The sequence below is a fragment of the Macrotis lagotis genome, chromosome 5, assembly GCF_037893015.1.
Source record: "Macrotis lagotis isolate mMagLag1 chromosome 5, bilby.v1.9.chrom.fasta, whole genome shotgun sequence".
Lineage (NCBI taxonomy): Eukaryota > Metazoa > Chordata > Mammalia > Peramelemorphia > Peramelidae > Macrotis > Macrotis lagotis.
In genome coordinates, this window is record NC_133662.1 from 32,308,295 (window position 1) to 32,380,383 (window position 72,089).

At 34.4% G+C, this 72,089-nt stretch overlaps 1 long non-coding RNA gene across 1 annotated transcript; it reads left to right on the forward strand.

The window, feature by feature from the left end:
- The first annotated feature begins 38,050 nt into the window (after positions 1-38,050).
- On the forward strand, positions 38,051-56,556 carry LOC141489660 (uncharacterized). Its single transcript, XR_012468964.1, has 4 exons — positions 38,051-38,148; positions 46,890-46,940; positions 56,157-56,274; positions 56,402-56,556. It is a non-coding gene; the product is annotated as an uncharacterized LOC141489660 (long non-coding RNA).
- Positions 56,557-72,089: the final 15,533 nt, after the last annotated feature.

The window sequence follows — 72,089 nt, forward strand, 5'->3', positions numbered from 1 at the left end:
TATAATATAAAATAAAACTCAAGAAATAGGCCAGGAAAAATGAGTAAACAGCCAAAAAAAGAATCTGACATAGAAAATTAGTCTTTTGACAGGGAAGGTCAAAAACAAACTCAGAAGAAGACAATAACAAAGCAAATATATTCAAAGTCAAAAAGAAAAATGGATTTTTTTGACTCCTTCCCCTCCCAAAAATAGAATCCCTGTGAGAAAATCAATGAAAATAATGCAAAAATATCATGAGAAAAAAGTCAACAATTTGACAAATAGACCCACATACACACAAAAACATATGAACACAGGTACAATAATAACACCTTAAAAATAGGAATAGGCCAAATGGCAAAAGAGGCATGAGTCCATGAAAGCAAGGAGTTCCTGAAAAAGTAGATTTGGACAAATGGCAGTTAATCACTCCATGAGACAACAATAAGCAAAAAATGATATCAAAAGAAGAAAATTTGAAGTATTTCTTTGGAAAAACAACTGACCTAGAAAAAAAAGATTCAGAAGAGATAATTGAAAAATTATTGGATTACCTTAAAAAGAACATAGATATCATGGTTAAAGAAATTAACAAGGAAAACTTCACTGATATCCTAGAATCAGAGGGTAAATCAGAAATGAAAAGATCTACCAATCACCTCCTGAAAGAGATCTCAAAATTAGATGTTTCTGGAATGTTACATTCAAATTCAGATAATCTAGATCAAAGAGAAAATATTGCAGGCAGTCAAAAAGAAATAATTCAAATATTGTGAAGTAAGAATAACAAAAGATTTAGCAACTTCTACTTTAAAACATATGACATGGAATACGATATTCTAGAAGGCAAAGAACTATAATTAGAAACAATCACATTCCCAGAAAAGCTTAAGTATAATCTTTTAGGGGAAAAAATAGATATTTAATGAAATACAAGACTTTTCAAGCATTTTTGATGAAAAGGCCAGAGTTGAATAGAAAATTTGACTTTCAAATACTCAAGTATAAAAATGTAAACAAGAAAAAAACTCTCTTAACAGATGCAATAAAGTTGAATTATTATATTCCTCCATGGGAAAATGATACTTAAAAGTCTTAAAATCCTTATCATTATAAAACATTATGATATTATAAAAACATTACATATTTTTTCCTGATAATGGGCTCATTTCTCAAATATCTAGAGAATTGAATCAAATTAAAAAGAATCTATGTCATTCCATTTATGGTCAAGGGATAGGAACAATCAATTTTCAGATGAAGAAATCAAAACTATCTAAAATCATATAAAATTGATCAATTGTTTAGGTCCATACAAACTAATACATATATATATATATATATATATATATATATATATATATATATATATATACACACATATATATATATGAAATTAACATTGAAGAATTACCTCACATCCATTACTTTATCCAATATGACAGCAAAGGAAAGTGACACATATTGAAAGTTTACGTGGGAAAACTCATATACTAAAGCCCTTTTGGAGGAATTATAAATTGTATCCAGGACAATTTTGAACTATATTCAAAAGGCTATAAAATCATGTATATCTTTTTACATCAGTTTTATAGACTTTTTCCAAGATTTACTGAAAACACCATGCATGTCATTTCTTATAGTATTATAAAATTCCATTATAATCATGCACTACACTTTGTTCAGTTATTCCCCAACTGAAGAACATACTTTTAAGTTTATTTTTTGTTTGCCACCACACAAATGAACTTCTAGAAATAATTTTGCATTAATAGGTCATTTTCTTTTTTTACTCTCTTTGTGATACATGATTATGATGTTTCCTATTACATCTTGCAGAAAAAGTAGTTAGGGATTGTAACATCATTGCTCATAAACTCCCATACAGAGGATTCCCAATATCATTTAACCAATTAACATCTCCAAAATCAATGAATCAGTTACATTTTACAAAATGTTAGTGAGGACTAAAGTACAATAGCATATCCCCCAAACTAGGAGACACATTCTGCATACCTATTTGGTTCCTGAGGAGAGAGGAACAACATTTACAAAGTTATTACTAAATATCCACCATCATCTGTGGGTTTGGAAGACAGGGAGTGTGACTTATTACAGATTTCCAAGCAATGAAAGTTCTTTTTCCTCTTTGCAAAGTCCCAGCAATCACTCTTCTGGATGTGACATAGATAGAAGATCCTTACCAGTGTGGGTCACACAGGTTGCTTCTGAGGACCAGCTCTCCACAAGACAAAACACTATGGTTATAGGGAGATTTAGCTACTGACTGTAGTTGCTGGGTTTTTGAAGATTTTTTTTGATCTTTTGAAGCTTACATTCATAATCCGTTCTATTTTATCTCCAAATATGCATTTGCCCATGATTAGCAAAGAATAAGAGATAAAAGAATTTAGAGGTATCAAGCATCCATCAACACATGATGATTAGTTATGAGAAATATTCAAATGTCCCTTTTTCACTTAGAGGCTGAAAGGAGTCCTTCTTCCTCATTCAAACGATGCTAATGAATGGGGCAAGTAGAGATCATCTGCTAGAATCTTTTATAAATGTAAATATAATTGTAAGTTCTATTAGTTCTGCCTCAGACAATTAAAAAGGTTTCTGTAATCACATAGTAAGCCAAAACCAAATTAATCAGAGAATGAATAACTGTGCATACCTTGAAGCAGAGGAAAGAGTATGTCCATTATGCTTTTCTGAAAGCAAACACACCTAATCTACACATGAGTTGGAACCAGGATGGTCTTATTGCTCATGGTTTAAGGATAAGGTTCTCCTTCTATCCATTACATAAAAATGAAATAATCCCTCACTTCAAGGATATTAGTCACTATAGGAGAAATATACTAATACAAATCTAAATTTTCAGAAATATTTGGAGATCCCCAAAGGCTAATAATTTATTGTTACTCCCTGGTATATTCTGGGTTTTCTTTATGTGTGTGCCCTGAGGGACAGAGAAAGAGAAAGTTAAATTCCTTATTATCACACTGTCTGGTCTATTAGTTTCTCCCATTCCATTGATTTTATTTCACAGATGCTCTTATTTCTGTCTAGTGCTTCCCTCCATCCCCCCCCCCAAAATGGTAGAGAGAAAGGTTTTAATATTTTAACTTTAAAATAAGATTTAGTAATATAAATGGGAGGATTTGGTAAAAGTTAATCAACCTAACTTGAAAAAAATATATCCACTTCTAGTACTTTTAAGTTCAATCAGCATTATATCATTGCTTATAGCTAGATAAATAGTGGCATCCTTAGATAAAAATGGATTCCTGTAGGCCACATGCTGACTTAGAAAACCACAAATTAACACTATCTATGTTCTATCATGTTTTAATTTATTTTTAAAAATATTTTCCAATTAGATTTCAATCTGGTTCCTTTGAGTGTCTACAGGCTAGGATTTTTATTCTTCTTGCTGAGACAATTGATAAAATAATAAATCAACTCCTGATTTATGGAATTTACTAAGAAAGGTAAAATTTTAACAAATCCTTCCCTTATAGTTTTGTTATAAGTGTTGCCAATGTTCTGGGAAATAAATTTTAATCCTTACCAGAAAATAAAACCATTTTCTTCTTCTTTTTTTAACATTTTCCTATTGATATTTTATTTTATTTTTCCAATTAAATGCTATGAAAGTTTTTCAGGATTCATCCACATACTATGTATATTTTTATCAAACTTAACTTAGAACATAAAGCATTTTACAGGACTACTTATTATGGATTTTACATCTCACCTTAGCTCAACACCATCTGGACAACTCCTTATACTTAACTGCTTTTATGATGGCCAAACTTAGAAAATCTTGTTGGAAGACATCTTTAGAGAGATAGAAGTTTATCTGCCACCTTTACATGCTCTCCTAGATGAGTCTCTCTTCATAAACTTTAATCTTCTAAACCAAAATTATTCTTTCTTCAGTTTCTCCTTTCCACATACCTCTACCTCTTTTATATTATCATGGGAACCCACTAATTCCTGAGGTAGCCCATTCCAATTTTAGATAGCTAGAACTATCAAGAAGTTTTTCCTTATTGCAATGACTATGAAAATTTTCTTTCACAATGAGATTAATTTCTAAAACTTCTAAGATAAATATATTTATATAAATATGTAAATATATACAATATTTCATATAAATGGAATAAATGCAAATATATATATATATACATATATATATATATATACAAAGTGAATATACACAAATACATTGATATCATGAAAGTTCAAGGATATTTGGAAGGAAGGGGCTGGCAATTGAGAAGAGCAGGAAAGGCTTCCCTTAGAAGATGGTATTTGTTCTGTGTCATAAAGGAAGGGAGGGATTCTTAGAGGTATAAGTAAAGAGGGAATACATTCTGAACAGGTGAGTGAAAAGGGTTTAAGGTAAGAAATGTAATACTATATTGTGAGGACATGAAGGACTTGCCAGTTTGGTTGGATAACAAGTATGTCCAAAGAGTCATGAAAAAAATATTTGAAATTAATTTGTATATGATTTCAAAACTAAACAGAAGAATTTATATTTTCTCATAAAGTAGTAGGAAGCCACAAGAATCATAAGATCAGTAAACTCCATTACTCTTGCAGCAGACATTAGGGTACACCAGAGCAGTTACTGACAAAGCAGGGAGAGAAGCCGCTGCAATAATGTAGGCAGGAGTCTAGTCACTGAGTCTAAATTAAAGTGTAAACTGTTTAAGTAGGGATAAGGGGGTGCAAAAATTTTCCTGTAGGTATAAATGGCAAGATTTGAAAACTGAATGGATTTGTGGGTTAAAGAAGAATGAGGAGTCCAAGATGATGCCAAGATGTAGAATCTGGGAAAGATGGGAAGATGAAGGTGTCTTCAACAGAAATAGGAAAGTTTTGGAAGATGAAAGAACTTGAGGGTAAATATAGTGAAATCAGTTTAGGATATGATTAAGCCATAATTCATAGTTTTCATTAGTGTTTCTTCAACTGAAAAAACTTTTTGAGGAAACATTTGCTACCCCAAATAACTGCAAAATAAATATAAAGAATAAACACATTTATATTCATGTTAATCATGCTTACCAAATTTTGGAAACTTTAAGTAATATTTGTTAGTGCAATAATTATAATTGATGGTGAAAATTTCAGTCTTAGAGCCTCAGTCATAAGATGTTCATAAGACAAGTCACAAGATATGATTTGGTCAAAGGTTGGGACAAACAATCCTTAAACCTTAAATCCTTTTATGGTTAAAAGAAAAAAGAAAAAAAAAATCAGGTAATTTCTCCCACTCCAATTTGCCCACATGGAAATTGAATAGCAACAACAGAATAATCAGGGTAGAACTGATCAGTGTTTTCTCCTGTTTTGTATCCTTTTCCCAGTTTTAATTTTGAGAAACATGGAAAGTGGATAGAAAGCAGGTGTTTGATTACAAGCCCCCCTCTATCATATATTTATTGTATGACACTGACCAATTCACCTATCCTCTTAAAGCCCTAGATAATTAAATATAGATCTAATAGTCAATCAACAAAAATTTATTCAATGCTCACAACTTTCTAGGCATTAAGCTAAGTGTTAGTAATACAAAGAAAAAATAATAATGGCCTCTCCCTTCAAGTAACTTCAAGTAACTTAATGGTGTAGAAGTATATAAATAACTGCATATACAATATTCACAGAATTATAGAAGATAATTTTAGAGGGAAATTCACAAGCAATTTAAAGAACCAGTAATTCTTGTTGAAGGTCATTCAATCCATACACATTGCCAGGTACTGTACAAAAGGCTGGGGAATAGAAATAAGAAAAAGAATCTCTATCTTCAATGAGTTTTCAGTCTAATAGAGAAGATGGCACACAAAGAAATCTAGAAAAAGAGGGTAGGAGGGAAGGGATGTAGCATGGAGACCTCGTGGAGCCCAACCCAGGGAATTTAACTGATGGGAAATGAAGTATTGGTTGATCTATGAGCCCTATTTAAATGGAGGCTTTGGGAGGAATTCTTTGCTCATTCATCCAATCCTCAAATTAGCAGTGAACACTGAGTGTATTGAAAAGATTAGAGTACTGGGGCAGCTAGGTGGCACAGTGGATAGAGCACCGGCCCTGTAATCAGGAGTACCTGAGTTCAAATCTGACCTCAGACACTTAATAATTGCCTAGCTATGTGGCCTTGGGCAAGCCATTTAACCCCATTTGCCTTGCAAAAACCTATAACAAAAGATTAGAGTACCAAAGTTTATGCAATTTTTCAGTATAATGAGATTCCCTAAATGATCATGGTGAAATAGTGTAGCTGATAAGAAAAATGGTGGATTTTGAAATGAGTCTTTAAGGAGACTAAAGACTCTTAACAAGTAAGGATTTAGAGCATTCCAGGCTGAATCTGAAATGTTTACTGTGTGATCTCAGATATCAGTATTATCATTTTTTTTGAAATAAAATTGATGGGCCTTATACTTTTCATTGCTAGAGGGAAACTACTCTAATTATCTGGGTGACCTCTTTGGCCATTGGTATTTATACCTTTGGGCAAATTGCATGATTCCTTTAGGCCTCACTTTTCTCATCTGTAGTATAAGAATATTCCCTCCAGATTTATATCTATTATTCTAAGAAATTACTTATCAGGGAAAATGGTTCAGGAAAACTGAAAGTTAAGCAGGAGGGAAGAAAGATCAACAATAACTGGAGAAAGTCAGTCTGACATTGGTCTCTCAGCAAGCCATCATCTCCGAAAGTATTTAAAGCATATTGTCATATACCTAGGAGAAGTGAATCGAAGAAAATTTATGTGGTTTGAATTTTTAAAAGGAAAGAAGAAGCGAAAGAATGCAGGCACTGGAGAAAATTCACTTGGTCTGTAGTTTTGGGAGGTTGTGGCTCCAGTTGGATCTAAATCAGAAATTGAAATGAACAAAAGGGCACCTAGCAGCTTCTAGGAGCAGCACTTGACATAATAAGAAGGCAACAGGTAGCTCTAATTTCTCTGGTAATAACATATCTTTCTGACTCCATTCTTTTTTTTCATTTGTGAGCCTGGTCCTTGCCATCCATCTATTGTCTCTGACCTTAGTTTAGCAAAATATTTCTTTTTTTTACTCAAAAGGTTGAACTCATATATATATATATATATATATATATATATATATATGTATATATGTATATATTTGTGTATTCATATGGATGTATGTATGTAGGTAGGTTGGTTGTTGTCCATCATTCTTGAAGAGGATTAAATTACATATAAACATACATATATACTCACAAATATATGGGGACCAAATAAAGGCACTAAGAATAGCAACTGCAGGGGATCAGGGCTTTACCCCTAGTTGTATCACAAATTAGCTGATGTCCTTATGAAATAATCAAATCCCTCTTAAACCCTATTTTGTCATCTATTAATTGAGAAAGAAGAATGAACTAATGCTTTAATAAATTTATATATAAGTATTCCTTCTCCTTAAAATATTTTAGTCTATGCTTAGATTTGAAAATCTAAGTCAATAAAATGTTCCCTACATTTCATTTCATAATTCAGTATCCCAATTCCTAACTATAGTAGATGACAAAGTTTACTGTATTTTGGTATTATACATTCTGAAATCAAAATAAAGTAGCAAAGATAGGAACAAACTTATTTTGACAAGATACAGATGAATGCTTCCCCATCTTAAATACTGTGCCTGAGGAATTAAATGACCACCATATAAAGAGTGACACCTTCATTCTCAGTCCCATAAGATACATATTATTGATTGACAAGATATATCTTTTCATCTGAGATATTTCTACCATTGAGTCTATGTGATCTTAGAAAAATCTTTGTGGAGGTGAGACAGTTTTATATTAGAATACTTTCTGAAGAAAGTTAAACTAATTCAAATATTCTCAGGAGCTGAATGCTGGTCCAACTATTTTGGAATGCAATAGAAATCATGCTAAAAAAATTACCAAAATTCCCATACTATTTGAACCATAGATCACACTTGCTAGACATGTATCCTTAGAAGATATAAAAGGTCTAATATACACCAAAATAGTTTTATCAATAGTTTTTGTGGTAGCATTGGCTGGGGGGAGGGAGTTTTCTAACAAGTGAGAATGTCTAACAAATTATGTTATATTAATATAATATAATATTATTGAAATGTAAAAAAAATATAATTATAAATAATTCAGAAGAGTAGGGAAAAGTCCTACAAACTAATACAACATGAAGTAAACAGAACCAGGAAGAAAATGAATATACAGAGTGATTACAACAATATCAACAGATATTAAAAAATACAAAAGGAACATGATTATTTTACTGACCAAGCATGGCCGAACAAAAGAACTGAGAAAATGGACCTCCCACTCATCTTTGCAGTTGTAGAGATTCTGCAAGCATGATAAGTTGTATAGATAACTATAGCTGTGGAAAATTGCATCTATACTCTCAGTAATAATCACTATGTTGCTTGATATTACCGAAGTTTTTTGGGAGGAGGTGGTTTTTTCCCCTCCTTTCTTTTTTTAAACTTTTGTTACAAGGATTGAATCTATGGTTCAGGATAAGCATATAGATATATTTGGAAATGAATTTGATGTAAAAAAGTATCAATAAAAATAACATTTTAAACACATGCAATTTGTGTAGTGATTTAGTGATATTATGGCATCCAGATCTAATTGCCACAAACCTAAAATCAGAAAATACCTATAGGGTTACTGAAAAAAAAAAAGGGGATAACATTTTTCTCCTGTATACTAGTGATAGAGTGCAAATTACGCATACCATGATAAAGGAGTATAATCTTAGTATATAATACTAGTCAAGGAATGGAAAAGCCTTCTCTATGTATGAAATCTTCTCCATCAGCTCAGTAGAATACTTTCAGTAGAATATTAACTATAAACTTCTAAAAAGGCAGAACCTATCTCACTTGCTATTTTTAAATATGGCACCTATACCAAGCACACTGTGTTATATAAAATGTTCTTAGTAACTAAATTGTCACTAATCTCTACTCACTTAGATACCTTATTTTGGGGGCAGTTTAAAGTGGATAATAAAATGTCAAGAATTGAAATCAGAAAGATAAGGTCAAATTTTATCTGAGACCCTTACCTATGACTTCAGATAGGCTATTTAAATCTTAGCTTCAGTTTCCTCATCTTTTAAATTAGTATAAAATAATACCTATCTTTCATTGGTGTGATGAGCATTAAACAAGGCTTCAAAAACTTTGAAATTCTAAATAAGCATTCATCATTATTATTAACAATATTAATTATCATCTTTATCACAAAGAAAAGATTGGGAAGAGAGATAAGATATAATGAGAAATGAATGTGAATTTAACTTATATTATGCTTACTGGTGATATGTTCCATTCCCATGTAGTAGAATGTAAACTCCTTGAGGGCTTGACTTATTATTTTGTCTTTGTAAACTCAGTGTCTGGTATGAAAATTTCCATATGGGTGGCAGTATGGTGTCTTTGGATTGCAATTGGAGATGCCTTGGTTTTAATTATGGTCTTAGTTGATGACTATGTGACCCTGGAGAAGTCATTTAAACTCTTTGAGACTTAACTTCCTCATTCATAAAAATGAGTATAAGAACTAATAATATCCATCTTCCAGGGTGATCCTGAAGATCAAATGTGATAATGTAAGTAAAGCACTTTATAAACCTTAAAGATAATGTACATAAAACACTTTTCAAACTTTAAATGTATGCTTCTGCTTTCTTTCCTCCCACTTTCTTCTTCACCCTGACCTAATCATTTCAGTAAAACTGTTCTTTTCAAAATTATTAATGATTCTTTTGTGCCAAATCCAATGGAATTTTTTTTGTCTGCATTCTGCCTGACTTTTATGCAGCCTTTGACACAGTTGATCTTGCTTACCTCCTTGATATTCTCTTCTCTCCAGGTTTTGGGGACATCAATTTCTCCTGATTTTCTTCCTATCTATTTTACTGATACTTATCTAGTTCCTTTGCTGGTCCTCTTCCAAATCATGCTCTTCAACTGTAGGTGTCCCTCAGGGTTCCATCATAGATTCACTTTTCTTCTCTCATTATTTATACTGCTCACTTGGTGATTTCTTTAGCCCCCATGGATTCAATTACCATCTCTATATTGAATCTTTTCATTTTTTACATTTTATATTGATTTAATATATTTCATAAATTCCAATTTATATTCACTTCATTTATATTTTAATATATGGTAAATATGAATTATTATTTTCATTTTAGAGATAAAGATAGCAGAAAAGTGAAGTGATTATTTTCAGGTTACTCAGTCTCTGATGCCAGTCATTCAGTTGACCAGGGTGAAGAAATTATTTGGTCTAGGGATCTAGAAGGTACTGACAATTAGCATTTTGGATTATTTCCTGCCCCTTTCAAGTGTAAAATAGTTATAGCTTCCTTCAGAAACTTCCGTGGTGTGTTTATGTCACAAACTCAACCTATATCTCTGACCTTTTGTTCTCCTATCTTACAAGATCATCATTTATAATAAAATAATTGATTATTGATATTGATAACACTAATAACTAAAGAAGAAATTGTTAGTTGTAGATTTTCATTATTGTTCAGTCATTTCTGTTGTGACCAATGCTTTATATCCTATTTGAGGTTTTCTGGGCAAAGATTCTGGAGTCCTTTGCCATTTCCTTCTCCAGCTCATTTTGTGGATGAGGAAACAGGCAAAAAGAAGTTAGTGACTTGCCCAGGGTCACATAGCTAACAAGTATCTGAATCCAGATTTGAACTCATGAAAATGAGTCTTCCTGATTTGAGCCTCACACTCTATGCCCTGTACCAACTAGCTACATCTCTTAGTTCTTATTCCATTAGTGCTTATTCAATTGGAACAGAAGAATAAAGATAAATTAGCAAAAATAAGTGTGACAATGGATTTTAGGGGAATTCTCTTCAAAATTAAATTGTTTCTAAAGCCAGGATTGAAAATTAATGATGCTATTGTAGACATAGTCATTTCTTAGCTACAGTGTCTCTGTCCATTAGATATGTCCTATTTCTTCTAGGCAGCAACTATATTTATCATTTATCTTGGTTATATGATTACCTCAGACAAAAGTTAAGAATCTACTGTCAATGCCTCCAACTCCAAAAACCACCTGTGGTGTCGGACTGACGTGACTTGGCTTTAACCAAGCTATTTTATAAAGATTACAGGACAGAGACAGGCAGCCAGAGTTCAGACTCTCTTACAGTGCCTGCCACATGCCTCATGGCAGTTTCATTTTAATCTGACACAAAACTACCTTGATTTCTTCTTCCCAAAAGTTTTCTAATTCACAGGCTACTAGCATCCTGGGAGAAGGGGCAAAAAGGATAGGAGACAAAAGGAAGAAAAGGAAGAGAAAAAGGAGAGAAGAAAACCACCTCAGGTTTCTATAGGAACATCTAAAGGTTGCTCCCCCAAAAAATGCACATACTTCAAACACAAAAGAAAGAAAGCCCAGTCATTGGACCCTGAAGGGCAGAGTTTTGAAGTGTATTCAACTGTGGTACCTTATCACTAATTCAAAGAGGACATTGAGGAGAAAAAAATCTAACCAAGTTATCTGTTTGCCACATCAGAGTCAAGACCAGGGTTAAGACTACATAAGGGAACAGGAGAGGGAAATGAACCATAGGGTAAGAACTTACAGTCAGGTTAAAGGATATAGGAAAGAAATAACACAGAACAAAGAATGTAGTGCTAGACCTAAAAAAGTATCTTGTCCACCTTCTTCCATTAACATGACCAAATTGAACTCAGTTTTATTTTTAATAACAGATTTATAAAATTCTGGACGCTTTCCTAGCAATAAGGACCAGGACGTCCCATGAGAAACTGAGTCACTAATCCAGCTCATTTGCCTGGTGACCATTCTTCAACAAATCACTCAATCAGCAAGCATAGTATAGCATAAATAGTGATTTATGAACTTAATTTTTAAAATGTCAACTTGCTGTATGCCTAAATAGCTTTGATGACTATTGCTTTCTATCATAGTTTAAAATTTCTAGTTTCTCTTTCTTTCATTTTCTTATCATTTTTCCTGAGAAACCTAACTTCTATTCCTCCAGATGAATTTTATACCTTTCCCTAGTACTCTAAAACAGACTTTTGGGTAGCTGGAAAGGCAAGATAGTAAAAGACCAAATGAACTTATGTATTTTATTACATTTATTACATTGGCATATCCAACCATAAACAAATGAATATTTTTCTCTTATTTAGTCCTATTATTTTAAACTAAGATATGTTTTAGCTTTTGATTTTTAATAATTCCTTTATGTACCTTGATAGGTGAACCTCTAAATATTTTAGTCATTCCTAAGATATTTTGACTGAAATTTTTTCTTTTTCCTTCTGAATACATTTAAACATAAGCATTTCCTATGTTCATATCTTTTAGCTAAATCGATATATACTATTGTCTTGTTTACGACCATGGTTGCTATTCCTTAGTTTTTAAGTTCACTTAAAGAATAATTTAAATGCAACATTTAAAATGTTGTCTTATTTTAAATAAAGTATCAGATTCTACTTTCTAACTATCTTTATATGGGTGAGTTCATCCCATTCACATTCACAATCATGTTATGAATTCCCTATACCTTATCCTTTCATACTTTTCCCTTTATAAATAGAAAAACATTGAGCAGTGATTATTCTATTCTATTTACACCCATTCTGCTATACCTCTTCTCTTCCTTTCACCCAGTCCCCCTCACCCAAAGGCTAAATTCTTATCCTTTGTTTCTTTCATCTTTCAGGGATAATAATATTAACTGATCTGAAGCAAAATACCACCAGAGGAAGAAAAGCAATCCTTCCTTAAACTTAACAGAAACAAAAACTCCTTAGTCTCAGTCACCATTTCTTTCCTGCTTTTCTTTCATCTTGAAAATTAATAAAGGAAAAAACCTCTAAACTTTATTATTCTATTACTCTCAGTGATACTGAATCTAACAAGATTTGGTCCTTCCTTACACTGTCTGTCTGTAATTTCTCTGTCTCTCTGTCTCTCTGTCTCTCTGTCTCTCTGTCTCTGTCTCTGTATGTTTGTCTGTCTGTCTGTCTCTCTCCCTCACTTTCTTTCCACCATGTTTCTGAGTTTTCCATATAACAAAATATGTTTCTGATTTAATTCTTTTTTTTGCTTTCTCCCAAGCAGTATATCATCAAGTAGAAGCCTCCCTGATCCCATCTTACAAAGAAACTGATTTCTTCTAGTAAATTCATTTTCCTAAGGGTCTCATGGTCAGTTAACTAATTAAATGCCAGTTTGTGTTTCTATAGCACCTCATAGTTTACAAAGTACTTTCTTCTCATCACTCTGTAAAATAGGTCTTCAAAGTATCATTTTCCCACTTCTGCTTTTAAGGAAACTGAAGTGACTCATTGATAATCACATAGATAAAAAGGGTCGAAGCTTGGATTTCAATCCAGGTTTTCAGACTTCATGTTCAATGTCCATCATTATACACCAAAATACCAGTAAAACTTAAAAAATATAAGGGTACAGAAAGGGACTAGCTCTGTGATTCCATTGACTTAGGTAACTCGCAGGTGAGGAAATGCCAGTACCTATCTACATATTTTGTCCCATGACAAAAGAGAAAATATAATAATAATAATAATAATAATAATATCTGTATAGTGTTTTAAGATACACAATACACTGGAGGAGAAGGGAATAAGCAATTATATAATATCTACAAAAAGGAAGGGAATAAGCAATTATATAGTATTTACTCTGTGCATTTCTATGGTATCTACTATGTGCCAGGGAGTTTGGCACTGTGCCATGTGTTTTTATAAATGGTATATCATTTGATCTTCACAAAAACCTCTGTAAAATAGCTGCCATTGTTATCTCCATTTTACAGTTGAGAAAATTAAAGAAAACAATGGCTAAATGACTTGTTTAGGGTCACACAGCTGTCCATGTCTAAGGTTAGATTTGAACTCAGGTTGTATGGAATTCAAGCCAAGTACTCTAACACCTACATTGCCAATTGTCTTAGTAAGAGCTGCCTCACATTATCTCATTTGGTTATCTTAATATCTGTATGGGAGGTATCCCTAATTTATAAATAAAGAACTTAAGACTCAGAAAACTCATAAGATCTTATATCATAGGACCATGGGAACTAAAAAATAACTTAAAGGATATTTTATCTAAACTCCTCTTTTTCTAGATGAAGAAGGAGAGTCTCAGAAAGAAAAATTCAGGTAAATTAGACAGCAAATATTAGTGTTCATATATGAACCCTGGTCCTCTAAATAAATCCATTCCTCTTTTCACTATACAAGTGAAGTGACCTCCCTAAGTGATGCATATAGTGAATGTAAATATATATATATGTACATATATATGCATTTTGTATTACATATAAATGTGTACACACACACATACACACACACACACACACACACACACACACACACTCATTTCTTACTCCTCATTGGTCAGTTGTTGGCTAGTCAAAAAAAGACCAAGAAGTAAGAATTATAACTTTTTGTATCTTGTCTAAAATAGGATGGCAACAAATAGATTTTTTAACCAATCAAATCACTTGAAAGTGAATTACAATAATCATTTTAGAGGAAAATTGAATACATGGAAAGCAAAATACAAAATTCAGACATGAGTCCTGCTTGTACAGATTGATGCAGATGATGCCTCTTTCACTTGTGAGACATAACATATTGTTTGATATTTTTATTCCTCTTCAATTCTTATTCAGAATTTTCCTTTCCTTCTCACAATTATGAGAAAATGACATTATACTCCCCATATTATCTTCATCCTGATGGGCTACTTTGGTTGACAGCAGCAGCCAAAAGAAACTTCTGAAGATTTGGTCCAAGCAGTTAAGGAAATATGAATTATAAGTCAATAAATAAAAAAAACATCGTTATTAATGATTTCTATCACAATTTAACCTTTTTTCATGGAACTTCTCATAGGGAAGAAAGAGGAAATTACACATTTGAATTATGAACGGAGTCTCTGGCTTTAGCAAGACAATGTCATGAGCACTTAACCTACAGAATTTCAATTTCCCCTTCCCTTCCCTTCCCTTCCCTTCCCTTCCCTTCCCTTCCCTTCCCTTCCCTTCCCTTCCCTTCCCTTCCCTTCCCTTCCCTTCCCTTCCCTTCCCTTCCCTTCCCTTCCCTTCCCTTCCCTTCCCTTCCCTCCCCTCCCCTTCCCTCCCCCTCCCCTCCCCCTCCCCTCCCCTCCCCCTCCCCTCCCCTCCCCTCCCCCTCCCCTTCCCTTCCCTTTCCCTTCCCTTCCCTTCCCTTCCCTTCCCTTCCCTTCCCTTCCGGCTCTCTGATTTTGCTGGTAAAATGTTTATTAAAAGTTCACCAATATCACTCAAAAAATCATATATTACATATTTTATGTTACATAGCTGTGACCATATGCATATGTGTACTTGTAAACATATAAATATATTGCTCACATTATTCTCCATATACATGTGTGTATTTGTGTGTGCATATCTGTCTATACTCATATACAAATATATATATATATATATATATATACATATACAAATATATATCTCTGTGTGTGTGTGTGTGTGTGTGTGTGTGTGACTGGAAAAGGATGTGGTCTTGTCTTGTATCTTCAGGGAGAAAAACAAAAGGACAGCCTAAGTACTATACTACTATATACAAAATAAAGGTTGTCCCAAATTTTAATGCAGTTTGAAACTTTAATAATTTAAAATTACCCTAAGACCTTGGATTATCTATATTAAAAGAACCAGGAAGAGGGTCTCCAACACATGGGTTAAAATCAGGTTTTATGGAAAGAAATCGATAAGAAACACAAAGTGTGAATAGATGCAGATTAGTTGTAATCTATATCAGTGCAGGATTTCCCTATGTTAATGGTATCAAAAATTCTTCAGAATAGGGAGGTAGAGGAATTAAGGAATTTAACTCAATATATCAATTCTTTCAATTAGATTTTTTCATTCTTTCAGTCATCTTTTGTCTCTACTTTTTTCTTATCTCAATTGTCTTCATAAATGGTTACCTTTACAATTAGTCAAATTCACAGACACTCAGAATTGGAAAAAAAATATTAGAAGTTACTTTCCTTACATGTTAAAGATGAGAACTGTGAGGCCTGTAGAAGTGAGGTTACCATATAGTTAGCTGCTGCTGTTGATGATAATGATTTTTGTGCTTAATTCTGGAAGAAGACGTTGATATCAGGGAGGTGATGCCATGACAAACAATTGGATTGAATTTGAGTGAGGGGATGCTGTGCTGTTATCAGTCTCACTTTTTGGATCTAGTGGTCAGATATGAATTAGGACAACTGGAGATGACCCTGGATGTGAGACAATCAGGGTTAGGTGATTTGCCCAAAGTCAGACAACTATTAAGTGACAACTGTCTGAGGCCAAATTTGAACTCTGATCTTCCTGACTTGAAGGGCAGTACTCTATCCCCTGTGCCACCTAGCTGCTAAAGAGTCAGAATTAAGATTCAATTCTTCTGATTCCCACAAGTGCTTTATGATGACATTTTGCTTTTAGTTTATAATTAATTTTTAAAAAGTTTAATTAACTTACTGTTTGTTTTGAACATCAAAGTTTACATCAAATAGCAAATCTGTATATGCAGTTTCTTTCCTTTCTTCTGAAAGTGTCTGATCACTCATGAATTTGAGACACATCTTCAAAGAATGATTTCTCCCTTTATAATTTACAAAGGACCAGGCATAATGAAACTAAAACTAAAGAAAAAATAATAATATTCATCAAATACTAAGTATTTAGAGAAGTACAATACAGTCTAATGGCTCATAAGTCATGAAGACTAGGGTTCAAATCATCTCTACTGATTGAGCTTCCTTATTCTAATCACTGAATGTGTGTTGCCTCAATCAAAGCAACACTGTTAATGATCTTAACTTAAAAAAGTCAAGGTCTCCCATTTCATTCAGAGCCATCTCCAGTCTAGGAATAGGTCACTGGACTCAGTTGTCTATTAAGGACAATTTTGCACAGCCCTCCTTCACTTAAGTCCACCTCACTTGCATATTGGGACATTACATCCCTGATGTCATGGTCCTCTTCAAGAATGAAGATTAAAAAAAAGCCTATGTTGCTACTGGTCAGTTGGGTAACAACTCCCTCTTACTTCTCCTCCCTTCCTCTCTTCCTTCCTTCCTCTCTTTCCCTCATTCTCTTTCCCACTCCCTCTCTCATTCCCTTCCTTCCTTTCCTCCTTCCATCTATAATTCCTTCCTTCCTTACTTGCTCCCTCCCTCCCTCCCTCCCTCCTTCCTTCCTTCCTTTCTTTATCTATGAGTGTTCTGCCCAAATAAACTTAAATTTTAATAATGGAAACCTGGCAAGATATCTTGAGATTTACCAGTCCCAAAGCTTCTTGATTGGCCAACAATAGATCCTAGACCAAGCCCCACTTGGTCATAATTTGAACTCTGATTGACTTAGAATGAATGCAAATAGCACTTGTTTCAGTTTTGGCCAGAAATTCATTGGTCTTTCCCTCCTAGCCTGATTTTTCTTTTGACTAATTTAAAGATGCCATTATCTGTCTCTCTTCCTACTTACCTAGTCATAATCGATGAATAGGCATTGCCTCAATCAAACTGAGGCCTATTAAAGCCCTTAACTTAAACAGATCAATGCCTCCCACTACATCTAGGGCTATCTCCAGACATCCTCATCCACATCTGGACACTGGATGGTGAAGCTAGTGACTTTGCACAACCTTCCTCACTTAAATCCAATTCACTTGCATGCCATGACATTATATCCCTGACATCACAGGTTTTCTTCAAAAATGAGGGACAAACAACAACTGTCTGTGTAACCACAGGCAAGTCATTGAACCTCTCTTTGCCCCCAGGGAATTCTCTAAAACTGTAAATTGCAGAGCCAGTCTTCACTGACTAAAGGAGTTTCCTATACCAATGAAATCATAACTTCAATTCAAAAGGTTTGGTTTTGTTGTTTTTTTTTAAATATCCATAATGGCTACATGCAGGGTATATGCAGTATGACCTTTAAAAAGTTGCTTTAAAAATTGCTATATGGTGACATGATGGCCATAAATGTTATTTATTTTTGAAATATATTTTACAAGTAAAAGGGAAAATCAAAATTAGTGGATAGCTGTGGAAGGTAAAATTGTCTACAAAGTTACAATAATTTCAGTGAAAGTTGTTGGGGGTTTTTTTTGCTTTTTCCTTTGATTTAAATATCCCCAAATTCATATATCAGGTTTATGTTTTACTTTGCAGGCCTACTCATAGTCAAAATTAAATAAATCCTGACTGCTATTGGCTAGAATCATAAAAGCAAAAGAAGGGGGGAAAATGGGATAAGGCAAAATGAGGATATATTGTTAAATATATAGACATGTATGCACATATCTAATAATATATCACAGCTTCATGGAAATTAGAAAGCAAACACTTGCAGTTATTCCAGGCATTGCCCGTGTAATATTACCACCCACAGTGTGTTTTCTGGCACTTTGTTGGATGCTGTTAAAATGAATCAACCAATGGGGCTCCTGCCACATTCCCCAGGAGCCTCTGCCACAGAGTTATATAACTAAGCATTAGAATATTCTTTTCTGATTAACTGTCTCACAGTTTCTCTCCAATGTATCCCCTGTGGATTTCAGAAAATTATGGAAAGCTAGTTTCTGAACAAGAGTGGAGAGATGCAGTATTCCCTGCCTGAGAACTACACTTCCTGCTAAGTTCAAGATATTGCATTGACGACTTCCAGAAAGCAGCATGACAATGTGGAAAAGATCGATTTTACTTCTCTTTGTTTTTACCCTTCCATCCCTAAAAGTTCACTCTGAAGTCAATGGAAGTTCTAACACCTTCCTCCCAAGGAGAGTCCTAAACATAAGCTGTATAGAGATGAAGCTGTTCCAGGGATATAAGTAGAGTACAAGGGGTGGGGTGGGGGGGCAAACAGAAACAAAAACAAAAAATATTTTCAGGTTACCATAAAAATGGACCATAGAATTACAGGAAAAGTAAAGGGAATATGCATTTATATAACACCTATTAGTTTTTTAGAGTTATCTCATTTGATCCTCATAAAACCCGAAAGGTAGGTACTATTATATTATTATTATTATTATTATTATTATTATTATTATTTATTCCCACTTTATACTTGAGCAAACTGAGGCAATCAAAGGCTGAGACTTGCCCAACATCACATAACTAGTGAGGGTCTGAGCTTGGATTTGAACTCAAGACTACCTGATTCCAGAACCAGAACTTTCTCCTCTGTTCTCTATCTCCTCCAATTATTTCATATTTGTTTTTAAGTTTGTAAGGTACAACCCCCTGTAGAATGTATGATATTTAAATGGAGTATGAAAAGTCAGCAAAGCATTATGGTATGATCTATTTCTGCTGAAATTTGAATGGGACCTTGAACACCAGTGATTGGAACAAATTTTGTTGTCAGTACACATAACTGTTGTAGGGGAGGAAGGAAGAGGCAATGAACCTCAGAAGAACTTAAGGAAGGGCAGTTAGGTGGCACAGTGGACAGAGCACTGGCCCTGGATTCAGGAGAATCTGAGCTCAAATCAGTCCTCAGACACTTAGTAATTACCTAGTTGTCTGGTCTTGGGCAAGCCACTTAACACCATTTGCCTTGAAAAAACCTAAAAAAAAAAGAATTTAGGGAATACAAGGTTAATAAGAAACCATTCACTGTTTAAACTATGAGGTTGGTAATAAAACTATGCCACAAAATACAGGGCTTAGATCAGATAAGTCCTTTTGAAAGATAAGGGATAGGAAATTATCCCTAAGAATATTAAGTCAAACCTACTCAACTAAGTTGTGGAGAATCAATCAATAACTATTAAGTACTTACTTGGTGCCAGACACTGTGTAAAGAACTGGAGAGAGAGAAAAAGAAATGAAAGATAGCTCTGTCCTCAAGGAATTTACAATCTAATCTAATGGGGAATATGGCAAATGGGGATAAAATTAAATGTTATTAAGTACTTACCTAAAATCTAAAGAGGACTCTTAGAGACTTATGGAACTCCTTGTATTTTGGAAGACATTTCCACCTGAATATCTTGATAGTTCTGATTTCCTGAGTCACCTGCAAATCTATCTTTTTTTAGTTGAATCTAGAGTAGGCTATGTGGAAGAGCTAAAGCAGGCCATCTTTTGGTTTCTCCTCTATAGGCCTTTATAAGCCTATGTGTTTTCACATGTTGTTTTCTCTAAACACCAGGTTAAATGAACCCTTTGTACCTAGAGATAGCCAGAACAAAGTACTTTTAGGTTTCTGGAGCAGAGTCCTAGAGTAGCTATTTACTATATCACTTTTGCTAAGCAATTGCTCATCTCTTGCTGAGCCCTAGCTGTTCTGAATCGATAACACAATATAATACAATTATCCTTCATTCAGATGTTTCATTGTTCTTGTAGCTACTGTGTCTTTTGTTTTTGAAGAGGATCAATGACATTATGGTCAATGACTGGTGCATGAATTGGGTTTCAATGAAAAAGATTTGCATAAAGTTATCACTCTCTCTTCTAGAGTCATTTAAATTCAGCAACAGGACAAAAATCAGAATGAAAGGTGATGGCCCAGGTGCTTCTTAGGAGTTGTCCATGTGGAGTAAGACAGTGCATATTTGGCAAGTGTCCCTAGGCTTTATCAGTCATCACACTCTGTTCTGCTAATTATAGTAAGTGAGCCACTCACTTGAGAAAATTGAGTGTTATATATTTCTTCTAAGCTACAATTAAGTAAAAATTCCCATAAATTGCCTATACTGTCTTATTCAATATATGAAATATCTTGTCTCTCTCCTAAACCATCAGAAAGGACTAGCTGAGGCTAATCTCAGCCTAGTGCAGGAAGGGGGTATTGTTTATTTTTTCATTGTTTCCCCAGAATGATGCCTTATATAGAGTAAGTGCTTCTCTTTTGTTTATTGTTTCTTTCTTTTTGCAAGACATTGGGTTTAAGTGATTTGTCCAAAGTCACACAGCTAGGAAATTATTAAGTGTCTGAGACAAAATTTGAACTCAGGTCCTCCTGACTCCAGGGCCACTGCTCTATCCACTGTGCCAACTAGCTGCCCAAGTGTTTCTCTTAATAAGTGATTTTACAATGGGCTGTCTCCACCTGATAAACTACTCAGCAAGCACAAAACAAAACAGTGGCATTGTTAACCCACCATGAGTGCAAAATATGTTTTGGAACTTGCTCTGGAAATTAATTTTTCAATTGCCCATTCTTTGACATTGCCACAGTTTCCCTCCAAATCAATACTTCAATTTGGGAAATAACAGACAAGTTAAATTAAATAAGTCTTTGATCACGGAACAGATAAAATCTAAAAAGTCTATTCCAATTAATTCATTCTAATTCTCCTAAGTAAATATAGTTCAACTCTCCAATGGATTTATTTTGTTAGCAGTGTGAATATTCCCTCAAGTGACAAAGAAGAGTCATAGATGTGTTTCAATCCATCTGCCTTTATGGCTCTAGTCTATGTCCTCATAAATTTTCCCTGGGGACTTCATTCTACATGTTGGTGTTTTTCCCTGAGCTTTCTTGACATTATGAAGATCAAATGGGTTATATTAGCTGTCCATTATCTATTAATCATGCTTCCTTATTCTTGATCCTGAGAACTAAGCTGACATATTCTACATTAATAAATAGTGTAAAATTAAGAGTGGTGTTCTAGTAAGAGCTTTAAGATCGGTAGGTTTGATATCTTTTTGGGATCATTTACTAATACAAACTGTTCTTGCCATCACCAGATATTATCCTACAAAAAAAAATTGGTGAACTTACAGATGGTTTGTTGTGAGCCCATAACTTTTACTAGGAACAAACAACAATTCAAAGTATATGATAAGTATAACATTTAGAATTAGATAACTCTTACTATACTCTGCTCTAAGTAAGACAGAATCTGTATGCTCCCCATTCTAGGGACTGAATTTAGCGTGACAATAAGTGATAATTCAAATAGTGGAGAGTAACATGAATGATGGGGCTTCTCAAAACCATGCTAGGCAAGCACTTGTTAAAAGAATTGTAGAATGTTTAGCCTGGTAAAGAGAAGATTGAATGAAGATTGAAATGGAGTTATGAAAAAATAAAATATAGAAGTGTTCAAAGGGGCTCTTCTTAGTCATCAAAACCCCAATACATAGATTATGGAAGGAGATTTCAAATAGGCAGATTTCAGCCTCCAATATGAGGAAAAGCTTTTAAATAAGTAGAACTGTAAAAATTGAGTGAGAAATTTTGGTATTAAAGGACAGCAAATTATTGAGATCCTCAGTAGAGATGTTCAAACAGAGACAGGATGATCAGTTGTTAAATATTGAATTCCTTGGGGGTGATGATCAACCTTGATGGACTTGCTCATTCCATCAGTGCATCAAGTAGGGACAATTTTGGGCTATCTGCAATGGAGAATACCATCTGTATCCAGAGAAAGAATTATGGACTTTGAACAAAGACCAAAGATTATTACCATAAAATTAGAAAAATAATTATCTTATTATGAAATTTTGCTATCTCATACTTTATTTTTCTTCCTTAAGGATTTGATTTCCCTGTTACCACATTCAACTGAGATCAATGTATAACATGGAACCAATGTAAAGACTAACAGAATGCCTTCTGTGAGGGGTGGGGGTAGGGAAGCAAGAATGGGGAGGATTGTAAAACAAAATAAATAAAATCTTTCCAAAAAAAGATCGACTTATTGATTTGTGTAAGGGTTGAAAAAACATTACCTATTAAGGTGTCTTCCAACTCATCTCCCTGTAACTCTAATCCATCCTTCATTCAAGTCATTAAAGTGATTTTTTTCAAGAGCAGGTTTAACCATGTCCTTCTCAATAAATTCCAATGGTTACTATTGCTTCTGGGATCAAATACAATAACCTCTAGTATTCAAAGTCCATTATAACCCACTCTTCTTGTATCTTTCCAGTATTTGTATACCTTGATCCTTACTACATACCAAGAAACTCTATCTCTCTCAACTCTGGGCACTTTTTTGGTTATCCCCCATGCCTTCCTCCTTATCTCTACCTATAGGTTTATCTGCCTTCTTTTAGGTCCCAACTAAACTACTATCTCCCATAGGAAGCTTTTCCTATTCCTCTTAATTCTAGAATCTCCTCTTTAAATTATTTCCTTTTTATACTAGTAAATATTTGTTTGCTTATAGCCTCCTGCATTAGACTTTGAGCTCCTTAAAATGGGGATTGCCTTTTGTCTTTTTTTGTATTCCCTAGGGCTTAACACAGTAGTTGTTTGATAAATATTTCTTGATAAATAGATGACTAAATTTGAGGTTCTTTATACTACCAGTTATCTGGTTTATTTTGACATTAGTGTCAGAAATTGTAGTTAGAGGCAACCACAGAGACCATAAATTCCAACCTGCAAATTTTTCAGTTGAAGAAACTGAGCATCAGAGAAATTAAATAAATTGTCCAGAGTCTCATTATGAGTGGCAGAACTGGGAATTGAATTCAAATCCTCTTGGTATAAGTCTCTTGCTATCTTATTTTCCCTCACTACTTTTTTATATGATGTGTCAAGGTATTCAATACAATGACCAAAAAATGTTATTATTAAAATACATGTGAAATCCTTCTGGGAAATTGTTACCTCCATGAAGTCAGTGATGGTCACATTCAAATTGTCTATATAGAAAAAACTTAGCAAATATTTGTTGGAAATAATGCATTAAATGGGGGGGGGGGGAAATCAGGCATATTCCTAAATTTATACCTTGTCTTTAAAGGAAATACATTCCAAATAATGTGCTCTGGTCCCTTAAAACATTTCCTTGATGAAAGAAATGGGCCAAAGAAAGCAGCATCATTTATTTTTTGTTTTCTAATTCCAAAATCAGAGGAGACCATCAGCTATAGCAGTAAGTGAAAATTATTATTTTCTTTTTCTAGTACTTTTTTTCCCCCTTGGATACTGAGAAGATAGTTATGAAAAAGCAATTTCATACACTTGTCGAAAATTAACACCAAGATGGATTTTCAGCTAATTAACCTATTCTCAAAGAAGGCAATGGGGAAATGCTTGATTAATGTTTAAGCTAAAAGATACACAACAATGTAGATGATATTTCATCATGACACCCAGGAGACCTGTGTGTGACACAGTCTAGAATCTATGTGTAGCTGACTCTCCACAGGATGGGATTCTGAAGCACCAGAATGCTGTGAATTGGCTGTAAAACAATGTTGAAGAAACTCAACATAGAACAGAAGGCACGCTTTCCTTAGGAAGAATGCTGATAAAATTTTAATGAACTAACATGTTGTCATGGGGATTTGTTGCTATTCATTAATTCATTGTGCTTTTCCTCTATAGTTTTGCTGAAGTTGAGTGACAAATTGTCAAGTAACTGTTTGGGAGGCTTCAAGTTTCTCATTGATAACCTCAACTTATGGGGAAATTGTTTTAAAGGCTTACCCCTGTTGCTCATGGGGTAGTATGTTTTGCAACACAATCTGTACCCAGTTGTGTTTAAAATGAAACTAGGTCTCCTGGGAAGGCTATCGACTTCTCTGCATGGTAAAAATCATTCCCCTATGATTGACAGCTTTGGTCACAGATGCTGGCCACCCAAGGAGTTAGACCTGTGCAAAGCTCTGATATGCCCGTCTAGCATTCAATTCAATTCAACAAACATTTACTCAGCATTGACTAGATGTAAAACACTAGAACTGCTAAATAACCTCCAAGATTTGGGTACAACACTGGAAAGTTTCCTTGGCCTTCTCCCCAAGACTGCTGCCAGTTGCGCAAATTAGTGACAGTCCTGGTTTGAAGACTGTCTTCCCAACAACCATCAAATACAATTAATTGATCCCTAATTTCCTCCTCCTCCAAGGGAGAGAAGAGTATTTGTTAAGAGTTTACTTTTCTTATTAGGGCAACATGAGTAGTTATGCATTGAATGGAGAATTGATATGGTAAGTATAACCAAGGGGCTTTGCATTTAGAGATTCCATGTTGGCTTCTGCATGCCAAGTGGATCTACCAAGGTGTAATCCCAAAATGTTATATAAACATTTATGCTGAGGGAAAGTCTTATGTCCTAGTCTCTGTAAAGGGCATTTGTAGATACTATAAGCATTCTTATATTTTTCTCTTGATTGTTAACCTTCACTTTCTAAATAAGAAGGTGACAGTCATCCTCAGAAAATAGTCTTTAAGTGAATGCAAGTTTCAATGTGCCAGAGAAAATTAAATGAAGTTGAATTAATTCTTCAACATTTTTATTCTAAAATATTTAATAATAACATTAGAAGACATATAAAAAGACATATAATAAATCAATTAAATTTGTCCTTTCTCCTTCTGCCCCTCCAAAATATTTCACTATTATATATATATATAGATATATATGTCATATATGAGACATATATATATATATATATATATATATATATATAAACTCACAATTCTGGATTTCTAATGGTTTGTGGTTTGTTTGTTATTTTGTTTTCTGTTTAGGACTTCACTGACACAACTAGTCTTTTTGTTTGTTTTGGGTTTTTTTTAAAGCAAAAAGACTGAGAGTTAGTGTGATACAATGTTCAAAGTTCTGGAATTGGAGTCAGGAAGATCTTGATTCAAATACTGTCTCAGATTTTTTACTAACTGCATATAAGATTTGCTTCATCTTTCTGAGTCTCTGTTTCCTTAATTGTAGAATAAAGGAGCTATACTAAATAAGCTCTAGAATACTTCTGGCTCTGAAACTATGATCTCATGACCTTTGATTAATGTTTGCAGAAAGAAAATCACTAGTCAAACATTACTAAGTATCTTACTTGAAATTGATTGTTCTAACTTCATTAGTGCACAAAAGTAAATAAAACTAAATCTGAATTTTTTAAAATGTCTAAATTTAATGCACTTTACAATTTATATTATGGAGATAACAAGAAGTAATGGAAAGAGCGTTGAATGAAAAGCCAAAACATCCAAAGTAGTCTTTATTTTGCCAAAAATTATTTCTGAAACCTTAGAAAATCACTTAGTCTCTCTAGATTACAGTTATATCTACTGACAGAGAGACAGAGAGATAGAAACAGAGATGAAATTAGAGATAGAGACAGAGAGAGAGAAATAAAAAGATAATTACTATTTCCCTATTTGCCAGTCAACATTTTCCTGTTTTGTGACTTTATGTAACCCAAATACAAAAATAATCATTTTTCTAATAATTTTATATTATTCTTATTTTTCTATAAAGTAGAAAATTCAAAAATATTTTTCTAATTATGGATTATTATATACTGGATTAATATTTGATGATTATATATGGATAATTATTATACGCAAGTGGTATCTGTGGGTCTATACATATACATACATATCTCTTTAGACATTATGTGAGTATATATACACCTATATTTCTATATAGTGTAAAATATAATTATGAACTATACTATATTATTTATACACACATATTTATGTTATAATGTATGATTATGAAACGTAATATATTACATAGGAGAAACAAGTTCCTCAAATGCCCAGCATTCTAGTTTGAATCCAGAAAATAGATGTGTATACTTAAATTTTTGATCACTGTTTAGTTGCATGATAGTATGACCAGAATCATAAAAACTTAAAAATCTTCTTTACCCATTATTACCCAAGGCTTTCTATATTTAAATTGTATGTGTGCATATACATATATATGTATATGCACACATAATTCAAGCACACACACATGTACACACAAAAAAAATCAAATATAGAAAGCTTTTAGGTAATAGGTAAAAAGGCAGAAGATTTTCAAGTTTTTATGATTCTGTTCATACTATCCTGCAACTAAACAATGATCATAAATTTAAGTATGCACAGCTCTTTTCTGGATTCATAGCTAAAATGTTGGACATTTGAGGATCTTGTTGCTGTTTCAAAAAACTTGTTTCATTTTACTAATGTACTTGTTGAATGGAATGACATTTCTGCATGTTTTATGTGATTTCACAAGGACAGAGGCTAGGAAAAGTTTGTGTCTGTCTGTATGCATATATAGACATATACACACTACATATATATGTATATATGAGACTATATAGTGACTATATAGTGATACATACACACTATATATATGTATGTGTGTCATATATGAGACTATATATATATATATATATAGTGACTATATATATATATATATATAGAGAGAGAGAGAGAGAGAGAGAGAGAGAGACAATGATATAGACAATGATATATACATATAAAACCTCTGGATTTCTAATGCATATCCTTATTCTCCATGGGACAATTTTTCATTCTCCCATCCACCTACTGGATTTCCTCTGAAAGTATAATTCCCATTGATTTCAAATAGACCTCAACAGATAGCCAAACTTGGCCCAAAAGGTGGCATTTTTCTTTGGTGACCTCATAGCAAATTTAGGACAAGCAAAATGTCTATCTGCTAAATTAATTAGAGATTAAGATCCCAAATCTTAGCATTTCATGCCCAGGTGTCATCCATGGACCCTGCTTGAGCCTTCATTATTCTGTCAGTTGATGTACTTTTCTCAGGTACATGAACAAGCATCTCCAAAACTGTCGGCAAATTCCCATCATGTGATGCCATAGTAATTAATTTGTTACGAGAAGCTATAAATAAAATAAATACTGAAATGATACACTGACTTCTGTTGTCAAAAGCATCCTCTTCTCATGCTCCCTACTCACGGGCTGCTGACATTATTTCTTGGTTATTGGCTGACAGTTCAGTGCCTTGAGTGTTGATCTCGCTGTAGGGTTAGCAGGATAATTGACAAACCACAGGGATCAGATTCTGGGATTAGGATGACCGGACTGTCAAAACAGCCGTGACAAACTCTCACATCAACTTCTACTGCAAGTCAAGTCTGTGAGGGAAAAATTCACCTTGGCAGGGCCAGGAGGGAAGTCTTTAGTTTAAAATCTTTTGCCACTGCAAAGAGTACTTCAGCAAGGGGAGGGAGTCAGGACGGATTTCCATCGATTCATTGAAAGTCATTCTTCCACAAGTCAGAGTTAATTAGAGTATTTATTATAAGTTAACATTTTGAGATGTTGTTTCATTTTACTATTGTACTGCTTGAATGGCATGACATTTCTGCATGTTTTAAGAAATTGCAGAAGGACAGAGGATAGGAACAGTTTGTGTGTATGCATCACAGATATATAATTTCAGCCATGTATGTCCATGTATGTTCTCTAGACTGGGGGGTGAGAGTGGTTGAGTGAGGCATACAATAGCTTTTGTTTGAAACATACCTTGTAACCTTTAAAACAAACTGGTGCATATGCATAATTCATACTAATGTATTAATAACTTGTTGCAAGTTGCAATCATTATTTAGGGGAATAATTTATTTTTGTTTTTCTGGGAGTTTTTTGCATCTTAATGAAAATAGTTGAAACACTGGTTCAAATCACTGCCTGAATTTGTCATTTTACTCATTTTATCTAGACTTTCAGAAATTCTACCCAGACCTTTGAAATGACAGCTCAAGTGACATCTATTTAGAAAGAAGGAGTGTTCTCTGTATGAAAACAGAGATTGCAAAACCGTTAAAGGGAAATTAAAATGCAAATACCAAAAGGAGTTATTTACTTAGTTCTGTGCCAGCTAACACATGGGATACAGACACCTAGGATTAGAAAGATCCAATTATTTTAAAAAATATACAACTTAAAGAATTTATTCATGTACCACTTGGGTCTTGGAATATGATCAAAATGGTTTTGGAATAGTTAATCAGAATTTTTCTTTTCCATCAGAGTCTTATTTAAAAAAAAACATTAAAAAAGGCTGAGCAAGAAGCTTGAGTGAATGTTATTTACTGACAGACACAGCAGCTTAGCAAATAGTGAAATGTTCAAAAACAAGGATTGGAAATAAGATGACATTAAACTATCACTTTTTGTCTATGAAAACTGACATTTTGGGACAGTTTTGTTAGAATTTGTGAATTTAGAAAACAACAAAATTTTGTCAGCCCCAGCAGAAAATAGACAGTTTTTCCTCATAGCATCCACAAAAATATAACCCCTAAAACACATAGCAATTTTTCTAGTATTTGCCCCCCCATCTATGTTATATATATATCCCTTTAAGTCATTGGATTTACTTTTTTTCATCGGGTCCAGAAATTCAGTTACCAGGAAGAAAACATATTGGGGAAAAAAAAGGTATTGCATTGAATGGAGGAAAGTATTTTTTTCCTCTGACTTGGCCTGGGCTGAAGAGCAGTGTTGATGACCATATAACTAAAAGCATGGGTGCTTCAAAAAATTCGCTTCTATAGTTTTTCTCTCAACAAAATCAGGATGCAGTGAAAAAGAAGTCTAAAATGGAACAATCACCCCAAAGGATGGAAAATGATGAAGTATGTGATAATTATTCCTACAAGAACTTTCAGCATTGTAACTACAACACTTATACCTTCTTATATTTTAACTTGCAGCTTTTGAAATTTAGGTTTCCTCAGCAATCATCCTCAGGATGAGAGTCACCTAGACACTAAATGTAAAGTTATAGGAAAAAATCAAGTGGATCTGTAAATCAATTTGTGAGTTATTGTTGATGCATTTTCTTCTTCATAAAATCACTTCAACAATTTAAAAAAAGATAGAGTAATTATCTTTCCTTCTCAGTCAAGAGGACAGTTATCGTAAATGCACTTGGAAAATAGGAATTTGTTATCAGTCCTTTGTTCTTAGCACTCCCTTTTGGTTCCAAACATACATGTACATATTGTATATATACACACATATGTGTGTATATAATATATGCATTTATACATGCATGCATACAAACACATAACATTAACTATATATAACTAAACATTTATATATATATATATACATACACATAACATGCACATACATATATGATTGTTTAGCTCCAGAAGATAGAATTCAGAACAAGATGTATATAGATTTCATTAATTAATGAAGGCCTTCCACACAAGTAAAATTGTTAAAATAAAAATAGGATGGTCTGCCTTAGAAAGTGGTGTATTCCTTGTCATTAGAAGTATTCAAGTAAAAGTTAAATGGCAGTTTATTGGGTACAGTAAATTGGGGAATGTTTCAAGTTTGAGTTGAACCAGATGGTTTCTAAGGGCATTTCTCAAATCTGATCTTTTATGAATAACAATTTAATAAAACTCAACATCTTTTTTGTGTGTGCCTGAGAAAACATCATTTGGGGGATCCTAAGGTAGGTCCGGAGAATGTTTCAGCACTTGCTTTTGGCCATGCTCCTGGTCACAAAGCTAATAAAGCAACTAGTTTCTTATGATTTTACTCCACTTTCTATACAATATCCTTGAGGAGAAAGGGGAAACCAGAGCAAGTGAACTCAAAAGATCATGGGATTCATAAGGAAAGAAACACTCTAGTCCATTCTTCCTCTGCCCAATTCCAAACTGAATCCAAGTAGTCCATTTCCATGACTAGACATGAGCCCTGTGGCAAAATGTAGGAACATTGTGATTCAGAACAGGAGAAAAACAAAGTAATTATGAAGGTTTTAAGGGACATTAGATATCATTAATCCAATCCCCTTAAAATGTTTTGACTTCAGGATGCTGCCCATTTTGTTGTGTAGACATGGGCTCAGAATAGGGAAGAGGAGAGTAGAAGGAGAATCAGAGACAAAATTGTGGTGGATAGTAAGAATTGTGTAAAACTAATTTCTTTTACTTTTAATATACTCATTTTATTCTAAACTTAAAAGATAAAACAAGCATTTCAATAGCAACATGGGATAGAACAATAGAAGATTGCACCTGAAATTGTAGATTCATTATGTAAAATTTATTATTCCTTTAAACTTTGTCAATTTCAGGAAGTCAATCAGTATAATTTTGCCATTCCTCTCAATGAGGGTTTTTTCAAATCTTTTCTGTTTTTATGGGATGGATCCCATTGGCATTTTGATCACTATTTTTGTTCAGTCTTTCAATCATGTCTGATTCTTCCTAACCCTATGGATCATAGAATGTCTTAATCTTTTTCTAAACTATCAATTTAAAATAATTGAACAAAATAATAAATGTCAGTTAAGTGGGGAGAAATAATAAGATGTATTGGATTTCAAGTTTAGATTCCCTGAAATCCTTCCATGATTCCCAGTAGGAACATGGACCAAAAAGTAAAAATCCTTTATTGTAAACCATGAACTATGTTAGATAGATATAGATAAATGTAAATATATATATATATATACATATATATATATATATATATATATATAAAATTTCCTTTTCAGTTACCTCATCTTGATAGTTACTTATTCACAAAATAGTCTATAATGACCAAGGATGATATAAAATATCAGCCAGTGAATCAGTTGGAAAAATATTAAGGTCACATCCTAAGAAAAGATCTTTAGGCATATAGAGTCTAAAGCATCTTTCACATCTAGGCAGGACAACATCTAGGCTCCCAAATTTCTCCATTACCTATATTTTTTAATCATATAATGCTATTTGCTCTCTTGTTTCAACCTTATATCTGTTAACCTTGACTTTTAGTCAACAATGTTTGTTAAAGCACTCTTTTGAATACTTTTTTCCCTTAAATTCAAAAGTACAATACTTTATTTCAGATTCTTCTCACCTACTAATCACTACAAGCTAAAAGAAAATACTGCAGACAGTCTTACTAAATTAACAGTCACCTTGAAGAGATAGAATAGCAAAATGGAGGGGAGGAATGGTCTAGTAATGGTCCAGGATTCAGACAAAACAGAATTCTAGCCCTACTGATGCAATTAAATAACTTTGGGCCTGAAGTCTTTGGAAGAATCACCTTTGCTCTTTGGGCCTGAACTATGTCATCTAAAAGTTAAGGTATGGACAAATTTCAATTCTAAATGATATAATGAAAGTATTTTAAGATCTCTAAGTTATATCCTAGGTATAGTATTCTAGGTTTTGATCTAAGCATTTTCTTATGAAATTTCTTAAATATAAAAATCTATGAATGAAAGAACAGCTACTATCCTCAACTGAAAATTTCCATCTTTTATTTTACCCAGTAGGGAAGTAAACGAGTTTCATTTGAATCCCCATAAATTTAAAAAGGTTGTTCTTTCATAATGACAATTGATGAAAAAATAATTAAGGCAGTGGCTTTGATGGCACATAAATATATCAATTGATCAATCTATCACTAAACATTTATTAAGGCCTTACCATGAGTCAGGTTCTGTATTAGACAAAAGTGAAATAGATCTTGCCATCAAGGAGAAAGGAGATTCTCTCAAGGGAGATAATATATACAAACATGGAAAATAAATACAAGATAATAGTCAAACTTCTCCCTAATAGTAATGAAAAGTTGCTATTACTTTGAAAGAATGTAATAGGTGGAAGTGGATGGCAAGATGATGGAGGGAAGTGACTCCCCCAGCTATCCCACAAACCACTCCAAATACTTTAAAAATAATGACTCAACCAAATTCTAGAGTGGAAAGAACCCACAAAGAGACTGGGTGGGGCAGCTAGGGGTCACAGTAGATAGAGCACTGGCCCTGGAGTCAGGAGTATATGAGTTCAAATATGACCTCAGACACTTAATAATTATCTAGCTGTGTGGCCTTGGGCAAGCCACTTAATCCTATTGCCTTGTGAAAGAAAGAAAGAAAGAAAGAAAGAAAGAAACAAAGAAACAAAGAAACAAAGAAACAAAGAAAGAAAGAAAGAAAGAAACAAAGAAACAAAGAAACAAAGAAAGAAACAAAGAAACAAAGTAACAAAGAAACAAAGAAACAAAAAAACAAAGAAAACCTAAAAAAACTAGGTGAAACAATTTTCCAGCCCAAAACAAATTGGCAAATTGTGGAAAGGGTTTGTTACACCTGGCTTAGAAAGGACCTGAACGGTCAGCTAGGTGGTACAGTAGATAGAGCATTAACCTTGGAGTGAGGAGGACCTCAGTTCAAATATGGCCTCAGACACTTAATAATTACCCACCTGTGTGACCTTGGTAAATCACTTAACCCTATTACCTTGCCCCCCCTCCAAAAAAGGACCTGCAGCCCAGGCCAAGTTGGAGAAAACTGAATCCAGTCTTCCAGAAACAGACCCCAAGCTACCTAAGTCCTTAGGAATGGTGGAATTTCAGCATTTGCAGAACTCTCATCCTAGCGATTGTCAAGGGCAGTTGAGAAGCTCAGCAATGAGAATGGAACCCAGTCCAGTGCAGGCTCAGTGCAGATCCAGCCCCTTAAGTATTGGGGACAGGTGTAGGGAACCACCAGGCAGCTACTTCCAGAGTGCTTAGCGCATATAAGTTAAGGGGATCAGTGGAGATTGCTGAGGTCTATTTACTATTCCTGAGGCATACCCATATTCAGAACTGGGTCCCAGTCTGAGACCCCAACCACTACAGAGTTTATTGCCTTCAGCACAGCAGGATCTTCCTCACAGCTCCAGGGCAGAGCAGAGTGCCAGGAGAGCAGTCATAGCCTCTCATAATACATTGCATAAAGTGAGACCTTGCAGGTCCCTGGGGGGTGGCCCTGAAAACAGTCAAAAACAAACAACCATGAAAAGCTTTGAACAGTGTGTCTTCTAGCCCAGAAGCAAAACCCACCCTTAACAAAGAGTTGGAAAATGAGAAAACAACAGAAGCAAAAGATCTGAACACAGACAATAATGATGGTCCTATTGAGGATCAAAATACACACTCAGAACATAAAGTCAAGGCTTCTGAATTCAAAGCATTCAAGAGAAATATGGTTTCAGGCTATGGAACAACTCCAAAAAAAAAAGATTTTGCAAATCAAATAAGGGAGATAGAGAACAAAATGGAAAGAAAAATCATAGCAATGCAGGAAAATTATGAAAACCAAGGCAGCTTGGTGAAGGAGAAACAAAAAAAAATACTGAAGAAAATTGCATTTTAAAAGGCAGTTTGGATCAAATGGAAAAAGCAGTCCAAAAGATCAATGAGGAGACAAATTCCTTAAGAAACAGCATAGATCAGATGGAAAATGAGATAGGAAAGCTCTGTGAAGAAAGTAATTACTTCAAAAGTAAACTGGAGCTAAGGGAAGCTGAATATTGTGTGAGAAACAATAAAACAAAACTAAAAAAATGAAAAAATAGAAGAAAATTTGAAATATCTCATTGGAAAAACTGACCTAGAAAGAATATCTAGAAGAGATAATTTAAAAATTATTGAGCTACCTGAAAGTCATGACCAGAAAAAGCCTAAACTTCATTTCTAAAGAAATCATGCAGGGGAAACTCCCCTGATAGCCTAGAAGCAGCAGGTAAAATAGAAATTGAAAGAATCTCCTGATCACCACCTGAAAGATCCCAAAATAAAAATTACTAGCAATATTATAGTCAAATTTCAGAGCTACCCAACTCAAGGAGAAAATATTACAAGAAGACTAAAAGAAACAATTCAAATACCATGGAGCTATAGTCAGGATAGCACAAGATTTATCAGTTTCTACTTTAAGGACCCACAAGACTTGGAATATGGTATTCTGAAAGGCAAAAGAATTTGAAATACAACCAAGAATCAACAGTTCAGCAAAACTGACTGTATTCTTTCTCAGAAAATACGTATATTTAATGAAATAGGGCACTTTCAAATTTTTCTGATGAAATGACTAGAGCTGAATAGAAAGCTTGACCAAAGTTTGATGCCGCACAGAACACAGGTGAGGCATGGAGAGGGTGGATAGAAAGGGCAAATTATGTGGGACTTAATGATGTTGAATTGCTTGTATTTCTGCATGGGAAGATGATACTGATAACTTATATGAAATTTCTCATTTATTAGGGCAAGACACAGGAAGGAGTTGAATTTTAAAGCATGATATAGTCAAATATGAAGTCAACATGAGGAGAAAGGAATGTACTGGTAAAACAGTAAAGTAGAAGTAAAATGGGGTGAGTTATTACACATAAAAGAGGCAAGAAAAAATTTTACAGTGAAGAGGGAGGGGGAAGTTGAGGGGGGAATGAGGGAGCCTTATTATCATGGGAAGTGGCTCAAAGAAGGAATAACACATGCTAAATTGGTTATAGAACTCTATCTTACCCTAAAGTAAAATAGGAGAGGAAAGGGATGGGAGAAAGGGGATGGGGGGAGGGGGAGTGTAGATGATAGAAGAGAGGGAAGAATTTGGAAAGAGTAATCAGATACAACACACTTTTGAGGGAGGGACAGAGAATAGACTAAATGGGACTGGGGAGAATAGGATGGAGGGAAATACAGCTAGGAATAGCCTCTATGGAAAAAATTTTGTAGCAATTTCTCTTATGATAAAAAATGCTATTCCTCCAAAGGTAGAGCTGATCTTGTCTGAGACTGAAGCATAAGAAAACAGTGGCTATTACATTCCTACATTCCTCAGGGCACTCATCAAAAAGAACACTGGAAAGAACAGACAATATTCTGTTGGTTAAGCCTAATAAAGAAACTCTTAGGTTCTTATGTAGTGGTCAATAAATCAAAACAATACTGGATTTTGTCCAAGCATTACTGCTTGCCTCAGCAAAGGACATGAAAAGAAAGCCTACAAAGGGGGCGGTTAGATGGCTCACTGATTAGAGCACTGGCCCTGGAGTCAGGAGTACCTGAGTTCAAATTTGGCCTCAGACACAATAATTACCTAGCTGTGTGGTCTTTGGAAAACCACTTGACCCCACTACCTTGCAAAAAAATAAGGCAAAAAGGGGGTGGGGTGGGGAAGAAAGCCTACAAGAGAGAAGTCTAGAAAAGTTAGGATAATAACATTTGATTTTCCTCCATATTTGCCTCCAAGAATACAGATATTATGAAGAAGGTGGTCCTTAACTATCTAATGGTCTGGGGAAGAAAAAAATGAAATTAGAAACAGAGTAATGACATAGTAGATCCTTCATCAATAAGAGTTAATAAGTTTATTGATGCACATTGCCTGCCTCAGCTGCCTTTATGACCATTGGAACATAGTGCCCTCATCTGCCCATTTCACCAGTAGAAGACTTCACATGCTTGGAGTAGATACCCCCTCCTAATTCACTGATAGATTTCAGACCACTCAGTTACACTCAACCTAGTTTAACCCATCTGTTGAAATGGTTTACTAGGCTGTGGTTGCCATTGTACCACACATTTCTTGGAGCCAAGGGTGAGAATTAAGTGGTTCAGGGGGACATTAAAGATTGAAGGTAGCCCTATAGAGTCCTTGCAGTCCTCAAACCAGAGAACATACTCAACACCCACTACTACTACTACCACTACACCCACTACTACTACCACTACAACCACCACTACCACCATGACTATTACTTCTACTACTACTGCTACTAATGCTCACTTTCACCCTTATGGTTATTCTATTGGTCTACACCTTGAGTGAAGGAAGACATCATTTCCATCAAAACTTCACTCTTCCCTACTCACTGTACCCCCAACATTTTGCAGAGTGTTCTCCAAACTGAAAATCAATTTCAGAATCTAGGATACTATTTAGTGGGAAATTCCTTGATCAACCACAGATATAAATTTTAAATTAACTACAAATCCTTCCTGTTAGAGAGACAAATCATTTGAAATCCATTTTGATCTTTCAAAATGAATAACAAGGAAATATTTTAAACATGATTGTCAAAGTATAACCTATGTCAGATTATTCACTGTAATGGGGAGGGAAGGGAAAATAGCAGAAAAATGAGGAATTCAAAACCTTACAAAAAAAATGAAGGGTGAAAATTATCTTTACATGAAATTAGAAAAAAAGAAAATACAAAAAAAGAAATAAAAAGATGCTTTTTTTCAGATATGGCAATATGGATTTCCAATATGGAAATTCCAAAAATTTCCAATATGGAAATTTGTTTTGTCTACCATGATGACTTTATCTGTTCATCAGAAGAAGACAGTGCAAGGATAGCTGCTTTCAAGGGCCTTACAAAATATTTAAAGGATCATTCTGCATAAAGATAGATTCATTTAAAAGAGATCATTATTTTAAGGTTTTTGCAAGGCAAATAGTGATAAGTGGCTTGCCCAAGGCCACACAGCCACGTAATTATTAAATGTCTGAGACCGGATTTGAACCCAGGTACTCCTGACTCCAGGGCTGGTGCTTTATCCACTGCACTAAAAGAGATTATTTCAAGCACAAATAAATGATTTAGACTCAAATGATTGACCTCACTGACCTCCACTGAAGTTGTACTCTGATCGCTCACTATTACATGACATTGAATCCTAAATTCTCAAAGGCTATGTCAATGCAGTACAAATTTTGGTAATTTCTACTAAGATGTACAAGCTTTAACGATGAAACTGGTAGCAGATTCCACTCTTATTATTGTTATACCAGCCTAGATAAGTGTAGTAAAACTTTCATAAATTTACCAACAGATGATGAATTATACTGGTCATAGTAAGTGATAAACATTATTCCCCTGAGGCATGGAAATTTGTGATCTACACAAATATGTGGGAGGGATACTTGAACAAATTGTGAAGTCTAAATCTACCTTTTGTGTTCCTCAAAATTACTCACCTGCACCCTTGATTTGATGTAGAATAAATAATACCTCTTTTTAACAATTCTTTTAATAATTGCTGTTAGGAATGAAGAAAGAGCATAATTCACATTTATTTATCCCTTTGAACCTTAAAAACCACTTTATTCAAAGCTTTTCTATACTATAGAGTATAAGTTTTTGTTTGCTTTGCTTTGTTTTTATCCTGACCCATGATTATCATTCATATTGGGAACTCCTTGTCCTTTTGATACAGATTGGTACCTGTTCAGTTTCACATAGCCTGCATGTGTCAGAAGTAGGACTTGTACCTAGGTCTTCAATTCAAAATCATTCCAAACCTGGTCTTTTTCAGTTAAGCCTTTCACTCTTTCATGACATCATAATGCAGTCACAGGTTAGTCATCACTTTCATTTTTTTTTCAGAAAACTTGGACACCATCTAAGATCCAGAGGATCAACTGAAAGAAATTTTAATGACCATCAAATCCAATTTCCTCATTTTTTTCAATGAGGAAACCCAAATGAAGGAAGGTAAAATGACTTGTCAAAAGTAACTAGAGAGAGATCTTTTGAAGCAGGATTCAAACACAGTTCTCTGATTTCAAAACCAGTGCTCTTCTTTCCCATATAAACTATTTTTCTTTCCTAGTGTCATCTCTCAGTCCTTTAAAAAGATTACAAGGGGCTTTGATTTCTCTATAGAAAGTTTCAAGTTAAAAATAAGAGCAGAGATTTTCTGCTGAAAATTCTCTCTCTTTCTCTCTCTCTCTCTCTCTCTCTCTCTCTCTCTCTCTCTCTCACACACACACACACACACACACACACACACACACACACACACACACACACACAAAACACATACACCCCCCTCCCCAAAAATGAGTTTTCCCTGGCATTTCTCCTAGATTGACATGTGTAAAGAATAATTTTTTCCCTCTATTTTGTATGCCTTGTAAGCCTTCAGATGCATCTCTAGCAAATTTTAAAAGGCTTGGGACTGAAATGCCTTTCTGCTTTCTACTTTAATCCTCCCAAATATATCAGATCAAATTTTATATTGATATTTTACTGATGATCAAAAATTACATATAAATAATACAATCTCAGGAGTCTATAATCCAAGGGAATAAAACAACTTCCTTTTCTAGATTATAGCTATCTTTTTAAAATGCCTCAACTTCAGCAAAAGATTGAAGTTATCTTAAAAGAGCAGATTTCAGGAGGAAGAAAGCCTACCAATTATAATCACTTTCCTTCATTGAACAATTATAATTTTTAATAATATTTTTCTTTTTTATCTTTTTGGTGTTCTTTTTTATTTTAACTTACATTTTTATTTATTTATACATTAACTAAAATAGTCCTGTTGTAAGAGTAAACATAATCACCCCTCCCACCTCAAAAATGAAAACCTTCATGAGAAATAAAGGGAAAGAAAGACAAAAAAAAATGTTCTTCAGTCAGGGTTTGGATCCCACCAGCTCTGTCTCTGGGGTGGATCCCATTCTTTATCATAAGTCCATTGGCAAAGTTGTTTCCATATTTTTCCACAGTTGCTGCTGATGATTGTAATTCCCTCCATCCATTCCTCCCCACTACCATTTATATATTTTCTCTCTGCTTTTACTTTGTCCCTCTTCAAAAATGTGCTGAGGGGCAGCAGAGGGGCACAGTGTACAAAGCACAAGCCCTGGGGCCAGGAGGCCCCAAGCCTAGATCCTACCCCAGAGACCTGGAAATCACCCATCCCCGTGTTCCTAGACAAGTCACTCAATCCCAGCACCCTGTAAAATGTAAAAAATAAAATGTTGTATCTGATTACCCTCTCCCATTATCTACCCTCTCTATCACCTACATCTCCTCCCCTCCCCTTCTCCACTTTCTCCCATCCTGTTTCTCTCTTTTTTCTTCTATATTTCTATACTCTATTAAGTATATATGTTATTTCCTCTCTGAGCCATTTCTGATAAGAATGAAGGCTCCCTAATTCCCCCCCCCTCACCTTCCCCTCTTCTAAACCATTGCAAAAGCTATTTCTTGACTCTTTTACATGAAATATCTTAGCCTATTCTCCCTCTCCTTTCATATTCCCTTTTTGCCAATTGACTCCATTTTTACAATATATTATACCTTCAAATTCAGCTCACTCCTGTGCCTCATCTATTTTTGCTCCTTTTAAATGTTATAATCAATGAGAAGGCTCATAGGAGTATTATAAGTATCATCTACCCATGAAGGAATATACTCAGTTTATCATCATTAAGTCCCTCATAATTTACCTTTCTCATTCACCCTCTCTTTGCTTCACCTGAGTCCTATACTTGGAGATCAAACTTTCTGTTCAGTTTTGGTCATTTTCAAGAGGAATGTTTGAAATTCCCATTTCATGAAAATCCATCTTTTCCCCTGGAAGAGGATGTTCAGTTTTATTGGGTAGTTGATTCTCAGTTGCATTTCAGTCTATTTTGCCTTCCAGAATACTATATTCCAAGCCCTACAAGCCCTTAGTGTGAATGCTACTAAGTTCTTTGTAATCCTGACAAGTTTCATGATATTTGAATTGCATCCTTCTGGCTGCTTGGAATATTTTCTCTTTGAATTGGGAGTTCTGGAATTTGGCTATAATATTCCTAGGGATTATTTCTTTTATCTCTTTCCAAAGGAGATCAGTGGATTCTCTCAATTTCTGTTTTACCCCCCTGCTTCTAGGATATCAGGACAATTTTCCTATAGAAATTCTTTAAAAATGAGGTCAAAGTTCTTTTCCTGATCAGGACTTTCAGGCAGCTAAGAATTTTTATATTATCTGTTTTGGATCTGTTTTCCAGATCCATTGTTTTTTCCATAAGATATTTCACATTTTCTACTAGTTTTTCTTTCTTTTGATATTATTTTACTATGTCTTGATTCCTCACAAAGTCATCAGCTTCCTTTAACTCCATTCTACATTTGAACTAGCTGTTTTTTCTTTTTTAAATAAATTTATTTATTTATTTTTGAATTTTACAACTTTTCCCAGGCTTACTCACTCCCCCCAACCTCTCACAGAAGGCAGTCTGCTAGTCCTTCACATTGTTTCCATGCTATACATTTATCTTACTGAATGTGTTGAGAGAGAAATCATATCCTTAAAAAATAAAATAACATATGAGATAGCAAGATTTCATTATAAGATAACATTTTGTTTTGTTTTGTTTTGTTTTAAATTAAAGGTAATAGTTTTTGGTCTTTGTTCAAACTCCACAATTCTTTCTCTGGATGCAGATGGTATTCTCTATTGCAAATAGCCCAGAATCATCCCTAATTGTTGCACTTATGAAATGAGCAAGTCCATTGATTTGGGAGAATTCTCTTCAGAGAGCTTTCTTATCTCCATTTCCATCTAGCCAATTTTTTCATAATTTTAAAGAATTCTTTAGGTATTCTTCTCTTCATTAACTTTTTTAGACTGCCTTTTCCATATGACCTAAACTGGTTTTTAACATGTTTTCTTCAGCATTTTTTTTGGATCTCTTTCACCAAGATGTTGACTTGCTTTTCATGATTGTCTTGTGTCTCTCTCATTTCTCTTCCCAATATTTCCTCTATCTCCCTTATTTGAATTTCAAAATCTTTTTTGAGCTCTGCCATAATTTGAGCCCATTTCCTATTTTTTGAGTGCTTTGGATAAAGAAGCTTTGACTTTGTCATCTTCTGAGTGTGTTTTGATCCTCAATGGGGACCAAAGTAATTGTCTATGGTCAGGTTCCTTTTTTTCTGTTTACTCATTTCCCCAGCCTGTACCCTGGTTTGGGGTGCTTCCTGAGGTTTTGTGTATTATTGGGACACCCCTGAAAGACCCCAGTTCCTTCAAGATCTTAGGAGGGTCTGTGCTCTGTTCTGAGGTTGACCATAAACACTCCCCTCTGCCCTGGACCTGGGAGGAAGGTCCCTGCTCTATGGCAATGGGGGGCCCCAGACTGCAACCAGGATCTGAATGTGGACAAAGCACCAGAGCCCTATCCCAGGGACAGATAAGAGACCTCTACTCCCCCACTCCCTTACCTTCGTGGGCTGATGGCTCTGGAAGCAGCTGTCGGGTGGCTCCCTGCTAGGCAGTTCTGTGGGCCTGCTTCCATTTCCTGGGATCTGGGCTGTGCTCATGGCCACAGCTGCACTGAAGGCCATGGTTACAGTGAGGGTCATACTGGCCTGGACTTCATGCTAGTTCTGACAGAAGTTTCCCAGCTGATCTTTCAAGTTGTGTTTGATGTTTCCTGGGTTGGCAGGTCAGGAAACTGCTTCTATTGCCATGATCTGGCACTCCCAGGGACCTGGCAGGCTGTTCCTGGAAGGTGGGAGCTCCTTCACTCTGGTGTGCTGATCCTGTCTGAGCTGTCCCCCTTTCCAACCCTGTGGAAACAGAGTCTTCCCATGATCTTCCAGGCTACCTTGGGCTGAACAATTGCCTCACTGGGTCTTTCTGTGCATTCTGTCTCTAGAAAATTTAGTTAGGTTTTTGAAATATTTAGGAGAGAGCTCCTGGGAAAGCCTGTTCTCATGCCACCATTTTGACTCCACCCCCACTCCCCACTATATCAGTATTTTTTCTTTATAAATCTAAAGATATATGATTGAAGTATCTCTTTTTCTTTTTCTTCTTTCTCATCTCCATATTTTATCTGTAGAAATTGATGCTTGATCTTTCTTTTTTTGGCAATGGGTTTAAGTGACTTGACCAAGGTCACACAGTTAGGTAATTATTAACTTGAACTCAGGTCCTACTTCAGGGCCAGTGTTCTAGCCACTGTGCTATCTAGCTTCTTCACTGAAGCTAGTTCTTGTTCTTTTTCATGAACACTTAAACAAAAAGACTAGCAGTTTTATCATTAAATTCTCTTTAACTGTAGACAAGTATAAAGACAATAATATTTACTTAATTCTTTCATAAGACCCTTGAAATTTCAGGTCTTATATGTGTTACAATTTGAATCAAGAGACAAAGTGGGGATAGTCAAAATTCAAATTATGTTGTTTGTTGTTGGTGAATCATTTCAATTATGTCAAATTCTCCAAGAACCCATTTGGGGTTTGTAGAGGTTTATATCTCTTACCAACATGTGCCAATAAAATCTCACTTCTTTCTAGGTTTGACTCACTCACTCAAATTAACTCTCATATCATTTTCTCAGAGCACTACTACACAGTCAGTCTCAAAGTTCCAGTAATAATCTTTTTGAAGAGAAAAATACCCTAGTCATCACTCTAGCCCTTGAGCTCCATTCAAAGTATTTTCTATCTCAACAAAAATTACTAACAAGTTAATACATCCACACAGAGAGTGGTACTCATATTACCCATTACAATAATGACACTTTGGGATCTGAAATACAAACATGCATTTAACAATGACAAAAGAAGCAATATTGTGGGGATCATCATATTAAATCAAATAATAAAATATGTCACAATCTTCATATAAACTCATATAATGCTCTCTCATCAATGAACTCAATAGCTATATGGGAAGAGTGGGCACAGATTAATGAAAATTCAGAAAAGCACATGAAGAAGAAAATTTACCTTCTTGACATAATGAATAACTCTGGACCTTAGGTTACAATGTTATTGGTCCATCTGGGAACACATATACTCCATGAATGACCTCTCCATTCTTTGATTAACTGGTAACTTTTACCACTCTTCAGTCAAAGAAATTCCCTTCTCCTCTTTACTTAAAATAGCCCTTATAAACTATTTCAATTAACCAAAACCTTTAAAATGATTTTTTAGAGATTGTTAGTTCTTAATGTGAACAGCAAGAGAATTCTTAAGGCTCAGCAAATTGACTTTCTCTGGGTAATATTGACCAGGCCAGTCAATCATTCATTCCCTCAAGTTCTGTGTCCCATCACTATGGAGTTCATGACAAGAAAACTCATATTAATTCTTTAATCAAACTCACCAGACTATTAAAGGATCTTCAAAGCACCTTCAGATTTTTTTCTCTCAAGCCAAAGGTAGCAGCAGAGAGCAAGAAGTCTATGTGGAGTTTCATTTCCACTCTAGGTGGCAATGAAGCATGATAGAAGTCACTAGAGATCCTGGTCATTGAAGTCAATTTTCTTTCTGTCTAATCAGGAATCATTTAGCCTAAGCCTTTGAAAAACCACACCAGTTCCAAAAGAGCAGTTTTTTTTCTCCTTTTCCACTGTTTTCATTTCTTTTCTTAGTTTCCTCTGATGGCCCTTATTCACCCACTGTTGTTGTTGGGTCAGTGTCTCAATGTAAGTTTTTTGACTCTTATGCTTAAAAGTAAAAATCAAAACACTCTCCCGACCAAATAAATAGATCTTTTTAAAAATCATAATAATCTCCAAATGTTTTTATTTCTCAATTTTTCATTTGTAAACATACATAATATGCACATGCACACACACACACAAACACACACACACAAACACAAATTAGTCTAGGTACTCATGGTATGTTATAATTCTGAAGTCTTCAATATAATAGTCTATCTCTTTGGTATGCTTAAAATGTATTTCTTCATACTTTCCTCTGATTCTTAATAAATAATAGATGTTGTCCTAGCTCTGTGCAAGATTAATTTGGCCACACATAAATGAGATCTTGTTCCACCTTATTGATTTAGACCTATTGATAAATATCTCTAAATTCTCACAACTAAATTACAAACCATTTTCTCTCTAATAGGGTCCAAATACAAGTTAAAGCTTGTTTCTTCATAAAACATCTTTTTTTAATTATTAAAATAAATTTGATCTCATAGAAACCCTAAAATGATCTTGTGACCTCCTTCATCCTTAGACCACACTTCAAGAACCCTTCTATCATATCATAGTTACTCAATATGTTCATCCTTCCCTTAAAGTTGTAAAACTTCTTTGAAATTTCTCTTCTACGTTAAGTTGATCCTTATATATGGTATAGTTTCCAGAATTCTTTAAAATATGATATCATAAATATTTATTAATAATAATTTTGAGATAAAGAATATCCACAGCCATATACTAATAAGAAATAGTACAGTAGAATGAATAGAGAGCAGAATAGGGAATCGTGAAGACAAGGGTTCCAATTCTACCTTTTGACACATACCATAATTGTGACCAAGTCACTTAGTCTCCCAAGGTCTCAGTTGCCACACTTATAAAATGAAGGAGTTGAATTAAGTGGCCACTGAGGTCCCTTCCAGCTCTAGCTCTTGGCTCCATGTAGATCTAGAGATCTATATACTTCAGGCAACTCTGTGGAATGTGTTCAATAAGTCATAAATGGTTCTTGCTCCCAGAATTTCCTAAGCTGCTGAAATCATTAATGATTTGAATGTGAGCACTACTAAATTTCATTTTCTCTTCATTGAATGATAATTCATTCTAATTCAACACACACAAGTACAGACTGTGTGCAGTCCACAGAGTAAGGTAAGGGGTCTGATCTCTCAGTAGTTCATAGTTTAAAAGAAAGTATATTTATAACAAATGAATATGGAACAAGATATGAAACAATAAGGAAAACGAGGGAGTAGAGGAAGGCAAGCTAGACTGCTCTTAAAATTTGGAGGAAGGAGAGAGCTATATACAAGACATATTTTCAAGATGAGATTTGGCAGATCTACAAGAATAAACTGAAGGACAAAAATATGACCCCTACTTCTAGGAATTAAATTAAATTAAGACTTAAGGAATTATAAATAATTAGGCATCTGCTGTGACAAGGCAGTGGAAGATACAAAATTGAATAAAACTCAAGTTTCTACCTTCAAACAGCTTACAGAGTAGCTAAAGACACAGGATACCATTTGGCTAAGAAGTCACAGTAAAAGGCAGGGTAAAGACATGAGGTATTGTAATTTAGAAATCAATAAATATATATGGATTCTAATCCTAATTCTGACTCCTACTACTTATGCAATCTTCAACAAATAACTATTTTTGTGGCCAATAGTTTTCTTTTATGTAAAATTATTGTAAAAAATGTACTTACATCTATTATCTGTTTTAAAAATGTCTATTGATTTACTCTCTTTTCCACTCTCTTGTATCTCCAAGGGATAACTTAGGTAGCCCGGTATAGAACACTGGCCTTGGAATCAGGACCTTGGAATCAGGAGTACAGGAGTTCAAATCAGTCAGCTGATACTATACCAGCTGTGTGACACTGGGCAAGTCATTTAACACTGATTGCCTCACTTCCAGGGTCATCTCCAATCGTCCTGATTCATATCTGTTCACTAGATCTGGATGGCTCTGGAAGAGAAAGTGAGGCTGATGATTTAGCACAGTCCCCCCACCCCTGACTCAAGTCCAATTTATGTGCTTGTCATGGCATCACCTCCTCTGATATCATTGTCTTCGAAAATAAAGGACAAATATCAATCTTTATGTATCTCTATCCCAAAAAAATACTACTGAATGGCAATAAAGTTTGAGACATAAACATGAAACACAAATTAGAAACACTATCACTTGACTCTTCCAGAAATGGTTGAAAAGAAATGAAAGAGAAAAACAGGAACACAAAGAAGAAATGGGGATAAAAATAACATATATTCTGAGGGCGGCTAGGTGGCGTAGTGGATAAAGCACCAGCCTTGAAGTCAGGAGTACCTGAGTTCAAATCTGATCTCAAACACTTAATAATTACCTAGCTGTGTGGCCTTGGGCAAGCCACTTAACCCCCTTTGCCTTGCAAAAACCTAAAAAAAACAAAACAAACAAAAAATCATATATTCTTTTTAACATTTAAAAAAATCTTTATTTTATTCTTAACTTAATAAAAAGCATATCTATAAAATAATAAAAAGGTAATTGTACATGAAACTGCAAATCTATTAGGTGCAACTTATCATTTCTTTTACATATATAAAAAATTATCGTGAAACTTTCTTTTTTCATCTCTTCTTCCCCTCCTCCCTAGAGATGGCTACCATTAGACATAAATATGCATATATATAGGTGTATATGTATATATCAATAAAATATACAAAATTATTATATACATATTTCTATTTATCAGTTCTTTCTATGAATACAGACAGTTGCTTCCTTTATAAGTTAATTTGGAATTTTATAAGAGTTAAAATAACAGTCATCCAAAATTGTTCTTAAAACAATATCTGTATACAATATTCTCTTGGTTTTAATGTGTGTATAAATATGTGTGTGTGTGTGTGTGTGTGTGTGTGTATGTGTGTGTGTGAGCATTTGTATGTAATGAACTAAGTGTTCAGTTTTCACCCAAATATTTTCTTTTCTGTCTTTCAGGGATATTTGTCACATCAACTATGGAAAAGAAATTCTCTGTAACCAAAGCAGGTATGCCCACACTTAGAAATTCCTCATGTTCAATAACTGTAAATCCTGAAGCATCCTAGGCAAAAATTCAAATAAGCTTTAACTTTTACAGCCTGGGAACCAATAAATAGTCAGAAAGTTAGCTCCAAAATGCCTGAGGGGACAAACAGTTGTTTAATGAGGACAAATGGAATAAAATTAAAATTCAGCCTAATAAAGATAACTTCCCCATGTAATCTTTGTATAGACCTGTGGCCCTAACAATATTCTGGCTCAGAGATAACACTATTCTGATCTTAATGGTAAATCAAAAGAAAGGGTCCAAGTTCCTGAATCCTATTACTATGAGAAATAAGGGAAAAATGAGGAAATAAATTCAAATGGCTAATTGTAATTTATAAAACCTCAGATCAAGGGACATAATGTCTCAGGAGAAAGTATAGCTTTAAAGATCCATAGAGTTCTTGGTATTAATCCCCAATCTAGTAAAATACCATATTCATCTATCTGAAGACAGCCTTCAGCATAGCAATCTTCATGGGAGATGGTGCTTCAAGGCTGATTAGAATTCTGGTGAACAAGCTTCCACAATTATGATTTGACTTTAATTAGTTTAGATATTCTCAAGCCAGGTCCCAGCAGCATTTAAATGTCACAGAGTTTCCCAGAAGGCTATTGGGGTCTCACCATCTTTCGTGCTCAGTCCAAAGGGCCTCCGGGAAGCCAAGAAAAAGCCAAGAACTATCAAAGACTCCAGGATACACTGGTCACCCACATTAATCAGCCCTGGGCCTGCTTAGTGTCTCTCTGACTTATGTTAAAGCCCTCTTAAAGCAAGACATGCTAATTATTTTGTGAAATTACCCACTAAGGGCATTTGTTAACATTTAGTCTATTCTCTCTGTCACCATCTGCTGGTTTGGCAAACTCGCCAGACTGAGTGGTGAACTTTGCCTCTCTCTAGCTCCCAACGACCCATAAGCTGGCAGAACACTGAACAGTGGGGTAGAGAGCAAAGGTTTCATAGACTACAGAGCTTTATAGCATCTTTTTAATCATCAAATCCATTCTCCTCTTAACAAGTGAAAAAACAGAGGCCCAGAGAGTAGAAGTGACCTGTCAACACTCAACAGAGTAAGCTGATGACCTATCCATCATTACTATCTGGGATCTGATCCCTGCCTCCAAATTTAGTACTGATTTACTATACCCATGTACTAATTTCTAGCCTTGAATCTTAGTTGCTTTTGTTGTTGTTGTTGTTGTTGTTGTTGTCGTCGTCGTCATCGTCGTCTTTGTGGACATCATACCTGTACCATACTTTGTCTGTGTATCACATGGGCAGTTAGGTGCTGCAATAATAGACAGAGCACTAGTCTTCGAGTCAGGAAGATAGGCATTCGAATCCAGTTTCAGACATTTGACACCTCCTAGTTGTGCGACCTTGGGCAAGTCATGTAAACCTGACTACCTCTCATGCAGGATAATCTCCAGCCATCCTGATTCTTATCTGGCCACTGGACCCAGATGACTCTGGAGGAGAAAGTGAGGCTGGTGACTTAGTACAGCATCCACCTCACTCAAATCCAATTCATGTGCTTGTCATGGCGTCATCTCCTTGCTGTCATGGTCTTCTTCAAAAATGAAGGAGAAATATTATTATGTGTGTCATATCAAGTTCATTTTTTAACAGACCTCACTGGAAAAGATTAGTTCCTGTCTACCCTTTCCTCAATTGCCTGATCCCTTCGTCCCTGATGACAATCTGATAACTTGCTATCTCCTCCATGTCATGGCTCACTCTTGCATTTTCCTACCTGGACCAATTGATCTTCTACTTGAAAAATAATGACAACTAACCGTTTTACAATGCTTAAACTTTACGAAGTATTTTTCACACAAGTTTGTAACAAACTTGTGAGGAAGGTGTTATTATTATTATCTCTGCCTTATAAATGAATTTATTGAAACAGCTAAGATTAAGTGACCCAGCTTCCCAGATAAATACATAACCTAGAAAATAAAGTATGTTTTGAATTCAAGTCTTCTGAACCCCAAATCCATCATTTTAACCATTGTACCAATCTGTCCATAACTCTAATCACAATCTGCCATAAAGATTTTATTTCTTAGAAAGAATACAGACTGTGTAATGTTTCAGCAGCTGCTGAAACACAGATTTGGAAGAAACCTTATCTTTTATAGTCAGGCATTTGTGACTGTGGGAAACCCAGACAAATAGGAAAGTCAGGAGGAAATTTTAAAAAATTCCTTCTTTCTACTTTTATATATTACTATGTTGCTAGTGTTGAGATGACAATAGACCTTTTGCTATGTAACCACATTATATCCCCAAAATATCTAAATCCAACAATTTTCAAAAAGCATGTCAAGAATTTACATTTATATTAAACTACATTTTTCCTAAATTTCTTCTCTTGTCTCATATATCTACACTCTAATTTAGGCTCTCATACTCCAAACTACTAGAAAGTAATCCCCCTTGCACTAGTAGTAAATAATCAAAATTTTAATAGAATGTTTAAATTTACACATAGTTTATAGAATTAGTGAGATGGGTTTTTCTTTCCATAGGTTTTCCCTATAATTTTCTCATAAGTATATATTGTAATACTATTTCAAAAGTTTCTCCTCCATTTCTTCTTTCTGATTAAAAGCAGTTGAGTCTTTGAAGTTCACTGTAGGTTGACTTGACTTTGTGTAAAAGTGAATACTGATGCTTATATCAACTCCTGTCAACTTCTGTCTGATGTGAACTCCTTTTTACTTCTGGCTTGTAGAAATTAAGACAAAGCTTAAGGGTTAGCTCCTACACAAAAACCTTAATTATTTCCCTAGTTGTCAGCTTTTCTTTCCTCTGGAAACCATTTTTTATTTGTAATGTATACTTTGGATTTACCTTCTTATGATATTGTTATATCTCCCTCATGGAATGTAAATTCCTTGAGGGAAGAGACTATTTTGCTTTATATATATATATATATATATATATATATATATATATATATATATGCATAGCACAATGCCTTTCACATAGTTAGGTGCTTAATATCTTTTTTATTTTATTGGCTTTTATAATCCTTTTGCTGGAGATAGATTATAGCTCATGTATCTAGAGCACTCTAAGTGATTGAAAAACAATATCCTTATAACTTCTAGGTAGGTAATACAAATATCATTATCCCCATTTTATAGATGAGAAAATTGAGAATCAAAGTGTTTAAGTCATTTGCCCATTGTTGCATAACTAGTAAAGAAAAAACCAAGGACATTAACCACATTTCTTTTGCATCTGAGTCTCGGGTTGTTTCCTCCTACCTTGAGATATACCTGAGATTGAAACACCTTTGCCTCCAGTATAATGTAACCACTTAGTGACTGACCTTTGACTGCTTTTTCACAGATTCACAGAATTTGAGAGTTTAAAGAAACTTCAATATTCATCTGCTCTAACACCAAGATCCAGACTGAAATAAATCTCTTTTGTATCTATTTATATCACACAACCCTTCACATAAGAGCTTTATAATAAATAGTTTCTGAATCTGATTTAAAACTTCCTGTAAAGTATATAGTGTTCTAAGGTAACTAAAACCTCATAAGAAATATAAGGTTTATGACTGAAAGGGACCTTAAAGAACATCTAATCTAATCCCTTCCATATTTCAAATGAGATTCCTGAAGTGTAGGAAGATTAAGACATGGGCAAAAACATACATATTTACATACATGTATGTATAGAAATTCATGTGTTTAAATATGTATTCATGTGTATTGATATGTATATATATGTATTGATTTCCATCATACTACGATGGTTAGAATACATACACATACACACTCACATATATACATATATATGTATATGAGTCTCTAGGTGAGACTAAAAGCTTATTATTACTGAAAAAAAGGTAAAGCATTGTAAACAAGTATCAAGTCAATCCAGAAAGATAAAAGTAATATGTAAAAGAAAGGGGAAAAGGATAGCTAAAAGAAATATATATATGCAAATACATATAAAATAACCTACCATATACATATATTCATGTATCCAGATTTATCTGTATATATATATATATATATATACACACACATATCCTGCCTACACACACACACACACACACACACACACACACACACACACACACACACACACACATCCATCAATCTCTGCTTAGTGAGGAATAGAGAAGTTCCTTTGTTGTAAAAAGACAAGAAAACCTACAAAGATATATTAAAATATTTCTAACAGTACTTTTCAATTGATGACTCTGAGAAATATTTCCTACTTGACATTGAGAACAACTATCATGATTTTGAATGAACTAAAACCTTAGTAGATTAGAAGACAAACAATAATTAATGCAAAATAATAATAAGGGAAAGGGCTGATCAGATCTTTCCATTTGAAAGAGAACCAAAATTTTAATGGACAAAATGATGGTAATTTCACCCCTAATCCCACTATTTAGCCAATTTAAACCTCCTCTGATTAAAGATAATTCCAGCATTTTAGAGATCAAAGCAGCTCTGACTGGCTGATTGGTTTCTAAGTTCTGATTTTGCACTCTTAATCTAAACCATAAAGTCTTTTAAAAAGAAAGAAATCTACATTTAATTCAGTGGGGATATCATTTTTCCTAACAAAAAAGAAAGCCTCCCCAAACATGAGGTCAGTGCTTTTTAATACATGCACAGAATGTTCTCCTCCTATTGCTGAGAGTAAAGCATCCCACTCTATCACTATGATCCCCTCACATCCATGATAACCAAAACATCCTAGCTACCTAATCAGCTTGTGAAGAAATCCCTTTTCTGATTCATAGGAAGCTCTTGAAAACATACTGGTTTCATGTTAACCCTCCCCATTTCCTAGAACTGGTATCAAAAATTAATCCATGCATAATACATAGCACAGAAGAGCCATTTAAAAATACTGTATTATAAAGTGTCAGCTTTGGAAGGGGGCATTAAAAATTCTCTGTTCTAACCCCTTAGTTTTACAAACAAGGAAGCTATTGTTTTCCAAAGTTAGTTTGTTAAGATTATGCATCTAACTAGTTGCAGTCCTAGAAGGATAATGCAGTACCATAGAATTCTGTTTTTTAGCTGTGTTTGTTTAGCTTGGATTTGTTTCTTCCTTTTAGTTGTCTATATCAGTTGATCTCTCAGATATCTTCTAGCTCTGGATTTCATTATTCTATGGATGCAAATCTCAGCCCTGCACAAATTCCAGAGATAATAGTGATCTCTCCCACATCTGAATTATGAACATTTGGGAGTTAACCATCTATTAATATTTATTGTTTTGTACTGTTACTATTTGGTACCATTAGTTATATTATGTATATATAGAAAGAGAGATAGTACCTTCCCTAAAATATTTCTGTTTATCTTGCATATAGTTTGATTTATAATTTATATAATAATATGTTTCTGTGTTTATTAATTTGTTTGCCTGTTGTCTCCTCCCATTAGAAAGTAGACAGAGACTGTCTTTTGCCTTTTTTTGTATTCCCAGAACATCCTAGGGCCTGACACATTTGTTATTGTTCACTGATCAGTTGTGTCTGATTCTTCATGATTTCATGAACCAATTGTCCATGGAGTTTTCTTGGCAAAGATTCTGGAGTGTTTGCCATTGCCTTCTCCAGTGAATCTACTGGATCTTTTAGTCAATCAAAAAGAGATTAAATGATTTGCCCAGGGTGACCTTACTCAGAAGCATCTGAGGCTGGATCTGACTTTATGTCTGTCTAACTCCAGGGCCAGTGATCTACCAACTGACTTACCAGTTGCTTTTGCCAGGCAGTTATTGGATGCTAAATAAATGTTTCTTTATATAAATATAGAAAGCTAGATAGATCACCCCAATAGTACTGTGGGCAGCTTGTGGGCCAAGTTCAGTTACATAACACATTTCCCCTACCTGGTCCAGACCCTCAAATTCATTTGTGCAAAGAGCAGGTATAAAAACTTCCACTGATGCAAATCATCAACTTTTCTGTTACCTGTCATCTCAGAGAGTTGCCTGGATTATTTATATAGTAGCTTGGTGACTTGATCAACAACACAGAGTTGAAATGTCTAAGAAGCAACATTTGAACCATCCTCTTCGCAACTTCAAGTCTGACCCTTTACTCAATATATCACATTGTTTTCCATACACATATGTTCAATATGTACTTATTAGCTGTATCAATTAATATTTCCTCCAGCATCCAAGAAAGGATTGTTCACTGAGAGCTTAGGAAAGAACAGAATCTTGTCTCCTTCCTTCATCTATTCTTTCTCTTACAGAGAAAATTAGGTGAATAGGAAAATATTCTCAAACATGTATGTAGAAGTCAGCTGAAAAATAACCACTGAACCAAATTGGAAAAGCATAAGCCAAGCACAAGAATAGCCCTGGCCTCAGAGGGATGGGAAACAAGAGCATGCCATAGATAATTCCTGGGTTCAAACTAGCCACACCTTTATGTATAGCCACCTTGGTCAATGAGAACCACACAAATATTGGGAAGGCATGTTACTGTGGAAAGAGCTCACTATGGAGTGAGAGGAAAAGAGTTATGATCAAAATTTTAACAGCTGTGTGACCTTAAAAAAAGGCATCTAACTTTTCTGGGCTTCATTTTCTTTATCTTTAAAAGTTTGGAACTTCTAAGGCCTTTTTCAACTCTAAATCTACATTGCCTCTGATCCTATGATTTCCTCTCTATTATGTTAATTTGTGCCAGCTGAACCAACAAGGATATATTTGATATTGTCCTTGCCTTCTACTCCAAGCTCTTAGATTTTAAAGAAACAGCTAGGATATGCAGTGGATAGAATTCTCAACTTCAAAACAGAATTATCTGAGTTTGAATTCTACCAGACACCTACCAGCTGTGTGACCTTGAATAACCAAGCCATTTAACCACTCTTGGACTCAGTTTTCTCAGTTATAAAATGGAGTTAATAATATTACCTCCCTATTAGAGATGTAAGGATCAAATGAAATAGTATGTGTAAATGCTTTATAAACCTTAAAGTGCTCTATAAATGCAACATAATAGTAATAATAATAAAATTTTAGTGATTGAAGAGCTCATAAAAATTCTTCTTTAAATAGATAATCCCTAGATGAACAGTTGTTGGTTTTAATTTTAAAGAATGAGAATGTAAATTCTATCTTTAGAAGTATATTCAGTTTTGATCATCCTCATTCTTCAGAAACAAAAAACTTTCAAAATCAAACAAGTTCATTTGCTTTTCAGTCTCTATTTATTTGCCTTCTCAAGATATTTCTTAAACAGTTAAGTTACACTACAACATTTTCTTTACTAAATTGCACCACCCCACTCCTACTTTTCTTCAAAGGTCTTAATCATCACTTACTTTATTGCTCTAGTTTTCTGAATCTCCTTCAGATGTGCTGAGGGTGTTGGTGTAAGACAGGGGCAGGGAATATATTAGACCAGTGAAATCATGTCATCTGACACTACCTTAGTAACAGCAAGAGGGACTCAAAATTCAATCAATCTAGGAAGTTTTTAGGGATGAATTCATTTAATGTTTCACCAAATATAGCTTACAAATGATAGTATAAATATCCAAATGGTCCTTGGTAAAAAACTGGTTGGGGAAAGATTAGATATAGAATCAAAAGAAAAAGGTAATGGAATAAGCATTTATCTTTCTTTTAGCAAACCACTTAGCCAGGCACTGGTTAAAAGTGCTTTAAAAATATCTCCTTTGATTTTCACAACAGCCTTGTTAGATAGGTATTATTTCGATTCTCATTTCCAGTTGAGAAAAGTGAAGTAGACAGAGGTTAAGTCAGTTGCTCAGCTAAGAAGTTTCTAAGACTGAATTTGAACTAAGTCTTCTGACTCCAAACCCAACACCATACCTATGACATATTTGCCTCTAGATAACTTAGTTTTCTTAAAAACAGGGTGAAAGTCCCAGCTAACCAATTATTAAAAGTGTGACAGTGACATAACCTAAATATTTTGATTCTCCCCCTCTATAAATTGGAAATAAACATAACTACTTTTCCTACCTCAGTGGAGAATTTTAATAATTAATTAAGACAGGGGCTCTTAGACCAGGCTATTTAGTAGATAGATATTTCAGAATAACTGGCATTTCAATAAAATTTATTTCATTTGTAAACCTATATATCAAATTTTATGTATTTTAAAAGATATTATTCTGTAAGAAGGCATTCATAGACTTTAATTTTAGTTTTCCAGTCTTGTCCATTGCTTTTTGACCCCATTTGAAGTTTTCCATTTCCTTCTTCAACTCATTTTACAGATGAGGAAACTGAGGCAAACAGATTTAAATGACTAGTCCAGAGTCACTGTGCTAGTAAGGGTCTGGGGCAGATCTGAACTCAGATCTTGCTGGTTCCAGACCTAGAATCCACTCACTGTACCACCTAGCTGCCCATGACAAAAAGTGGGCTTGTGAGTTCATTTTAAGATATTTTGTAATTAAGGCATCTATTTACATCTACCACAAAATAAAAAGAAATCATTCAAAAGGGTTGCATAACTGTAAGGCATTGCACAAATGAGAGATAACCATCTAATAGCCAATTTGCCTGAAGAGTCAAATTTAGACTTTATATACAAAATACTTTTTAGAGCTCTACCACAGTAGAATAAACAGCTTCAAGAGGTAATTGGTTCCCACTTACTAGAGGGCTTCAACCAAGATTTGTTGGAGTCCTTAATAAGTAATTTGAAGAGAGGATTTTTTTAAGTAGACATGCTGGCAATGAGATTCTTTGGAATCAGATTCTGTGATTCTTATTAAAATATGACAGTATTACCAAGACACAGAGTCCTTTAAAAATGTCTTTAACATAAGCCCTTATAGGACAAGATTAATTAAGTTTGTATAGGATGCAGTATGATAAGATAGAGAAAATTAGTTCAATGACATTTGTCAAGGTTTATGATACAAAGCCCTTGTAGAGAATTGAAAGAAATTCTTGGTATGATCATGTTCTGTTCCCTTTCTAACCTAAAGGAGAACTTAAAGAATAGAAATCAGGTCCAAAATGTTCATAATACCATTACCATTTCCTCAGTACAAACACTCTCAAGTTTCCCCCTCTTTTTTTTCTTACAGTGAAAGTTTTAGGAAGTTTATATAAATTAATAAAATCCTGGGCTCTATGAAGCCAATCTAGCTTTGAACATGCTTTTATTGATCTTTCAGGTAAATCTACTGTGAATGTTATGAGCCAAGCCCAGATCACCAACTTCAAACAGAATCGCAGGTACCTGTAGAGAGTTCTGCTGGCAGACAGGCTTTTACTAAAGCCAGCAGAGCAGAGGTGAGGATAAAAAAAATGCTTAATTAACATTTTAGATGTGTTACCGGTTGGGCGATTTAAGGTAGCCTATTAATCTCTCCCTGTTGTCTATGGAAGACGATAATTTATTTTTTCTTATATTTTTCAGATGCAATCAATGTGATTCTAATATCTGAACACGTTAGCAGAGAAGGTTTTGATATGCATGATCTATGCTCCTTTTCTAACTACACACATCAATTCTTGCTTGAAGAAATTAAACCATTTCCCTACTACCACAACTATTATCTATACAATGAAAAAAAAGTGCCATCAGTTAGTTCTCATTCTTCTTACAGAATATATAATGTCTTGTGGCAAAAAGAATAGTTGCATCTCCTGTATCACATGTTTTCATTTGTTAACAGGCATTTAGTAACCATTTATTATGTGACAAGAACTATATTAAGGGCTAAAGATATGAAACCAAAAACAGAACAATTCCAGCCCTCAAGGTGTTTGCATTCTATAGAAGAGAACCAAAATATATACAGATAGACAAATAAAAATACAGAATAATTTCAAACGGAACAAGCTGCCAGTAACTTGTGGATTAGCTTAGAATTCCTATAGGAGTTGTTTATCCTTCCTTCTTGAAGAGTACCAATGATATCAGAAGGGTGATACCTTGCAAATAAATTGAATTTAAGTGAGGCAGGACTGTGCAAAGTCATCAGTCTCACTCTCTCTTCCAGTCATCTAAATGGTGTTGCAAGATACAGGTCAAGGCAAAGGAAATGTCCCCAATGCAGTGGGAGAACTCGTCCACCCTAAGGTCTTTCCCAGATCTTGTTTTGTCTGAGACAATACTCATTCAGTTATTTAAAGTTTTGTAAAAACTGAGGCAAGCTAGATGGCACAGTGGGTAGAATACAAGCCCTGGAGTCAGGAGGATCTAAGTTCAAATCTGGCCTCAAACACTTAATAATTAATCTAGCTGTGTGACCTTGGGGAAGTCACTTAACTCCATTGCCTTGTAAAAATAAAAAAAAAAAAAGAGGCAAAAGATGACTTAGTTTGCCTACCAAAAAGAATCAGTCTGGGAGAGGAAGACCTATATTTCTGCCAGGACAGAAACAATTATTATTTATACTTACTCTGAGCAATTCAAACAATGAGCTAGTGATTTGGGTGTAAAGGCATAGTCAAGTCTGATTTTCCAGAATGCTAATTCAAAAAATCATAAATGAAACTACTTGAGACACAAGAATTGATTTCCCCAGGTTTTCAAGAAAAATAAAGCAATGATAGAATAAATAAGGAAGAAAAATTCTAGCAACCAATCCCCAAGGTATCTTATGAGATTTAAGTAATCAAAGTTTATATTCCTTTGGATACTATATGTACAGGTAAGCTTTGAATCCCCATGTGGTCAGAGGAAGAGAAAAATGGAAGAAAAGGATGGAGGAAATAAGGAAGGAAGAGGAGGAGGAAGGAAAGAAGGAAACAGCAGCTCTCCCCAACTGGAACTAGCAACAGTTTGTTGTTTCTTCTGCATCCTCAAAGAAAACCACTTATGTGGCAATTGAACTAAATTCTGAAGAAAGCTAGGAATTCTCAAAATCTATTATCCATTCAAAGAGATGGCAGATGGAATATTTTGTCTGTAATCCATTACTCAATTAAGTACTGATGAGGCTGATAGTTGTCACAATGGATTCAGTACTAAGTCTGAAGTTACTTGAAATTGTAACAACCCTAGTCAAATCATTTGACCTTGTTTACTTCAGTTTCCTCATCTGTAAAATGAACTCAAGAAGGAAAAGGCAAACCACTCCAGTATCTATGCCAAAAACCCCATCAAATATAATCATGAAGAGTAGAATTTGACTGAAACAATGAACAATAATTTTAATGACTTTCTATGTGCCACATCCTGTACTAGTTACTAGATATAAAAAAGCAATAGTAAAAACAATACATATGCTCAATCAATATCCATTTCTTAAGTATTACTATGTACTACATTCTAAGAAGAGAGGCAATATATACATAAATCAATGGATGATTTAAAAAATTACAAAATTGGTGGAATTCTTAAAGAAGAAGGCATTAGGAGCTGATAGAACTAGGGGAACATCTCCTGAAGGAGTTTTTACTAAGCTAAATCTTGAAGGATGCCCGAAATTCTAAGAGAGGTCTTCAGAAGGAGAAACATTCTAGTCATCAGGGACAGTAATGCAAAAATCACTTATCATGTATAGTAAGAAAGTCAGTGTGACTGAGTTGTAGAGTACATGGAGGGAATTAATAAAACTCAAGATAGATAAGAAAACAGTTGGGTTGTAAATAAATTAAATTGTCCAAAAATTGTAGTTTATAATTTAACCTAGAAGTAGTTGTTATTCTTAGTTCTGGAAGATGACAAAAATGGCATCTCTTTGTTGGGTTCAAGGTATAGTGCGTCAGACCAATACTAGCACAAAAGGCTATTAGTCATAAGAACATTTGAAGAGATGTCTCTAAATTTGCATATCCCACAATTCTTGAGCTAATTCAATTCTGCTTTACTCACAGAGTGCAATGGTTTCTTTGATTTAAGTGTACCATACTGGAGAGTCTTTTGCCAGTGTCTCCCATGTCATGTAATCTATTCCAAAGTTATTCAGAAACCTTGATAATGTCCCTTGTATCATGTCTTCTGACCACCTTGTGGGATCCTGCCTTGCATGAATTTTCCATGGAATAGTCTTAGTCAAATATATGTTTGGCATTTAAATAATGTGATCAACCCAACCGCCGTTCTGCAGTAAAATGTGAATGCTTGGCAACTTAGCTTAAGAAAGGACTTCAGTGTCTGGTACCTTATTTTTTCAGATGGTCTTCAAAGTCTTCAGAAGATAATTCAATTGGAAGTGATCTAGTTTTCCTATTCAGGTTTCACAGAGAGTTCAGCACAATTGCTCTGTAGATCTTCAGTTCCCCAAGTAGTCTAATACATTTTTTCTCCCACACTTTCCTTTGGAGCCTCCCAAACACTGAGCTAGCTCTGGAAATGTGAACACTAACCTCATCATTTGTGTGTACATTCCAAGTATACTGCCAAAGTAAGTAAAGTTATCTACAGTATTCAATATTTCTCTCTTTGTTAAAGGGCAATCAGGTGCTCCAGTGAACAGAGCACTAACCTTGGAGTCAGAAGGATAGGAGTTCAGATTAGACTTCAGATACATGATACTAAACCCTGATTGCCTTGCATTCAGAGCTATCTCCAGTCATATTGATTCATATCTGACCATTGGACCCAAAACACTCTGAGGAGAAACTGACTGGTGACTTAGTTCAGCATTCCCTCATCCAAATCCATTTCATGTACTTGTCATGGCATCATTTTCCTGATGTCATGGTCTTCTTTGATAATGAAGGACAACATCATTTGCTATAAACAAAGATTTCATGTATAGATGATGTGTTGTTCTTACTGGTAAAGAACATCTGTTTTAGTAGTGTTGATCATTAGGCCAAAATTAACACAAGGAGCAGAGAATTGATCCAAACTTTTTGGCATCTTAGAAGTTCTATGGAGTGCAAAATCATCTGCAAACAAAATCATTTGCCATTCATGTGGCAGCTGACCTTCACACAGTGTTTGTCCTCATTTAAGGCATCTGACATTATCACTGAAATTGTCATGCTAAAAAGCCTGGAGGAAATACACAGTCTTGCTTCATTCCATTGGTGACTGCAAAATAACAAAAGAAAATCCATTATCCACAATATGGGCAAATATACCATCATGAATTTGAGAAAGAACTTCTCTGGGCAACAAAATTTTGATATAATTTTCCATAAACCCACATATCAGCAAATGTGATGTACAAACCTCTGTTCTGTTTCTGGAATAAATCCTGCAGTTGTAGGGCAGCAAACACCAAATAGACTCTCCCTTAGCCCTTTCTAAAGTCACAATGATTCTTTATCTTCCTGATAAATGATCAGCCTATTGAGGAATTTATTAATAAGGAGAACTCTGGTAAGAATCTTGCAGCAGAGACTAAGAGACAGAATACCACTCCCCACCAGGTGATTATCACAGAACAATCTATTTTCTTTACTTTAAAAAGATGGATAATGAAGGTATCCTTGTACTTCTATGGAATAATCTTCTTTTGCCATATAACCTAGAAAATTTAGTCAGCTGTTTTGTGAGTAGTGCTCCCCTCACTGAGCTTGTAAATCTCAGTTGCAATAGAATGAGCATGAGATACTTTGTCACACAAAAGGAGCCAAATGACACACTCTGAACTTCTTCTTCATTTGAAAAATTGGCTAGATTGACTTTAACCCTAGGTATACAGTCAATGGCTTCAGCATTTATTAATGACAGTCTCTTGAGAACATTATGTTCAGCCTATCTCTCCAGGATCATGTTCTTAACACTAAACAATGTCGCTCTATCAGCACTAAGTATTTCAGATGTACCATAGGTTTTTGGCACATAAATAGACTTCAGCACATTATAAAATTTTATCAATTTTTTTCCATCAATGTAAAACTTAATTTAATTTGCATCTTACTGAATCAAAAATCCTGCATCTCTCTTTAGATTCACTTGCACTTTATTTTTGCTGGAGTTAAATGCTATCTTCTTAGAGATGTTTGAACTATCCTTCTGTAACCTGAAGAGTTCTAGTTTTTCATTTAAAAGTTTCTGAATTTTGCCATCATTTTTATTGAATCATCTTGATGATTGTGAGTATTCTGACCCATGTGAGTAATTACATTGCTGTGTACCAAATCTCTGAAAGATAACTTCTTTTCTTCTTCATTGATGGCAACTGTATGTTTACTCAACTTTCTCTCCAAATTAGTGACAGAGTATTCCCACTCAGAGAAGTATTCTAATCTATTGACAATCTTCTGGCAGTCATCTTGCCACTTGGAATCATCACTACTTGGAGTCATCACTAAATATGTGAATATTTAGCTTGAAGAGGTTAAATCTATGATCATTTTAGCTTTCTGCACCACACTGCACCTTCATTACTCACATCCAGTCTATTTTCTTTACAATGTCAATTAAATGTCAGTGTTTGCTTTCAGAATGAATTCATGAAGTTTTATTGCATTTAGACAAACAGTAAACAGTGTTGATGATAATTCATGAGATATATAAGTCTTCCATAGTAAGTAGCCATTTCTGTTGCTCTTTCCAATTCTATTCCTCTCAAGGATTCCTTATGTCTGGTTGGCTGTAACTAGTCTTGTATTAAAATTGCACAAAATTATCAGCTTGTTCTCTTTTGCCCTCATCAAGATTCACCATGGTGGGAACATGCACAACAATGATAGTAGCTAGAGTCTTCCCTTCTAGTGGTAATTGCATTGACATGAGTCTATTATTTACTCCTTTTAGTAGGCATACAAGCTTGTTGAGTAGATTAGTTTTGATTGCAAAACCTATGCCAGCTTCACAGAACTCCCCTTCTCTTTGGCAACTCCAAAAAACCCCACAGATATCCAACTCCAATTTTTTTTATTTTAATATTTATTTATTCTCTTTTTGTACAAATAATGTTTTTATACATTAATAAAATATTCTTGCTTAAGAGTAAACAGAATACCCCCTCCCCCCACAAAATATAGACTTGCTTGATGATAAAGTAAAAGGGAGAGAAAAAAATTAAATTTAAAAAATCAATATGAAGTCAATAGAAAAAAGGGAAATGTAATGGGAGAAAGAAAAAGGAGAGGGGGAATAGGCCAAGATATCTCATATAATAAGTTTTTTCTTTATTACAATGAGCTATTGCAATGACATGGAAGGGGGGAAGGCAAGGGGGAATGAGGGAATCTTCGCTCTCATCAGAGGTGGCTAGGAGAGGAAACAGCATATATACTCAATGGGGTATAGGCATCTGGAGTAAGAAGAAAATGGGGGGGGACAGGAGGACAGGGGGATGTGAATGATGGAGGAGAGAATGGACCATGGGTGGAGGATGACCAGCTCCAATTTTGATAAGCGGATTTTCATTTGCCAGCCTTGTTTCACTCAAAATATTTTTTTTGTATCTAATACCTGCTGTTGCCAAAAGTGTGTGCCAATGTACCAATGGTGAGTGGAATTGTCTTTTCAAGAGTTTTTGTGCATGTTTGTGTGTGTGTGTGTGTGTGTGTTGACCATAGGGTAGAATCCCTACCAATCTCAGTAAAGTAGGACAGGGTTAGTTAAACAGATAAATTTTAAGGTGCTTTTTCTAGCCCCTTCCTCACATCAGGTAGTAAGCAATGCAACCTTTAAAGGGCATTCAGGAGACTGCCAAATCTGCTACTTCCAATAAGATGACTTTTTCATTTGAGCAATCAGTGGAAGGATTGTGACTACAGCTCCCAATATACCTGTACTTGCTGCTTCATCAATTACTTATCAACACAGCCTTCTAAGATAAGTAAAAATGGTATAATGATATGGATGACATGTTTTTATTTTTTGAATAAATTGGATTTAAATAAGACTGATTTTCAGTCATCAACATCCACTCAGAGAGCCATCAAAGGCCAGTGGCAAGATTTTTGTTTTTTTGTCTTTGTCTTTGCCAAGACAACTGGTGATGGTTTGGTATATAGTAATGTTGACATCTTCTATTTTCAGCCAAGCTCTAAGTGTTTTATAATGCTTGTTTCAGCAGCCTTTAAAGTCATCGTAATTTTTTTCTCATTTTCCCATTCTACTAGTAAAAGTCTTCACATGATTGGGGTAGACATCCCCCTAACTCACCAAAAGTTTTGAACCCTTTGTTTATATCTGGTTTAACCAAACTGCTGAAATGATTTACCAGTGTCTGACCACTACATATGTAACAGCTTCTTGGAGCCACAAGTGAGAGTTTGATAGATCTGGTGGAAATCAAAGATGAAAAGCAGTTCTGAAATGGGCATGGAATCCCTCATACCAGAGATATTTAACTTTCCTGAACACATCTTCCACACCCAATAATAAAGACACATTGGGGTTTATTTAATAGAAAAAGGGATGAATTAACTTGACCTACACTTTCAAAAAATTGTTTTGGAAAGAATATGATGAGTAGATAGGATGAGAAAAGATTTCACTAAAGAATTTCAATAAGAAGACTGTTATTCCAGGCTAGAAGGATAAAAGCCTTAACTAATGGGAAATGTGTGAGAAATACTAGAGCAAAAAAGAAATGACACGATCTGGTAACTGGGGTGAATTAGAAAGGAAAGGATGATAAAATTTAGGTTGTGAATGTAAGTGATTAGAGGGATATTGGTGACCTCACAAGAATAGGGAATTTAAAAAAAGTAATTGGGGTGGGGAGGAAAAGGTAATCCTGAGATTATAAATTCACATTTAGAGTAATGAAAGTGATTTTGTGGTCTTTTAATTTAAGTCCTGAATTTTAAGGAGCTGAGGTCAGTAGAGGTCAAGTGTTTTGCCATCAGTGACTCAGTTAAACTGTTGTTGATACATTTCAGTCATTTCAGTCTTGCATGACTCTTCATTACTCTATTTGGAGTTTTCTGTTCAAAGATTTTGGATTGGTTTACAAACAGGGTTAAATGACTCTTCACTTCACACAGTAAGAGTCTAAGATCTTCCTAACTTCAGGTCTGCTGCACTATCCACTAAAGCATTCTTTGTTCTTTGAAGAAAGAATTTAACTGGATATTCACTTTATATGCACAAGATGCTTCCAATCCTGAATATAAGGAGGCAAAGTCTACTGATTATAGATTAGTATCATTATAATAAACTTTTGTTCCAAACCCACCTTTACATCTATAGCCTGGAAGCAATACAATCACAAATTTTGCAATAGAGAAGACTTCCATAGCTACATAGTTTGACTAACAACTGCACAACTCTTACAGCTTTTATTTAAAGACTTCCAGTAAGTGAAACCTCCAATATTTTTCAAATTTCAATTGTAAGCAATCTTCCTCTTGACTCATTCCACCCATTGATACAATTTCTTTTAGATAATTACTCTTGACAATGAAAGCCCCTCAAAATGTTGAAGAAATTTTGCCTGTCCTAAGTGTTTTTTGCTATCATCAAAAATCCTTTATTCCTATAATTGATTTCTGCAGCTTAAGTAGCACAAAAGAAATATTCTCTATCACTCCATTTTCCAGTGTTCCTACCATTTTCCAGTGTTCCTACCTTCCGCAAATTATTTTCTATTCAATTATTTGCCTTGCATAATGTAATTCTTTGAAGTCAAAAAGCATTTTTAGTTTTGTTTTTGACAGAGATTTTTACTTTCATGAAGCTGAATAGTTTACAACTCATGTGGAAGAATCCAGTTAAATTATATGCTCATATATTAAGTGCTTACTACGTTTAGAGTAAGCATACAAAAATAAATACCAAATATAAAAAAATAAAGTGAAAATTTTATTGGATAGCATATGATGGAGCTCAAAGGAAAAATCTATACATGAAATTGAGGGGGGAATGAAGAAAGAGATCATTTTCAACAGCAATCAATCATCCACAAGCATTTATTGAGCACTTATTATATACTTGGCCAATGTGCTAAGTACTGGGTTCAGGTTTATATCCTCCAATGTTTAGGTTTCTAATATGGGAGCAACTATATACATAGAAGAAAGATGATGTTTAAATAGAAGACCAACACCAAGAAATGCTCTAAAAATGGAGAGGAGGTGTGAAGCAGAATCTAGGAAGATCCTCTTTGCAATAGCTGCATCTGAATTGAGACTTAAAGTCAAGGAAGGCAAGTTACAAAGGTATAAAAGGAGAATATTTTAGATATGGGGAACAACTAGGAAAAGCTTCTTAGAGGAAGTAATATACCTGATCTCAAACTTAAAGGAAGAAAACCATTTCAGTAAATGGAAATGAAGAAAGAAAACATTAGGATACGGAAAGAATGATTTGCACAAATTCATAGATGTAGGAAAAGGATATGATGGTCTTGAGAGTTAATTGTCTTTTTGCCCAGACACTACCATTAGAATTACAGCTCAATACACAATAAGCAGCCAGATGCCTATCACCTCCAGCAGTGCCAGACACCCTCCACCCCATCTTCTCAATATACCAGGCATGAGTGTCTCTTGTGGACCTCAGAGCAAAATCAGTGTAGCATCATATAAACATCCAGGGTCTGCAGTACCTTGTTTAAGAAATCTGAGACAGTACTCCTTAATTCCTGGAAGTTTAAGCCAAATTTAGAAGAAAAAATGGGGGGGAAAGGTGAGCCAAAAACAAACAAAAAGAATATGAACATAGAAAATTATTGTGATTCCAGGGAAGAACAAGTCACAAACTCAGAAAAGGTCAACATCAAAACACTATGGGAAAAACCCCAAAGAAAATGGGTAGTGGTCTCAAGATCATAAAGTACTAATGGAAGAGGTCAAAAAGGAGTTTAAAGAAAGGTTTATGAGAGGTAGAAAAAAAGAATGAGGGAAAAAATGCATGTGAATTCTATCAAAAATCCCTAAAAGTTCCAGTATTATATTAATGGGCAGAAAAAAATAGGATAAGAAGTGAACCTACTAAAATATTTCTATGATGCAAATATTATTTTGATATCTAAATCACTGAAGATCAAAATAGATGGACAAAACTATTGACTAATATCCTAATCAATAATATTTTAAATAAAGTTTTAGCAAATAAAAATAGCAACCTAAAAGATTATACAATGTGGCAGAATAGAATTATACAATAAATTCCAAGTTGATTTAATTTTAAGAAATCTAAAAATACAATAGACCACATAGTAACAAGACTGTCAAAAAAACTTTACTATCAAGGCAGGAAAAAATCTGAAAAAGATAAAATATACTACTCTTTTATTTTTTTAATTTTTTTATATTTTTTCAAGGCAATGGGGTTAAGTGGCTTGCCCAAGGCCACATGGCTAGGTTATACTACTCTTTTAAAAAGGACTAAAAAATAAATGAAGAAATGAACAATTTATGAAAATAACAAGCATCTATCTAAAGCCAAGAGCTAGGATTATATTAATAAGGAAAAGTTAGAAGTCTTTCCAATATGATCAAAAATAAAAGGCAATGATTCTACTATTACCATTATTTGTTGTAGTGGAACTAGCTATAGTAATGTCGTCCCTTTGATCATTCCTTACATTACAATAGTATTCAATCACCTAAATGAATCATAACTTGTTCAATCATTCTCCAGAGAAGTGGCACATATAGCTCCTTTTTCTCTTTTTTTATCTCTTTAGGGGTGTAGAACTAGCAGAGCTATTATTATATCAAGGTTATACACAATGTCAAATGATAACGCATCTTTAAGAGATAGTTTCAAATTCCTAGTACACTAATATACTATTTTTTAAGGTTTTTTTTACAAGGCAGATGGGGTTAAGTGGCTTGCCCAAGGCCACACAGCTAGGTAATTATTAAGTGTCTGAGACTGGATTTGAACCCAGGTACTCCTGACTCCAAGGCCGGTGCTTTATCCACTACACCACCTAGCCACCCCTTAATATACTATTTTTTAACCACCACTCTGACATTTGTCATTTTCCTTTTTGTCAAATTTTCCAATTTTAAATAGTGCCCAAGAGTTGTTTACATTTGTGTTTTTCTAATTATTAGTGATTTAGAGTATTTTTTTCACATGATTGTTGATAACCTGGCTATCTTTCTCCAAAAATTATCTAGCCAAATCTTTGATCATTTTTCAATCAAGAAGTGACTTATACTTATAAATTATAATTGGGATGTATGTATCTCATAAAAGTCTCATTTCTGAGACTGTCTGTGTGTGTATGTGTGTGTATGTATTTATACCTGTATAACCTAATAACCTACTATCATATCAGGGGTCCTATGAGCTTAATCACAGTACTAGTGAAAGTGCTATCATTATAGCATTATGGAGCTTTGAAGATATGAAACAATTTGCAGACTACCAACAAGCATTCTTTAGCTGTTTTTAAAGAGATAATTTTTTCTAGACATAGTAGCATATGCTTGAAATCCTTGCTGCTGAGGAGACTCAGGCTGGTGGATCTCTTAAGCTAGGAAGTTCAGAAGTACAGTGCAGCCAAAGCTTTTATGGATATATCCATAATGAAGCCCTGAGAGTGAAAATGGCCAGCTGCCTAAGGAGACTTTAATGGTCACAGATAGAAAAACAGAATAGTTTAAAGCTTTGTTCCAGTCAATATTGAGATCTGGACTATGGGTGCCAATGCAGTTCCAAAATGGACAATAGAATACCCAATCTCTAAATATGTGACTACAAAAGCTACATGAATAAATAAATAAGTAAATAAATGGATGAATGAATGAATAAATAAATAAATGGATAAATGGATAAATAAATGAACATATATGAATGCATATATACAGGGATATATATGTATAGATTTCTACATATTCTACATTCTATGTATCTTCTATATATATCTACATAGAGTGTGTGTACAATCCAACATTCACTCAAAGTATAAAATGCATTTTCTCTTTTCATATCTGTTTCTCAGGCTTTCCACTTTTGTCTTATTTCTTATCCAAAGTTTGTGCTTATCCTTTTCCCTTTCTTTTGTTTTATCTAATTCCAACTGTGGGCCCACAAGCAGGGATTGAATCTAATTCTCTGTTCTTGACAGTGACTAATACATTGTTGGAAGCTAATTAAATGTTAACTTAGAAGGAAAAACCTCAGTCTTTTGTGCTGACTTTCCTTTGTTGTACCCCCAATAATTATGCCATACACAGACACTGATGTACCTTGAATAGGTACAGAAAACAAATAGCATTTTCAAAATGCTTCAGGATATCCAACAATTATAAACAGAAGTCTGAATTAATTAGCACCATAAAGCCCCCCTAATGTTGTGTCAAAGGCACAGAATGTTGTTCTTTCCTTCTCAATAAATTCCTATCAAAGCCTCTGGTTTATTTCAATATAAAGTGTGGCTAGATAGAACCATGATCTCTCCTCTTGCTGGTAGCAATAAAAATATCATTTTATATTTGAGTGAATTGTTTCATCTTTCTGAATCCCACAATTATTTAGAACTTTACAAATTTGTTTGTGATTTAGAAGTCAGATGTATTTGTCAAAGAGCATAAAATATAGCTTCATAAGGGAGGGACAATCCTGATAGAATATTTCTACTAAGGAAAAGGAAAATTATCTGCCTTAAAGCTTGACAATACTGCTTTTTCCCCCTTTTAATGAAATGATAAAATGTAATTATGCATAAAGAATAGCAAAAGTACCAGAGTCATATTCCTTCTTTTTTTCTGGCCACAGTCTTGTAAGATGGATTCTATAGGTACCAGTGGCCTCATTGTAAAGATTAGAAAATAGAGGTTCAGAGATCTAGAGATCCTATGATCTCAAGATCTAGAATGGGAAAATACTTCAGAAGCTATGCAGTTCATTTTAAATTGAAATCCTACTCTAGAGAAAGTTCAGCTAGATGTAAGAGAATGAAATTCTAGAAGTGTATTGAGTTGAGAAAGATGAAGCCCAAGGTTTAAGTGACTTGTCCAAGGTCACAAAGTTAGGAAGCATCAGAGATGGATTTGAATATTGATCTTCTGACTTCAGAGTCCATAGTACTTCCATTTCATTTTATTACATAATCTGTCAGAGATTGACATATTAAGTGATTTACAAGAGGTCAATTAGTTGTCTTGGCAATTGTTTTTAAAGATGGTGATAATGTAATTTCAATATTTCTAACTGATAAGACTTCTATGGAGTCAAGTAAAAAACTCATTGAAATAATTTAGAACTTTAGCAAAATAGAAGGAAATAAAATAAAACCACATAAATCGATATATATATAACAAAAAAAAGTAAAGTAGCAAGAGAAAGAAAGAAATTCCATTTAAAATAAAGGTAGTCAATATAAAATACCTGGGAATCTCAGTGCCAGGACAAAGTCAGGACCTGTATAAACATAATTACAAAGCATTTTTCACATAAGATAGATCTAAGAATAGGGAATATATCAATTGTTCATGGGAAGGCTGAGCCAATATAATAAAAATGATAATGCTACCTAAATTAACTTATTTATTCAGTGCCATACCAACCAAATTACCCCAAAAATGTATAAAGGTAGAAAAAAATAACAAAATTCTTCTGGATGAACAAAAGTGCAAGAATAACAAAAGAATTACTAAAGAATGTGAAGGAAGGTGGATTAACCATACAAGATCCCAAATATTAAAAAGTATAATCATCAAAACAATCTGATATTAGTTGAAGAAATAGTGGTAGATCTGTGGAAAATATTGAGTATACAATACACAGTACTAAATTACCATGGAAATCTAGTGTTCAATAGACCAAAGGATTCAAACTTTTGGCACATAACTTACTCTTTGTCAAAAATTGTTGGGAAGACTGGAGAATAATATGGCAAAAATTAAATATATATCTATATCTATATCTATATCTATCTATCTATATCTATCTATCTATATATATATATATATATATCACTGTTTACCAAAATAGCATCAAAAAGAATGCATTATTTAGACATGAAACATGATACCATAAGCAAATTATGGAAGCATAAAATAGTTTACCTGTCAGATCCATGGATAAGAAAAGTATTTATTACTAAACAAGAGAATTTTAAAAAATGTTCAAGATGTGAAATGGATTTTGGTTATTATTAAATTTAAAAGGGCTTACACAAACAAAACCAATACAATCAAGATTTAAAGGAAAGCAGAAAGCTGGGAAAAATTTTCTGGCAAGTGGTTCTAATAAATGTTTCATTTCTCAAATATATAGAGAGCACCAAGTCAAATTTAAAAGATTACACATCATTCCCCAATTTATAACTGGTCAAAGATCAAGAAATCAAAGCTACCTATACTCAAACAAAAGAGACTCTAAAACACAACTAATCAGAGAACTGCAACACAAAACAACTGAGATATTTGCATTTCCATTGCTTTAACATAGAACTTGGTACATAGTAAATGCTTAGGAAATGGTTTTTCTATCATCTATAATCCACATGTGAATGCTGTCATATACATCTGCATACATTTGTGTGAACACATATAAATGCATATATACATGCATGTAATATATTGAAAAGCTTCTGTGTATACATATATAAACATTAATTTGTGCATAACACATATTCAAATACACAATTATATAAATCACATTTTATTGCATGTTTAAATATATGAATATTTGTGCATATATGCACCCTTATTTCTTGCATGAGTTGTCCACAAAAGTAGACAACTTTCACTTCTTATTGTCCCTTAGGTATTCTGATGTTTATCCTACATTCATTCCTTTGAGGTAATCATCATCTCAATGAGAGAATCAAATTTTCACTGTTACAATTCCATTCTTACCTCAGACTGTAACAATTATAGGTTTTTACTCTAAGGTCCTCCCCCAAAAAGGGAGCCAATGGAAGATTTTAAAAAGAGTTACCCAGAATACAAACAAGAACCAAGTGTGGTACAGATAGCTTTATTCCCACACAGAAAGGGAAATGCAAAGCAATAAAGAATCATGGAATGATTATAACTTTTGAGAAGCAAGTTTTCAAGAGATGTTGGGGGATTTGCAACAGGATTGCTCTTTATTTTTTTATATTTCACCTACACTGAGAACAGGACAATCAATACCAAGTGATCTCATTCTTTGCCTTAGTCTTGCTTTCTCTGGAAACTACTCACTCTCTTTAGCTCTACCACTGTTTAGTGGCATAACCAATATTCCATACTCAGTTGTTTGGATGGCCTGAAAAGGACAAGATATCAACTGTCTTTTAAGATTTCACAAGTACCTATATAAAAGGAAAGAAGACACAAACAATAAAAAATCCATCTCAGAGATAGGCTTATTGAGGAAGCCAAGAACTAATGGTATCACAACAATAAACCCTTTGGAGTTCAAGAGATTTGTCCTTAAAAATTCAGGGCAGTAGAAAGAAGATTCTAAGTGGTATAGGGACATCCTTTAGCACAGAATTGGGGAACATTTTTTGAGTCTGCAAAGGGCTATTTGGATATTTATAATATCATTCATGGGCCAAACAAAATTATCAACTTAAAAATTTGCCTCCTATATTTTGTCAAGCATTTAATTAATTCATCCCTAAAAAGTTCCTAGATTTATTGAATTTGAGTCTTGCCTGCAGTTGCCTTGATAGCATCAGACCAAATGAATTTGAAAACCATATACAGAAAATAGACTTGACATTCACTGCCCCTATTGTGGCATATCCATGCAGTTCTGGCTCAGTCTCCAATTAAAATAGTCCTTGCCAGCAGGAAACAGATGGTTTATATTCTATGAATTGTGGGGAAGAAAAGTCTCTCTATCATATATCGTTAAGTGGGGCCTTCAGATGGTGCAGTGTCTGAATAAAAAAAGAATTATCTTACTGAGTTCAAATCTGACCACAGTCAATAGCTGTATGACCCTGGGCAAGTCCCTTAACCCTTTTTGCCTCATGTCATCATCTGTAAAGTGAGATGGATAAAGAAATAGCAAAACATTCCAGTATCTTTGCCAAGAAAATCCCAAATGGGGTCATGGAGAGTTGCATTGACTGAAAAGACTAAACAACAACAAAATTTCATGTGAGTGTAAGACATTGGCCAAAGCTTTTAAGATAAAAAATTTTCAAAGCTAAATATATAAAAGAAATAAATATGTATACTAGAGAGGTGCAACTAAGTTCTACCACTGAGATCACAATTAATAATAGATCATAAGTATAGAGTTGGAAGAACATCAGGAATCATCTAGTCTAACCATTTCATTTTGTGGATGAGGAAGCTAAGGTTTTGATGACTTGCCTAAAGTATAAGAGAGG